The sequence below is a fragment of the Musca domestica genome, unplaced genomic scaffold, assembly GCF_030504385.1.
Source record: "Musca domestica strain aabys unplaced genomic scaffold, Musca_domestica.polishedcontigs.V.1.1 14, whole genome shotgun sequence".
In the NCBI taxonomy this organism is placed as follows: domain Eukaryota; kingdom Metazoa; phylum Arthropoda; class Insecta; order Diptera; family Muscidae; genus Musca; species Musca domestica.
Window position 1 is genome coordinate 18,185,503 of NW_026712192.1, and position 72,089 is coordinate 18,257,591.

General features: G+C 34.5%; 2 long non-coding RNA genes across 2 annotated transcripts; one reads left to right on the plus strand and one right to left on the minus strand.

Moving 5' to 3' along the window:
- Nucleotides 1-32,891: 32,891 nt before the first annotated feature.
- On the minus strand, nt 32,892-33,815 carry LOC109612566 (uncharacterized). Its single transcript, XR_002194584.2, has 3 exons — nt 33,639-33,815; nt 33,553-33,574; nt 32,892-33,476 (listed from the first exon to the last, which is right to left on the minus strand). It is a non-coding gene; the product is annotated as an uncharacterized LOC109612566 (long non-coding RNA).
- A 1,827-nt stretch (nt 33,816-35,642) lies between these two features.
- LOC131801069 (uncharacterized) lies at nt 35,643-46,534 on the plus strand. The gene is made up of 2 exons (XR_009341687.1): nt 35,643-35,869; nt 46,341-46,534. It is a non-coding gene; the product is annotated as an uncharacterized LOC131801069 (long non-coding RNA).
- Nucleotides 46,535-72,089: the final 25,555 nt, after the last annotated feature.

Genomic DNA, 72,089 nt, shown 5'->3' on the forward strand with positions numbered 1-72,089 from the left:
TAGCGACATTATTAGCTGGAATTGTTTAAAATTTGGTATTTGAAGTTCGTAATGGATACTACAGCCTAAGACATAACGGTACCTCCCGATATTCGATATTTAGATGATTTTAGCTATATTATTACCGCGTTTTATACCCAACACCACAAGGTGGTCAGGGTATTATGTCTTTGTGCATTTGTTTGTAACATGGAGAAGGAAGCGAGATATACCCATAGTTACTTTTGAGGATCTCCATAGAATCACTTTCTGAGTTGATTCTTGCATGTCATTCTTTCCGTCTGTCGATGTATTCTTGTGAACAAAATGCATGTCGCATTTATTATTCGATTGAGATGAACTTTTCTAAATAACATTTGTTTGCCCCAAGAACGAACCCTGTTGGAATTGGAAATAATCGGTAAAAATTTATATATAGCTCCCATATATATCTTCGTCCAATTTGCCTTTTATTGTGCACCAAACGTGTAATATCAGCCCGAATAATATGGAATTTTGCACATACAACCAAATTAGGCCTGAAAATAATTATGCCAAATTTGATTAAAATCGGTTAAGATATAACTATAGCTCCCATATATATTGTTCATCCGATTTGTTATTTTTGCAGCCGTAATGTGCACTCTTTAATAACAATATTTGGGGAAATATATCAAAAGCAGCACAGAAATACCTTTGCTAAATTTTATCGAGATCGGTTCAGATTTGGATATAGCTCCCATATATAACTTCGTCCGATTTGATTTTTATTTTGCACTAAACGTGTAATATTAGCCCAAATGGGATGAAATTTGGCACTTACGACCGAATTGAGTCTAAAAGCTAGTATGTTAAATTTGGAAGATCGGAAGATCGAAGATAGGTTCAGATATAGCTATAGCTCCCATATATATTGCTCATCCGATTTGTTGTATTTGTTACCCACAGCCGTAATATGCACTCCGTAACAACGATATTCAGGGAAATATATGAAATATAGCTCAGAAATATCTTTGCAAAATTTTATCAAGATCGGTTCAGATTTAGATATAGCTCCCATATATATCAAATGGGTAATACGAGTCGGGAATTTAAAAGATACAAATGCTTCGGCATGTTTAGTCTTTTAAACTTTTAATTATGATTATAATTATAGCGTGTATTATCTCCCATAAAAACTTTTATTTTTATGTGGAGCTCTACTAAATTAGCAAAGTGGTGTAGGGTATCATAAAGTCGGCCCCGCCCGACTTTAGGATATTCTTTACTAGTTTTAAGTTTCGCATTTAAATATTGTAATGCTTTGTGTCAAATGTTATCTATGCAGGTCCATATTGTCGTATAGACCCTAATATAACAGCTACATTCGGTATTTTTAAGATTTCAACAGAATTTTCAACGGATTTTATTGTTTTTGAGAATTAGCCTAAATGGAATAGAATTTGGTATTTACGACCAAATTGAGTCCAGAAACCAGTATGTCAAATTTGGTGGAAATCGGTTCAGATATAGCTATAGCTCCCATACATATTGTTCATCCGATTTGTTGAATGTGCCCTGCATAGCCGTAATATGGACTCCATAATAACGATATTCGGGCAAATATATCAAATATAGCTCAAAAATTCCTTTGCCAAATTTTATCGAGATCGAATCAGATTTAGAAATAGCTCTCACATATATCTATACGATTTCAAGTTAATTGTGCACCAAATGGATAATACAAGCCCGAATTGAAAAGGCGCAAATGCCTCGACAAATTTAGTAGAAATCGATTCAGAGGAAGATATTCCTCCCATATATTAGTTCCTTTGGACTTTTAATTATTACTATAAACATAGTTGATATTATTTAATTCTCACAAATTCCCCATTAAAACTTTTATTTGTTATGTGAAGCTCTAATAAATATGCAAAGTGGTGTAGGGTATCATAAAGTCGGACCCGCCCGACTTTAATACTTTCTTTACTGGTTTTATTTTAATTTGAAAGAGCTTATATTCTATGTAACATATTATACTCATTTCATTATTTAATTTTACTTGGAAAAAAAATTGGTTAGGGTATAAAAAGTTCGACCCGGCGAGCTTAAAATCGTTTTATCTGTTCTCTTATCTTCTGTCATTTTCGGAGAAATTAAATTTTGTCGCACACAAAATCAACAAAACGAGTGTGAAAATTGAAATTTAATGAAATCTGAGTTGAAATTTTATGTTGCTCTTGTTAAGGATGGCAAGAAATTTACAATGTAGAAAACAGATACGAAGACATAATGAGGTGGGAATGAGGCATAAACAATATCTTGTATCAAAATGATTGATTGTGTAAATTACGTATCGACGTATGTGCGAGCTTGACACCATAATGTATAGACATACAAATGTGCTTGTAAAGACAACAATAAATTTATTAACTCAAGGCCATTTTATTGTAGACCTTAAAATGATAAATTTTATCTGCAGCAAAATGTTGAGGATATATTACTTGTATCATTGAGGACATATTACTTACCTTTTGTTAAGAGAAACTTGATAATTGTCATATTTATCAAATTTCTTTGTCAATTTAACTAAGTAAAAAAAGCTATAAGTTCAGCCGGGCCGAACTTTGAAAACCCTCCACCATTTGGAACGAATTTGACAATTCTCAAAAAAATTCCTTTACGAACTTTAAATGCCAAATTTGAAACAATTCCGGCGAATAAATTCGCTAAAATCATCAAAATACCGAATATCGGGATGTACCGTCATATGGGGGCTATACGAAGACGTAGACCTGCACAGACAATTTTCTATCTTAGGGTGAAGTATCCATTACGAACTTCAAATACCAAATTTGAAACAATTCTGGTAAAAAAATGTCCATAAAATCATTAAAATACCGAATACTGTTATATGGGTGCTATACCAAAACGTGAACCTACATGGCCCATTTTCAATACCAAAAGTTCTGCAAAATTTTATCAATCTACTTCAATTCGTTCGGAAGCTAGAGTGATTTCCACAGACGGATAGACGGACGGACTGTGCTAAATCGACATAGAATTTTATGCTGATCAGGAATTTATATACTTTGTGGGGTCTAGAATGTGTATGAATGACAAACTTAATCTACCCTCCATACTATGGCGGAGGGTATAAAAATGATATTTTACATAACAACAAACATATTCCTGTTTACAAATCTTTAAAAATTTTGCATGTTTCAAGGTCAAATTTAAGACAAATTTTACAATTTAATCGAATTTTAACTGCAATATATCCCATTCATATCACAATCTCTCCTCCAGCTATTGGAAAGTGCTAAAATTATGTCAGTGTGTGTATGTATGTGTAATTGAAATTTACGCATACACACATCTGACAGCTTATGAATGAATTAATTCTTCTGTTGGTGATACCTACCAATTACAGTCAAGACTACTCACAACACTTTCAGCGGATGCGTTGAAAGTTGACACCTACAAGGATCTTCGTCACGTTCGTTGGATTAAAAGTGTTCAATTCTTATTTCTGTGCTTAAAACTTCAGCGGAAATCTTCGTTGTATGTGCGCGAAGGCCACATGTAATAAGACTCAATTCGTTGTTGTTTCGCGACATGCATGTGATCACATTTTTCTGGGAAGAAATCAACTTCTTTGCATGAAAAATGAGAAGGCATGAAACGAAATATAAGACGCATTGAAAAATTGAGGAAAACTGAAAAGAGGATTTAATTAACAAAGCGAGGAAATATTACACAAAGTTGCATTTATTTCAAGGAATATTTGTTTTTATACCCTCCACCATACATAGTATGGAGGGTATATTAAGTTCGTCATTCCGTTTGTAACTCATCGAAATTATAATTTTAGACCCAACAAAGTATACATATTCTCGATCAGCGTAAAATTCTACGATTTGTAATCACGGTCTTTTGTCTACAGGCAGGTCAAGTTCGAAGATGGGCTATATCGGTCAACGATATCGTATAGCCCCCATATAACGGTACCCCGATACTCGGAGTTTTGATTATTTTAGCCACATTTTTTAATGGAACTGTCTGAAATTCCACACAAGGAGCTCCTTGTGAACACTTTACCCTCTGAAATAGAATTGTCTATATAGGTCCATGATATCGTATAGCCCCTATTTAACGGTACCCCTGTTATTTGGTATTTTAATAATTTTAGCCACATTTTCCAATGGAATAATCTGAAAATCCACACGACGAGTTCTTTGTGACCACCTTACTTCCTAAAAGAGAATTATCCATATAGGCCCACGATATCGTATAGCCTCCATATAACGGTACCACCCAATATTCGGTATTTTAAGGATTTCTTTGTGAGCACTTTAGCGTCTGAAAGGGAATTGTCTATATAGATCCATAATATCATACATCCCCCATATAACGGTACCCCCCGGTATTCGGTATTTTGATGATTTTAGCCACATTTTCCAATAGAATAATCTAGGTCGACGAAATCGTATGGTTCCCATATAACGGTATCCCCGATAATCGGTATTTGAAGATTTTAGCCACATTCTACGCAAGGGTTTCTTTACTTTACTTTACTTTACTTTACTTTACTTTACTTAACTTTACTTTACTTTACTTTACTTTACTTTACTTTACTTTACTTTACTTTACTTACTTTACTTTACTTTACTTTACTTTACTTTACTTTACTTTACTTTACTTTACTTTACTTTACTTTACTTTACTTTACTTTACTTTACTTTACTTTACTTTACTTTACTTTACTTTACTTTACTTTACTTTACTTTACTTTACTTTACTTTACTTTACTTTACTTTACTTTACTTTACTTACTTTACTTTACTTTACTTTACTTTACTTTACTTTACTTTACTTTACTTTACTTTACTTACTTTACTTTACTTTACTTTACTTTACTTTACTTTACTTTACTTTACTTTACTTTACTTTACTTTACTTTACTTTACTTTACTTTACTTACTTACTTTACTTTACTTTACTTTACTTTACTTTACTTTACTTTACTTTACTTTACTTTACTTTACTTTACTTTACTTACTTTACTTTACTTTACTTTACTTTACTTTACTTACTTTACTTTACTTTACTTTACTTTACTTTACTTTACTTTACTTTACTTTACTTTACTTTACTTTACTTTACTTTACTTTACTTTACTTTACTTACTTTACTTTACTTTACTTTACTTTACTTTACTTTACTTTACTTTACTTTACTTTACTTTACTTTACTTTACTTTACTTTACTTTACTTTACTTACTTTACTTACTTACTTTACTTTACTTTACTTTACTTTACTTACTTACTTTACTTTACTTTACTTTACTTACTTTACTTTACTTTACTTTACTTTACTTTACTTTACTTTACTTTACTTTACTTTACTTTACTTTACTTTACTTTACACCCAGACACAGATTTGTCTATATAGGTCCACAATATCGCACATCCCTCCTTTCTCTTCTCTTGCTCTTTCCGATATTCGGTATTTTTAGGATTTTAACAGAATTTTTAATGAATTTTATTTTTTTGAAAATTTCCTAATTCGTTCCAAATGGTGGAGGGTATTCAAAGTTCGACCCGGCCTGAACTTACTGTTTTTTTACTCATGTTACGACAGATATATTTATACCCCCAACAATTGAAGTTGTATATGTATGCCCTCTTTGGGGGATATCTTTACACTAATCTAATATTGCAATGTGCGAACTTTTGAGAGGATTGTGGAATATTTATATAAAAACTATAATTATTACAAATATTGCCTCATTGTGGGGGAGTTTTCAGAAGAAGTGCATCGACACATCTTCATGCGATATTTAATGGTATTTTTAAGAGAAACTGTGAGCCAGTAATTTTATTTTCGCTACTCATCTAAGTCTTATATACCAGGACCAAGGTTTAACTATATAGGGTACACCATTCGTTGTATATGAAATATGTATGACTTTTTATGCCCTCAGCCATATGGCTAGAGAGGGTATATCGGAATAACGGTTTCAGACCATAGGTCTTTTTGGACCAAATCCGTTTCAGAGAATTTGGAGTCGATCTGTGGTTGCCCGCCCAGCTGTCTGTCTGGCTGGTGCGCACAAGAACTCTCTATGGGAGTGTCCGTAGTTCGAGTTCGAAAATGGGCAACATCGGACCACTTCTTCTGGTACCTGATTAATCAAAATTTACTAAAATTATTAAAAATATTACTAACTTGGCAGGGGGTGTTACTCGCTTCGTCGGTGACCCATATCAAAATGTGGACTTATTATTAAAGTTCACACAATGCAATTTTTGTACAAAAAAAAAAAAAATATGATCGAGTGTCAAGTTGGGATATGCTGGGGTATATATCTATGCGAAGACCGACTGGAATTCTCTAACTTGCTTTATTTTATTTAAGAATTTTAGGCATAATTTATAAAATATATAAAATTGTACACTTATTTTCGTAATATGGGCATAATGTCTTAAAAGTCTTCTCATTTCCACATGACTCTTTTATGTGCATCTTTATTTAGTGCTTCCATGCTGTGTGATTGGCATTTAATTTAAATGAAATTAAAAACTGTTGTCATGCTCAGCGATATTATTCGAATAAAATTGAATGGTAATTTGTTATTTACTTTAAATATAAAAGGATATTCTTTTGGAGGGAAAAGGAAAGACCTAGCCCTCCATCATAGGGAAAATATAAATTGAAAATATCGCTATGAAATTCAATATACTTAATACTTCTAATAATGGTTATATTGAAGTTATTTTAAGAAAATTATAAAGTTTAAATAATTTTTTGAAAAACAATTCCAAAAATAAAATGAACAATACCCTTAAAAACAACTATGATACGAGTAAATACAACAAGTTTCAATAATTTGATATAAATCTACAAATATAGATTTTAATATCGTTAGAAATATTCATATATCATAGAAGGGGATGTTAGTTAGACTGCTGATAACTCAAACACGGATAGACTGATATTGACAATTCTCACAAACCCAAAAAAGGATTAAATCTAAAAAAAAAAATAAAAAAATTTCCAATAAAATTCTGCATATCTTTTAGTTACATTTTGTGACATATTTTTATACACGACAGAAGTTGATCTAGCGATGTCCCGTACATCGCAATATTATTGTGAAAGTTAGATTGAGTTCGGAGATGGGGAATATCGGTCCACTCCTTCCGGTAGCTCCCCCACAAAAGGTCAAAATTTTCAAAAAAAATATTTTACTGCACAGAAAGAGAAAGGATAATCCTATTTTTCTCCAACTTTGCAACTCCTAATATTTGTATCAGTTCTAGGTCAGGTCCGTAAATGGATAACATCGGTTCACTCCATCAAGTAACTCCCCCACAAAGGGTCAACTTTTTGAATAAATATAACTCTTATAAAATGTGATGAGTCTGATTGTCTAAATACCTAATAGCAAATTTTACAAATACAAATATTTTCTGGAGTTAAGATGTAATATATCGGTCCACTCCTTCCGGTACAAGCCCCACAAAGGGTCAAAATTTTGAATATCCATAAAGCTCATAAAACACGAAATTGACACCCGATTCCATTCATACATCTCAATATTTCTATCAATACAAGACCTTTTATAAAAATAGTAGAGATCGGACCATTTCTTCTGGTACCTACCCCACAAAGGGTCAAAGTTTTGAATAATCAAAACTATTATAAAAGTCGAAGTAACCATCCGGTTGCCTTCATATTTCACACTTTTAATTATTTCTACAAACACAAGATTTTTTGTAAAAATGGAATATATTGGTTCACTCCTTCCGGTACCTCCCGCACAAAGGGTCGACATTTTGAAACTCATAAAATGAGAAATTAACATCCGATTCCATTCAGATTTGGTACATCTCAATATTTCTATCAACATAATATCTCTTATAAAGATGGTAGAGATTGGACCATTCCTTCTGGTACTTCCCCCACAAAGGGTCAAAATTTTTAATAATCAAAATAATAATAAAAACCGAAGTATGCATCCGGTTGCCTTCATATTTCACACTTTCAATTACTTCTACTAACACAAGATTTGCTGTAAAGATTGGATATCTCAGTCCACACCTTCTGGTACCTCGCCCACAAAGGTTCAAAATTTTAAATATCCATGAAGCTCATAAAATAATATACTAAACATCCAACTCTCTTCAAATTTATTTAGGTCCGATACGAAAGGCCCATTCCATCGGAACATACTACAAGAGGGTCAATAATTTGACTAATCATAACAGATATATATATATATACTTAAATAATCGAACATTGGGTACCAACTGATACATCCAACTGATACAAGTCAAAATCCTAGATAGAGAGAAGAAAGAAAACAAAAGATACACATTAGAAAGCCTACGAATACAACATAGAATATCAAAATCGATAAACACAAAAGAGGACAAAGATAATACTAAGATTCAGTATTCAATTGCGATAATGTAGAAACAGTTCTGTGATAAAATTAGCTTAAGTTTAACTGCGATTTTTTATTTTATTATTTATTAGTTTTTAATGCATATTAATAGATAATAATGAAAAATAATTAAAGTAAGTTAGATTTGGAGTGCAATAATTCGCCAGAAATAAAATAATATACTTCTTTCTTCATTTTATTACCAGAATTTCAAAGAAGTAAGCTCTTGATAATGTTGGAAAAAAGCCAACGAAACGTCGAGCAAAAATGAGATAAAATCTTATTTTCATTTTACAATAATCCGACCAAAAAAAAACCGATAAAAACCAGTAATAAATAATTAAATTGGTCGGAAATCAAAAAAATTATACATTTTAATTTGTTATACCCTACAACACTATGTATTAAAATGCTATATAAAATGTTAAAATGCTTATATCTCAAGAATGGCTGGAGTGATTTTGACAAATTTTGTCAATTCAGAATGCCCTCCTGGATAAAAGTATAAAATCTAAAAAATCGCAAGAAAAGATGCCAGTAATAATGTTAATATAGATTTTTTAGTATTTTGTGATATTTTTTTTTATTTTTTTCACATTTTTTATCGCATGCGATTTTTTTCAATTTGACTTATAATATTGAAGTGTATATTTTATAATATTTTTTCACCTTACAACACAGGTTGGGGTTGTTATATGCAGATTGCAATTATCGTGCGATCCTCACAAACATTTTCACAAGGGTAGGGTTAGGGTCAGAACGGCTAGGCCTATTGTTTTCATAGATGCCCGCAATATATTTAGGGGTTTTAGTGGACCAAAATGTTCCTGATTTTGCAGCGGTCATAAAAGTCACAAATAGAAACCAAAGGACACAAAATTTCGAATGAAGTTAGAGTTTAGGACAGTGGGTAGTATGGACCACTTCTTTTGTGTGAAAAATATCAGCATTATTTACAGGCGATATCCGAAATACACAAAAGACGAACTTCTGTCTTCTTTGTGGTGATTTCGTTGACGAATATAGCCAAATATCGTAGACAAGCAAACCATATAGATGAATCTAAATTTGGAGATTCAGATGGGCCTCTTGTTTTTGGAGATGGTAGCAAAATATTTAGGGGTTCAAATGAATCAAAAACAGAACAATTTTCCTGATCACACAATTGAAGCCAATCGGCACGCCTGAGGTGAGAGCACGACGGAGTGCGTAGATATTAGGCAAATGCCCCTGGTCAAAATGCTAAGAGTAATATCTGGGCAGTGCTCCGTGACACAATTTCAAAAGTGAAATGTTCCAAAATGGTTTCGACATAAGGGGGCTTCTAACATATTGTAGTGTTGTAGGGTATCACATGGTCGGTCCTGCACGACTATAGCCTTTGCTTGCTTGGTTTTTTTGAAATTATGTTTGAATGTTTATCTGTATACTTGACTTATCCCACTAAGCATCACAAATAAATGTTTATGTTTTTAGGACAAACTGTGTGTTTTACCACAGTCAATATTTGTTAAAAACTTCCCCAGCAAACAACCAACAATGAGATCGTCTCTCCACATGATAGCACATACATAAATACACAATTCTTGCCCTCACCCATACACAGAAATCATAAACTTGATGAACATACAAACATTTGAGGCGACCGCATAAAACCAACTTTTTCAAAAATCTACTTTAGCTTATGAAGTGGTGCGTGTCAAAGTGGTCCGTCCATCCGAACCTCAACAGGGACAACAATAAAAACCACATTACATTTTGGACAAAGTAATTTTTCAAATAGTACCAGTTCGTGCCGTAAATTTTTTAAATTCCATAAATCGGTTTAGCCGTAACGGGGTAGCGAGTTTGTTTGATGGTCCCCCATTCAACTGTTTTCTGACCATGACAGTTGAAGAGTATTATTGAATGCTTGTCGGTTCACCACCATTCGACAAAACTAATTTCAGCCATGCACTCGGCACTCAATAAGGGGTCATGTAGTATTTGTTGTCTGGGATTAGGTCAAAAGGGAATGAAATAAAGAGTGCTGAAATTCGGCAGTGCGAATGTTTATACACTCCACCATAAAGTACATGGGAATACTAAATATCGAAGTGGGATAATGCCGTTAAAAATCTAGTATGAATCTTCAAATGCCCAAAATCGTAGTCAGGTAGTTGGCATTTTTATATGGAGTTATCGAAATTATAACTTGAATATATGTTGACCATATATTGATTATACGACATATCAATGTATGGATATTTTTGAGGATGCTGTAAGTTCGACCGGGCCAAAATTTGAATACCCTCCACCATTTGGTACAAATTTGGCAATTTTCAAGACAATAAAATCCGTTAAAATTCTATTAAAATCTTTAAAATACCGAATGTAGCCGTTTATTAGGGTCTATACGACGACGTGGACCTGCATAGGCAACTTTTGTCATAAACTATTGCAATATTGAAATGCGAACCTTGAAAAATATCTGTTTATAATGTAGCTAAAATCATTAGAATACCGAATGGAGGGACGTACCATGGAGGTTATAAAACGTGGACCTGCATAGACAATATTCAGGCATAGGCTGTAGTACTTCAAATACAAAATTTGAAATAATACCGGTAAATAATATCGCTAAGAACATCAAAATACCGAATGTCGGGGGTACCGTTATATGGGGGCTATACGAAGACGTGGACCTGAACAGACAATTTTCTGTAATAGGCTGTAGTATTCATTACGAACTTCAAATGCGAAAGTTGAAACAATTCCGGTAAATAATGTCGCTAAAAACATCAAAATACCGAATATCGGGCGATACCGTTATATGAGGGCTATACGAACAATTTTCTGTCATAGGCTGTAGTATCCATTACGAATTTCAAATGCGAAATTTATAACAATTCCGGTAAATAATGTCGCTAAAATCATCAAAATACCGGATATCGGGAGGTACCGTTATATGGGGGCTATACGAAGACGTGGACCTATATGGTACGTTTTCAATACCAAAAGTCCTGCAGACATATTACACATTTGAGTAAATTTTTATCAACTTACTTCATTTCGTTCGAAAGCTAGAGTGATTTCCACAGACGGACAGACGGACGGACGGAAGGATGGGCATTGCTAAATAGACTTAGAATTTTATGCTGATCAAGAATATATATACTTTGTGATGTTTACAATGTATATTTCGAGGTGTTACAAACGGAATGACAAACTTAATATACCCTCAATACTATGGTGGAGGGTATAAAAACGGCACATTGAGAATATCAAATATTAATTTTTAGTTGTTTTGTCTACCAAAAAATTCTGAAATCCACAAAACACAAAATAGTTTCATTATTTTCGGGATATTCCTAAACATGGACAGATATATCACATTTCCAACATCAATCGGCGTAGATAAACTACAAACATATTTTTATACCCTCAGCCATATGGCTGCAGATAGTATGTATCATTTGATACCGTCAAAACGTGTGTCTCATCGAAATAACAATTTAGGACCCTTGATCCCTTGGGGCCAAATCCTTTTCAGGACATTTGAAGTCGATTTAGAGGTGCTCGTCCGTCCGTCTGTTTGGCTACCTGGTGCGCATGATAACTCTCGAAGGGAGTATCTGATTTGATTCATACTTGGTACAGTGTAATATTATTGTCAGACTTAAATCGAGTTCAGAGATGGGCAATATCGGCATATTCCTTCTGGTACCTCCCCTACAAAAGGTGAAAATTTCATGGAAAATAATTTTCCGTATACAACAAGAACGGATATTCCAATTTTGTTCAAACTTTCTATCCTATGAAATTCGAAATAATCAGCCTAGTGAAACTTCACACATTCCAATATTTCTACTAACACTATCTCTGATGTGAAGATGGTAGAAATCGGCTAACTCCTTCTGGTACCTTCCCCACAACGGTTCAAATCCTTAAATAACCATGAAGCTAAAAAAACGGGAAAAAAGCATAAGCTTCCATTCAAACTCGGCATATCGCAATAGTTATTACAACGCAAGATCTAATGTGATCTCCACAAGGGTCAACATTTTAAATAATTATAACTCTTATAAAATACGAAATGAGAATATGATTCTCTTCAATTTTCACGTATCTTAATATCTCTACTAAAACAAGACCTGATATGAAAATGGAATATATCGGTCCACTCCTTTTTGTAGCTCTCCCACTAAGGGTCAACAACCAAAACGTTTATATATGCGATATAAGCATCCGATTCCCTTCAAATTTCACATGTTCCAATATATTTATCAACACATAATCAGGTGTGTATATGAAATATATCAGACCGCTCCTTGTGGTACCTCCCCATAACGGTTAAAAATTTTGAATATTTACATCTCTTATATTTTGCGAAACAAATCAACTATTTTTTATACCCTACAACACTATGTATACCCCCAACACATAGTGTTGTAGTTTGATTGGGGCAAAAATTATGTAACACCTCGAAATATTGGTTTCCCATATAGGAAAGTATGTATGGATCTTCCTATCTCGGCGAGCTGAGTCGATCTAGCTATATATGTCCGTCCGTCTGTCCATGTTAATTTGTAATCAAGCTACAGGTTGCAATTATGGCCGATCCTCACGAAATTGAAAATGGAGGTTGGGATAAGGTCAGAAGTTTTTGGAGATGATCGCACGATATTTAGGGGTTGAAATGATTTTTTTCAGTTGCTCTATAGGCCACAATTATGAACCAATCGACGAGGAAATTTACATGGACTTAGAGTTTAAGACTGGGCAGAAGCCTACCAATGTGGGTCATCGGAAAATATTTACCGGGTAAAATAGACCCTAACTTTTATGCAAGAAAATAGGAAAATTCACACTAAACCGCGAATATTTTTAACCCCAGCCAAATCACAAATACATTAACAGATTATATTTAACTATAAAAGGGACCACAACTTTCGTGAGAAATTTTCTTGAATTCAAAATGACGGAGTGCGTAAATATTTGCCAACTTCTTCGATCAAAAACCTAAGGCTAACAGGGCTCGCACGACTATAGCCTTTGCTTACTTGTTTAAAAGTTGGTAACCTGATATCTGATGTGAATATAGAATTCATCTTCTCGTTCCCTCTGATACCTCCCCCACAAAAAAGTTTTATAATTTGATTAATTATTCACATAAACTTAGGAATAAGTGTTAGATGCCCATTCCAATATTTTCTCAACATTGGATGAAGTGGAATCCTTTGGCTCACGGTTAGAATTTTAAATCTTTACTTTTCAAAAATGTGTACATTTCGAGCAACCGCATTTGTGATATACATTTTTTGTGATCCTGTATCGTTTGATTTTGAAGTTTTACCTCTCCAACTTGCCTTTCTTTACATCTTTTTTAAGTTAATTGCAGACCCATATCACTGAGCAAATATTCCTTCCACCTGCCTGCCATAGCTGTTCAGCTGCGATTTGAACCGATTATTAAAAGTCCATTAACAAATGCTTGTCATTAATCAACTCGGAAAAGTTTGTGACATGAAAAAGGTATACTTTTATATGTTCACCCATTTGTTGCAGAGAGGAAGAGAGACAGGGAACGGGAGAGAGATGGGTTGAAAAAAATTGATTTTAATTGAAGTTACTCCCATAAAATTATATTTAATTTAATTGATGTGGAGGCTAAGTGGGGGCTATACATATTGCAGCATAATGCCACTACTGGTCAGCCTTATAATGAAACAGTAGACACCGCTATGTGACAAAACCCAATTTTTTACACCCTCCACCATAGTATGGAGGGTATATTAAGTTTGTCATTCCATTTGTAACACCTCGAAATATACATTTTAGACCCCACATATACATATATTCTTGATCAGCACAAAATTCTATGTCAATTTATCATTGTCCGTCCGTCCGTCCGTCTATGGAAATCACTCTAGCTTCCGAACGAAATAAAGTAAGTTGATAAACCCTATACCTCCCGATATTCTGTATATTGATGATTTTAGCGACATTATTTACCAGAATTGTTTCAAATTTGGTATTTCAAGTTCGTAATGGATACCACAGCCTAAGACAGAAAATGAGCCATGTGGGTCCACGTCTTCGTATAGCCCCATGTAACGGTACCCCCGATATGAGGTGTTTTGATGATTTTATCGACATTATTTACCGGCATTGGTTCAAATTTCGCATTTGAAGTTCGTAATGAATACTACAGCCTATGCCAGAAAATTGTGCAGGTCCACGTTTTATAGCCCCCATGGTACCTTGCTATATTTGGTATTTTGATGATTTTAGCTACGTTAAAAAGAGACTTTATTCAAGTTTCGCATTTGAATATTGTAATAGTTTATTAAAAGTTGCCTATGCAGGTCCACGTCGTCGTATAGACCCTAATATACGGCTATATTCGGTATTTTTAAGATTTTAACAGAATTTTTAACGGATTTTACTTTTTGAAAATTGCCAAATTTGTATCAAATTGTGGAGGGTACTCAAAGTTAGGCCCGGCCGAACTTACAGATTTTTTATTTATTTTTTTCCATAATTACAGCATTTTATGAAAGTAGAACTACAACAACTAGAAAAGCTGCTAATTTCGCCGGGTTGAACTTTTTATACCCTGCACCATTTGAAAAGTAAAGTAAGTTTTCGAGAAGTAAATTTCCAATTAACAATTGTGGTTAAGTAGCTAATATCGGGCCCCCATCCGCTAGGATAGGAAAATATAGTCCTGTATAGAAAATGTTCTGCTACAGGACACTTTCCAAAATCCAAGTATCGAATTTTAATTAACAATTACTAATTTCAAAACACTTCCGTTGGAAAACATTTCCTGAATAAAAAGAACGACGTAGAATCTATTATAAACTCCAAATAACGAATTTTAAGGTATTTCGCAAGAATGTGTGGCTAAAGTCGTAAAAATACCGAATATCAGTATTACGATAGACTCTGTTGCTAAAATCATAAAAAGAGAATAGTATAGAATAGGAAAACTAATAAACGAATTTAAATGTTATCTATATATTACGGTTCTACCAAAACTTGGCCAAATTTTGGCAAAATAAAAAATATTTTAAAACATATAAAAACACTTATATAGAAACTCTACAAAAACTGGACCCATTTTTAAACCAATGATTATTCAAGTGATCTGAAGCTGTCTATATATTTTCCAAGTTTTATATAAAATGGTGCGAAAATATGTGTCATAATATTTGGGTCCCTTTTTATATGGTCAAAGCAGTAAATATTCTATGTTGAACTTCATTTTACAGGGTGAGATGAAAAAACTGCAAACAACTTCAGACTGCTGTAATTTCTAAGCCACTCGTTACGAAAAGTTTTAAAATGGTACTAAACTTTTAAAACAGGATCATTTGGTATTAAAAACTTCAAATTTGTTATAAGAACCAAGGTTGTAAAGTAAGATTTATAAATGAAGATAATTTTGAAAATATGTACTAAATATGTACACCTGAACTGTTTAAAAAGTGCTAAATTGGGAAGAGTACTTCTTTAGGGTTAACGAATGGAGCTGGAATTTCAAAGGTTGATATATGGTATTGGGATACCTGTTTGTGGGATTGTCATTAGGAGATGTTTTTGGAAATGTGTACTACAAGTGCTCGAAAAGTACTAAATAGTACTATATTTAGTACAACTTGGTATTGGGAGAGCAGATAGTGCTTGAAGTCTGCAATTTGGTTCATGTGTAGCCCGGAAATATAGAGGTGTACTACAATTATAATTGAACTAAAAGTACTGGATGTTACTACACGGAATTATTCCAGTGACTGTTAAAATTATTCCAGTGACAACTCATTATATTGTTTACATGCATACAAAAGCATTTTGGTAAGAATTTTCCAGAAAAAAAGTTATTCCTGATTCCATCATTCAAACGTGATAATGTGATTTCCTTATATTTAGTTGGAAAACTACAAGCGGCTATCGTTAGAGCACTCCAGCATTTAAATGTGAATAAAAATTTTGTGTCTCGTACCATCGCTCGTTACCGTGACACTGGAGCGTAGCCCGATGTCAGGGATGTGGACGGAAGAAAACTGCAATATCAGCAGAAATGGTTCGAAAAGAAGCGACTTGATCGAAACCCGCTTCGCAGTGGCCAAAAATGGCTTTTGAGCTGAACATATCGCAATATTCCGTTCGACAAATATTGAAAACTGAGCTCGGGGTAAAGCCATTGAAATTCCAAAAAGTGCAAGAATCTACGCCGCATCTGAAAGAAAATAGACTCAAAAGCGCTAAAGAGTTGCTTCGCTTGGCCGAAAATGGTGAACTACCGAATTTGGTTTTCTCCGATGAGAAAACATTCGTTGGCCAGCAGTTTGTAAAAAAAAAACAAAATGATCGTGTTTACTTGCCAAAAAGGTAAGCTGAAAATATGCACATTCCGTTGGTCACCGTTGGACTATTTTGTTTGGAGTAGTTTGGAAAGCAGGGTTGGTACTAAAAAATACCAAAGTGTCGATCACCTCAAGCAAACGCTTCGCCGGTAATGGGCCAAAATACCGCAGTGCAACACTCGGGCAGCGTGTGACGGTGTCATTGGTGGGTTTGGAGACCATAATTCGTGCCAAAGGTAACCAATTTGAACAAATCTAAACTTATTCTAAAATTTGATGCTATTTCCAAAATTTTTTGCTTTCATTCAATAAAATTAAAAAAATGTAAAAATTGTGGCGTTTGACTTTGTTGCAGTTTTTTATTTCACCCTGTATGGCGCAGGGTATAAAAATGGGCCTTGAAGATCGTTGTCGTGTTTGCTGGCAACAATTTTTTCTATACTCACCGAATCGTATGCGATATTGCGGAAGGCACTATCCCAAGAAGCTTAATCCGAAAATAGCAACATTTTTAGTGCTAATTGAATAATCTACTGGACTTCTTACAATGTTATTGTTGGTATGGTTTACTTCAAAAATCTTCCTTACAAATTTAAATTTTTGAGAGTAACTCTGCGTGTTTAGTATTGTGGTGTGAGGCAGCATATAGTCATTTCCGTGCTTGTTATCGCAGTTTCAGAACGAAGTTTCGAATATATATTAACATGAAGAAAAACTACATACTTGACTTATATTTAGTTTATAAAGGCATGAGTGTTAATAATACAATCGCAATGACAAGCCTACTGGTTTAAATCATCATCATTCATTATATCATTTGCTAATTAATTGACCACTATTTCCCAATAAATTTATATAAAAAATAAATAAATAATTGCATTTCTTTGTAGAAAATAATTAGCTGCGCTTACCGGCAAGCCTCCACATTAACGTACCCAAAAAAAAAATAAACAAGTAAAAAAGCAGTAAGTTCGGCCGGGCCGAACTTTGAATACCCTCCACCATTTGGAACGAATTAGAAAATTTTCTAAAAAATAAAATCCATTAAAATTTTTTTAAAATCATTAAAATATCTAATATAGGAAGGTGCCGATATATGGGGGGATATACGATATTGTGGACCTATAAAGACAAATCTATGTCTGCGTGTAAAGTACTCACAAAGAACTCCTTGTGTGGACTTTCAGATAATTCCATTGGAAAAAGTGGCTAAAATCATCAAAATACCGAATATAGGGGAGTACCGTTATATGGGGGATTTACGATATTGTGGACCTATATAGACAATTCCGTTTCAGGGGTAAAGTGCTCACAAAGAACTTTGTGTGTGGATTTTCAGAAAATACGATTGGAAAAATGGGTCTAAAATCATCAAAATACCGAATATCGCGGGGTACCTTTATATGGGAGCTATACGTTATCGTTAACCTATATAGAGAATTCTCTGTCGGGGGGTAAAGTGCTCACAAAGAACCCCTTTTGTACACAGAACCCCTTGTGACCATTCCGTTGAAAAATATGTCTAAAAACATCAAAATACCGAATATCAGGGGTACCGTTATATGAGGGCTATACGATATCGTGGACCTATATAGATAATTCTCTGCCGAGGGGCTATAAGATATCGTGGACCGATATAGCCCATCTTCGAACTTGACCTGCCTGCAGACAAAAGAGAGATCTGTGCAAAATTTTAGTTTCCTATCTTAATTCGTTTAGACTGTAGCGTGATTACAACAGACGGACAGACGGACGGACAGGGCTAAATCGTCTTAGAATTTTACGCTGATGAAGAATATATATGCTTTGTTGGGTCTAAAATGATTATTTCGATGAGTTACAAACGGAATGACGAACTTAATATACCCTCCATACTTTTTTTGGTGGAGGGTATAAAAAATGAGATTGTAATTACAATGAAATGCCTTAATTGCAACAAGTCACTTTCACAGACAGACATCTGCCAGTGGCAAATTTTGAATAATTGCATTTGTTTTCATTTATCTTAACTTAATTTAACATATATATGGTATACAACTTTGGGGTTCTCATAGCATTTATTCATCATGCTGGCTCTACGTCCACCACTTGCGGCAACATGGCTTCGTTCCTAAATCCTTTATATTTTGGGGGGTCTTTTCTGTTATGGCTTTGTTGTTTGTTTTCTTGTCCGAAGATGGATCACATTGCAGAGAATAGGGGTGGGGAACTAGTATCTACCACCAAAATTCATTTTCGGTTGTGGTATCCATAATGAAAGATAACTACAATGTGCAGTTCTGTCTGTGTTGATGTCTGTCTGCTACTCCTCCTCTTTGTTTCAAGCTGGCGCAAACATTCCTTCCACAAGTATCACTCATTTTGTTAATTAAGAATTTGTGTCAATTAAAAGTGTCAGCTTTTCTGCCAAAGACTTTGGGTCAACAAAACACTACTTTTACTGAAACACATGAAAGGCGGACGAGACTAAAAGTCAAACAAAAGGAGATATATAAACGTTGGGGTTACATTATGTGTTAACACTATAATAAAGAAACTATTTCATGAGGATGTGTATTTGTGAGACCAAAATTTGTACATCTTATACCGTTATATGGGGGCTATACGAAGGCGTGGACCTGCAGAAACAATTTTCTGTCTTAGGATTTAGTATTCACTGCGAACTTCAAATACTAAATTTGAAACAGTTCCGGTGAATAATGTCGCTAAAATCATCAAAAACCGAATATCGGGAGGTACCGTTATATGGGGGCTATATGATAACGTGGGCCTACATGGCCCATTTACGAACTTAACCTGACTACTGGCAAAATGTATATGTGTGAAAAATTTTAGCCTTCTATCTCAATTCGTTCGAAAGAGCGTGATTACAACAGACAGACAGACGGACATGGCTAAATCGTCTTAGAATTTTACGCTGATCAAAAATATATATACTTTGTTGGGTCTGACATGAGTATTTTGAGGAGTTACAAACGGACTGGCAAAATTAATATACCCTCCAAAGTGGAGGGTTTAAAAATGGTAATAATATAGATAAAATCGTCAAAATACCGAATATCGGGAGGTACTGTTATATGGGGGCTATAAGAAGACGTGGACCTGCACAGACAATTTTCTGTCTTAGGCTGTATTATCCATTACGAACTTCAAATGCCAGATTTGAAACAATTTCGGTGAATAATGTCTCTAAAATCATCAAAATACCAAAAAATGGGAGGTACCGTTATATGGGGGCTATACGAAGACGTAGACCTGCACAGACAATTTTCTGTGTTAGGCTGTAGTCTCCGCTATGAACTTCAAATTCCAAATTTAAAACAATTCCGGTTAATCAATTCGCTAAAATTGTCAAAATACCGAATATCGGGAGGCACCGTTATTTGGGGGCTATACCAAAACGTGGACCTACATGGCCCATTTTCAATACCAAAAGTCCTCATAACATACATTTGAGTAAAATTTTATCAATCTACTTCAATTCGTTCGGAAGCTAGAGTGATTTCCACAGACGGATAGACGGACGGACGGACATCGCTAAATGACATAGAATTTTTTGCTGATCAAGAATAAGCATACTTTGTGGTGTCTAAAATGTGTATTTCGAGGTGTAACAAACGTTTAAAATGTGCATTTCGAGGTGTAACAAACGGAATAACCAACTTAATATACCCTCCATACTATGGTGGAGGGTATAAAAATAAAGGTAAAGGTTTTGCAGCACTGTACGCCATTACTACAAAAATGAAATCGACAACCCCGGGGGCTTTCCAATATATATACTAGGATATCACAAGGTCGGCCCAGCATGCCTATATTCTTGCTTACTTGTTATACCCTACACCACATAGTGGTAAGGGTATTATGTCTTTGTGCATTTGTTTGTAACATGGAGAAGGAAACGAGATAGACACATAGTTACTTTTGAGAACCTTCATAGAATCACTTTTTGAGTCGATTTATGCATGTCAGTCCGTCTGTCCGTCCGTCCGTCCGTCCGTCCGTCTGTCCATGTATTCTTGTGAACAAAATGCAGGTCGCATTTATTATCCGATTGAGATGGAATTTTGCAACCAACATTTGTTTGGCCCAAGGACGAACCCTATTGAAATTGGAGATAATCGGATCAAATTTAGATATAGCTCCCATATATATCTTCATCCGATTTCGGGTTAAATGTGCACCAAATGTCCACTATCAGTCCAAATTACCTGAATTTTGGCACACCCAACCGAGTTCGGCCTAGAAGCAAGTATATCAAATTTGGAGAAAATCGGTTCAGATATAGCTATAGCTCCCATATATATCTTTCATCCGATTTGATCTTTAAGTCCCTCACATTCCTACTATGCACTCCACAACCGTGATATTTGGTACCAGGTATTAGATGGAGCACAGAAATAGCTGTTTTAAATTTTATCGAAATCAGTTCAGATTTGGATATAGCTTCCATATATATCTTCATCCGATTTCGGGTTAATTGGTTACCAAATGGCCAATATCAGCCCAAATGGCCCGAATTTTGGCACATGTGACCGATATTAGCCTTGAAGCAAATACAACAAATTTGGAGAAAATCGGTTCAGAAACAGCTATAGCTCCATATATATGTTTTATCCGATTTGGTGTTTAAGCCTCTCAGATTCGTAATATGCACTCCACAAGAATGATATTTGGTACCAGATAAAAGATACAGGCCAGAAATAGCTGTTTGTAATTTTATCGAAATCGGTTCAGATTTGGATATAGCTCCCATATATATCTTCATCCGATTTCGGGTTAATTGTGCACCAAATGGCCGATATAAGTCCAAATGGACTGAATTTTAGTACATCGGACCAAATTCAGCCTAGAAGCAAGTATGTCAAATTTAGTGAAAATCGGTTCAGATATAGATATAGCAACCATATATATGTTTCATCCGATTTAGTTGTTTAATCCCTTACATTCGTAATATTCACTCCACAACCGTGATATTTGTTACCAGGTATTAGATGGAGCACAGGAATAGCTGTTTTAAATTTTACCGAAATCGGTTCAGATTTGGATATAGCTCCCATATATATCTTCATCCGATTTCGGGTGATTGACCACCAAATGGCCGTAATAGCATCAATTTTGGCAAATCCGACCGAAACCAGCTTAGAAGCAAGTACACCAATTTTAGTAAAAATCGGTTCAGATATAGCTATAGCTCCCATATATATCTTCATCCGATTTCGTGTTAATTGTGCATCAAATGGCCAATATCAGCCCAAATGACATGCATTTTCGTACATAAGACCGAATTCAGCCTAGAAGCTAATACGTCAAATTTGGAGAAACCCAGTTCAGAGATAGCTATTGTTCGTAAAATGCACGATAGAATTAGATAGATTTTGATTTTGTACCAAATATCTCATAGAGCTCTGAAATGCCCTGTATAAACCTTTTTACGAGAGCTCTACTAAATATGCATAGTGGTGTAGGGTATCATATAGTCGGCCCCGCCCGACTTTTGAGCTTTCCTTACTGGTTTTTATACCTTCATATGGCTACAGAGAGTATATATCATTTGATGCAGCCAAAACGTACCACATTGACATAGGGCTTTAAGATCCTAGGTCTGTTTAGACCAAATCCGTTTCAGGAAATTTGGGGACTAGGAGTGTCCGTCCGTCTATCTGGCTGGCTGGTGCGCACGTTAACTCTCGAGGGGAGTATCCGATTTGCTCCAAACTTGGCACATCGTAATGTAATTATTGTCAAACTTAGATCGTGTTCGGTCCACTCATTCTGGCACCTCCCTCACAAAAGGTCAAAATTAGTAAAGAAATAGTTTACCTCATAGATCTTTTAACTTTGTGCAAACTTTGGAAATTCCAATATTTTTGTCAGTACTAACTCAGGTACGCAAATGCATAATATCGGCCCACTCCACCAAAAACAAACGTTCAACATTTGGAATTATTATAACTCTTATAAAAAGTGAAATACGAATCTGATTGTTTTCAAATTTCTCATACCCTAATATATATATAAATACACGATCTGGTATGAAGATTGTATATATCAGTCGACCCTTTCCCAACCAAATTTTGAATCGTCATAATGGTCGTAAGACGCGAAATGAGCATTACATTCCATCCAAACTCGACACATCCCATTATTTCTATCAACGCAAGGTATGTTGGGAAGATGTAGATATCGGCCCACTCCTTTTGGTATCTCCCCACAAAGGGTTAACATTTTAAATAACAAAAACCATCATAAAATGTGAATTGAGAATTTATTTATCCAAAGCAAGGTCTGAATATATATATGAGCACTACTCCGGACACCCTTCCCCAAAATTTTAAATTTTTGAATAATTATATCTCTCATAAAATACGAAATAAGCATTCAATTATCTTTAGCTTTCACACACCCCAATATTTTTATCAACACAAGATCTGACGTGCAGATGGTAGATATTGGCCCACTCCTTCTTGTACCTTCTCACAAACGGTTAAAGTTTTGAATAATTATAATCCTTATAATATGGGAAAGAATTCTGCGATTTTCATCAAACTTCGTGTATACCAATACCACTCCTTCTTGTCTCACAATTATTTCTATAGAATTTTAAATAAGTGTTCGAGAACCAGAATTTCGTTAATTGTTTGCGATTACAAGTATTTTTGAGTTATATATCTTCCGATAAAGCAATGAGCTCTTTACTTGCTTCTGTTTACATAATTGGCACTGAAATGCGTTGTATATTCAATTCGACTGTTCGAGCTTCTTTCATCTCTCTCTTTCAATAGGTGTAAAAATAATTTTTATACCACTATGGAGTGTATATTCATTTTGTCATTCCGTTTGTAACTCATCGAATTAATGATCTTAGACCCAACAAAGTATATATATTCTTAATCAGCGTAAAATTCTAAGACGATGTCCGTCTGTCTGTCTGTGTGTGTGTCTGTCTGTTGTAATCACGCTATCTTTCGAACGAATTGAGATAGAAGGCTAAAATTTTGCACACAAGTTTATTTTGCAAGTAGGCAGATTAAGTTCGTAAATGGGCAATCTAGGTACACGTTTTCATATAGCCCCTATATAACGGTACCTACCGATATTCGGTATTCTGATGATTTTAGCGACATTAATCACCGGAATTGTTTCAAATTTACCATTTGAAGTTCGAAATGGATTCTACAGCCTGAGACAGAAAATTGTCCGTGCAAGTCCACGTCTTCGTATAGGCCCCATAAATCAAAACCTCCTTATATTCGGTATTTTGACGATTTTAGGCACAATACTCAACGAATTGTTTGAGATGTCGTATTTGAAGTTCGAAATGGAAGCTACAACCTGTGACAGAAAATTGTCTTTGTATGTCCAGGTCTTCGTATAGCACCTATTTAACGGTACCTCCCTATGTACGGTATCTTTATGACTTTGGCTACATTAGTCACAGTTTATTTCAAGTTTCGAATTTAAATATGGTAATGGCTTGTGACAAACAATGCCTATGTAGGTACACGTCGTACGGGGCCTAATATAACGGCTATATTCGGTATTTTTAAAATGTTAACAGCATTTTTTGTGAATGTTATCTTTTTCGAAAATTTTCAAATTCGTTCTAAATGGTGGAGGGTATTCAAAGTTCGGCCCGGCCGAACTTACTGCTTTTTTACTTGTTTAATGTAATTTAATAACTCGTTATTTTTAGCTAACGCAGAAAATATTTAGTTGTCTCTATTTTAATATCTAAATTTGATGCCAGATGGCAAAAGATTAGATGGAAATAAAAACAAAATAAATAATAATAATGAATAATGTAATAATGTCGTATAGAGAGAGGTACCGTTGTATGGGGGCGATACGAAGACTTGTACCTGCATAAACAATTTTCTGTCACAGGTTGTAGTACTCGTTACTTAGTGCAAATACGAAATTTGAAACCATTGCCATGAATAATGTCGCTGAAATCAGCAAAATACCGAATATAAGGAGGCACAGTTATATGGAGGCTATAGCTAAACGTTGACCTATATAGCTCATTTTCAATGCCGAAAGCCCTGCATACCAAGACTTTTATAAACCTACTTCAATTAGTTCCGAAACTAAAATGATTTCCCCAGACAGACGGACGGACATCGTTAAATCGACATGGAATTTTATGCTGATAAATAATATACATTCTTTGTGGAGTCTAAAATGTTTATTTCGGGGTGTTACAAACGGTGTGACAAACTTAATATACCCTCCATACTATGGTGGAGAGTATAAAAATAATAATAACCTTTTTAAACAGATTTCTTTTGAAATAGAAATGGATGGTATGGCGAATGATTTATTATTTATCTATTACTTAATTCTAATTGTAGATCATACGCCATGATGCACAGAGGTTGGGACTAGCAAAATATACGAAGATTAGCTAAAAGATGGCATTATTGTTTTGTATTAAATATTTTCACATAATACCACAACAACAAAAATTATACTTCACTTCTTAAGAATATATATGTTGCTTAGTTTTCTAATGACAGAGTTGAGCAATTTTCAGGTATCTTGTGGTATATGGGATTCGGATGTGCAGATTGTGTTGAAATACATACTTTAACTGTTCTAAGAGAAGTAAGTGCTATTGAACTTGGTATTGCGTGAAAAGATAGAGTTGAATTCCTCAAACTCGACATTGATCTCACTATTGATGTCTGTATATGAGAGAAAATAGTATTTTTTGGAAATGCGTACTTTGAACGTACGAAAAGTGAAGAAGTAAAAAAAACAGCTAAGTTCGGCCGGGCCGAACTTTTAATATCCTCCATAATTTAGAAAGAATTTGAAGATTTTCAAAAAAAAATACCACTTAATTGAAAACCGTTATATAGGGACTATACGAAGACATGGACCTGCTTACAAATTTTTTGTCATATGCTGCAGTACCCATTACGAACTTGGGGGTTATTCGATAAAGTGAACCTGCATACGAATTTTTTTATTACGAAATTTAAATACGAAATTTGTTTCTATTCCTGTGAATACCGTCGCAAAAATCATGAAAATACAGAGTATTGGGAAGTACCATCATATGGGGGCTATACGAAGGCATGGACCTGCATACGAAATTTTTTGCCATAGGTTTTAGTACTCATTAAGATGTTCCAATAAGAAAATTGAACGATTCCAGTGAATAATGTTGCCTTAATCATCAAAATACCGACTATGAAGAGCTTTCGTTATATGGGGGCTATACGAAGACGTCGACCTGCACAGAAAATTTTCTGTCTTAAACTGTAGTATTCATTGGTAATTTGGCCAAATTTGAAACAATTCCAAAATAAAGAATTTCGCTAAGATCATTAAAATACCGAAGATCGGGTTGTGCCTTTATATGGCTTTGCGAATGCGTGGACCTGTAGTATCCATTACGAACTTCTAATACCAAATTTGAAACATTTCCGCTGAATAATGTCGCTTAAATCGCCAAAATACCAAAATAAGGGAGGTACTATATGTGGGCTATATAAAAACGTGAGCCTACATGGCACATTTTCAATACCAAAAGTCCTGCAGACATAACACACATTTGATAAAAATTGTATCAACCTCTTTCGGTTCGTTCGGAAGCTAGATTGATTCCCACAGACGGAAAGACGGACGGACATCGTTAAATCGACATAGAATTCTATGCTGATCAAGAATATATATATATACTTTGTGAGGTCTAAAATGTATATTTCGAGGTGTTACTAATGGAATAACAAACTTAATATACCCTCCATACTATGGTGGAGGGTATAAAAATACAATAAAATTTTAAATTGTATATTCTCAGTCATTAACAAATTAACTTTGACTGACTGACTTTCTAATTTCCCAAAATTTCGATTATTTTATTCTTCGAATTTTTCTATTTAACATTCTTTAATATTATTTGTTTATGGTGTTATTGTAATATTCCCATAAAATTTGAAGTTAACAAAAACAAAATTCTCGGATAATTCCTAAGGGCCGGATTTTAACTAATAAACAATTTTTGTGATGACGTTTCATCATTGTGGCTATTGTGGTGTGCTGAGATACGAAATAAAGCTATGAAATAATGCTTCCTCCTGGTATGGTCAAATAGTTTTCCAAGAAAGGATTACACAAGTTGTAATGGTTTCTAATTTACACCAAACTGTGGTCACCTGTATTATGTTGTTGAGGTTTCTTTTGTAATGCCTTAAACTAGGAAAGGACATACAAAGACTCGTTGTAACACATTTGAATTAATGTAATTATGTGTATATTTGGTTTTACATGGACTGTTAAATGTTGATATTTTTATACTCTCTACCATAGAATGGAGGGTATATTAGGTTCGTCAGTCCGATAGTTGCTCCTCAAAACATAACTTTATATAACAAAAGTATATATGCCAAGGACAGGAAGGAGTATCTGATTTGGTCAAAACTTGGTACACCGTAATATTATTAAGGGTGATGGGGGCTACATCGGTTCTCTCCTTCTGGTACATTCCCCACAAAAGGTCGAAATTAAAGAAAAGCAGTAAGGAAAATTCAAAAGTCGGAATACATGATACCCTACACCACTATGCATATTTAGTAGAGCTCCAGTAACAAAAGAATTTATTTGAAGTGATCAACATTTGGCTTTAGAGTAGTTATAGTTTGATTTCAGAGGTAACTAATACTTGGAAGGCATATACAATTCTGAATTGATTTTCAATAAAATTTGATGGAGGCATTGTAATCTTTTATACCAAATAACATTGCTATAGAGTGCATGATATCACTTCGAGAATGATTATATTAAAAAAATATATATCGGAGCCGAGTTCCACAAAATGGAAACGTACGTCGCAAAATTCACTCCATTTTGGCTAATATTAACCATTATTTGCACAATAAACCTGAAATCGTATTAAGGATATATATGGGAGCTATATCCAAATCTTAGTCGTTCTCGATAAAATTTGGCAAAAGTATTTCTGAGCTCTATAAGATATCTGGTACCAAATATCATTGTTGTCGAATGCATATTACGCATATGAGGGACTTAGACACCAAATCGGGTGAAACATATATATGGCAACTATAGCAATATCTGAACCGATTCTCTCCAAATTTAATGTACTTGCTTTTAGACTGAATTCATCCGACTGAAAAAAAAAAATTCAAAATTCAGGTCATTAGGACTGATATTGGCCATTTGGCGCACAATTAACCCGAAATCGGTTGAAGATATATATGTCAGCTATATTCAAATCTGATCCAATATTGATAAAATTTACCAGATGTATTTCCGAGCTCTATAAGATATTTGGTACCAAATATCATTGTTGTCGAATGCATATTACGCATATGAGGGACTTAAGACCCAAATCAGATGAATCATATATATGGGAGCTATCTGAACCGATTTTAACCAAATTTGGTGTACTTACTTCTAGACTGAATTCAGTAGGATATGCCAAAATTCACACCATTTGGAATGATATTAGCCTTTTTTTGCACATGAAACCTAAAATCGGATGAAGATATATATGGGAGCTATATCCAAATCTGAACCGAACTTGGTAAAATTTTATCTATGAATTGCTAGGCTGTATCTGATATCTGGAGCTAAATATCAGTCTTATGGAGTGCATATAACGAATGTAAGGGACTTAAACACGAAAATCGGATGAAATATATGTATGGAAGCTATAGAATTATCTGAACCGAATTTCACCAAATTTGAAGCACACGCTTGTAGGCTGAATTCGGTCGGACGTAGCAAAATTCACACCATTTGGACTGATATTAGCCATTTGGTGCACAAGAAACCTACAATCGGATGAAGATATATTTGTTACTTCCCCACCAAGATCAATATTTTGAATAACCAAAACCAATATAAAATCAACAAGTAAAAAAGCAGATAAGTTCGGCCGGGCCGAACTTTTAATACCCTCCACTATTTCGAAGAAACTTGAACAAATACAAAAAAATCCGAAAACTATAACTTAAGTGAAAACCGACTATACGAAGTCGTGGACGTGCATACGAAATTGTTAGTCATAGGCTGTGGTACCCACTACGAACTTCAAATGCGAAATTTGTTACAATTACGGTGAATAATGTCGCGAATATCATGAAAAATGTTGCTAAAATCATCAAAATACCGACTATCGGGAATTACCGCTATATAGGGGATATACGAAGACGTGGACTTGCATACACAAATTTTTGTCATAGGCTGTAATACCCATTATGAACTTCAAATATGATATTTAAAATAATTCCGGTAAATAATGTCGCTAAAATCATGAAAATACCGAATATCGTGAAGTACCGTTATATGGGGGCTATATGAAAACGTGAACCGACATGGTCCATTTACGAACTTAACCTGCCTACTGCTAAACTATGTATGTATGCAACATTTTAGCCTTATATCTCAATTCGTTCGAAAGATAGCGTGATTACAACAGACAGACAGACGGACATCGCTAAATCGTCTTAGAATTTTACGTCCATAGAATGATGGGGGGTATACAAATAAGCATCCGGATCCCTTAACATATTATACATTACATTACTTTTTCTAACACAAGATCTGCCGTGAAGATGGAATATATCCACTCCTTCGGGTACCTCTCCACAAAGGTTTAAATTAATACCCATAAAGCTCATAAAACCCGAAATTAACATACGATTCCATTCATACTTGGCACGTCTCAATATTTCCATCAACACAAGATCTTTTATAAAGATGGTAGACATCGGACCATTTCTTTTGGCACCTCCCCCACATAGGATTCAAGATTTTGTAGCCCCAATGTTAAACGGAATCGTTTAAAACATGGAGTTCTTAATAGGTATCACACAGATAATAGAAGTCTCAAATTACAATTATAATGTTTTGAATTACATCTAAAAAATCTGATTGATCGTTATAACATTGTTTGCTTTCTCATATTTTTATTTTTCTTTTTTTTTCACATTTATCGCTCGAAATTCACATTGCGTACATATGTACTTACACACATCTGCCAATCATATCGTGTTGCACAAAAAAATGAAAAATTTACGCAATTTCCTGCAATGAATGATTTGCATGACGCTAAATACCGTATACATTTCTATAGCTTCCGTTCTCAGTGGCATATTTTATTTCTCTTCATGGGTCGGAATTTGTGAGATTGAAAAATGACTTACCATTAAAATCACATTCAATTTATTTTCAGAATCTTTTAACGTATATGGATATTATCGGCAATAGTATCATCGTCTTACAAGTTGTTGTTGGGTGGTTTTTGTTTTGGCGGCGACAGGATATGTCATTCCAATGTGCGAATATATCCGCGGGTTGTGAAGAAGGAGACAAAAGAGAATGTTAAAAATATGGAATAAATTGTATACTAATAAGAAAACAATTTCGATACAAAAATATTTGCTGGAAATCGATAGGGATGATGCAATTAGTATTTCAAACATATCAATGTCTTGAAGTAGCAATCAATTGAAGAGGCTACAATATATTTATGGAATATTTTTTATTATTTTTTAATAATTTTATACTCTATGTGGTGTTCTTAACCAATTTTTGGCCGAGATTACTGCTTACAAATCCACCTATTTACCAGATCGATGGTGCTGAGTCCTATTGGAATGTCGAAGGTCTGCGGTCAAAAGGTTTGCGTGCCCAAGGCTTGAATAGACCCTCCAGAATATTTTCGCGATAATATTCGGCATAAATTGTGATGCCACGATCGATCAATACGAGCGGAAAGCGACAATCGACTTTCATGGCGGCCCACATCATCACCATGGCCGGCGCTTGAGTTCTGGTTGCCAACCGAAGGTGCACATTTTTATCTGACACCTTTGGCAAGTATACACGATCATTTTGTTTGTTTACAAACTGCTGGACAACGAATATTTTCTCATCGGAGAAAACCAAATTCGGCAGTTCACGACTTTCGGCCACGCGAAGCAACTATGTAGCTCTTTTCTTGCACTTTTTGGAATTACAATGGCTTTACCCCGAGCTCCAGAAATATTGTATATAGCAAAATATAAACAAATAAACACATGTATCAAAGAAGGGAATGTTAGTTAAACCAATTATATCTCAAGAACGTCTGCATATATTATGATAATTCTCACCAATTCAGAAAGACCTTCTGACCTATCATCAAGTGCCAAATTCCATTCCATTTGGGCCAATATCACACGTTTAGTGCACAATAAAAGGTAAAGCGGACGAAGATATCTATGGGAGCAACTCTTATATCGAAATCTGAACCGATCTCCATAAAATTTGGCTGTATTTTATGTATTTCCCCGAATGTCGTTGCTGCGGAGTGCATATTACGGATGTGGAGAACTATTTGGGGTAATATAACTCGTTTTGTGCACAATAAGAGGCAAATCGGATAAAGATATATGTGGGAGCTATATCTAATTTTGACCGATTACCTCTAGTTTTAATAGGATTCGTCCCATCAAACAAATGATTTGATCAGACATGCATAAATCGACATAGAACGTGATTCTATGCAGATCATCAAAAGGAACTATAGACCCTTAGTTCCTTTTGATGATCGCAATTAGATTTAACATTTGCTTTTATTATGTAGTAGATATGAGGATGTTTCTTTAGGGAATTTTTATTCTAGTATTTATGGTTGTAGGGTATGAAATAATCGGCTCCGTCCGACTATAGCCTTTGCTTATTTGCTTTGCTATGATTTTAGTGTATTTAGATCACCTAGGTACTAACTCGTTTAGACAAACTACGGAGGCTGAATAAGAATGTCTCGACTGGAATGTTTTCTAAATAAATTGGAACCTTGAAAACTAATGTGACATCAATAATCTATATACGAGTCATTGATGACCGACGAGCGATTGACAATGAATTATCGATCAACTACACAGAGCCGAAAATACAATGACTTTTTTAACCATGTGCATGGTTAATTTTTTCATGGTAAATGTTTGAGATTACAAACACAAAATAACGTTATATAAGGTCAAATGTAGATGAAAAATAGTTTAATTAACGTTGTATAAGGTTGTTGTTTTTTGAGAGAGACGGAAAAATGTGAGAGATACATAAACATTTAAAGAGCCTTCGGCTCTGTTGTGGTCAACAATGTTGAACTGCTTTGTGTTTGACGAAGTTCAATATTACAATATACGAAGTTGCAACGAATGTGACTGTCATATTCCCCCTCCTCCTCTTTATCGAATATCTTTCTGTGGTCTGAATATGTGTAAGAAAGATCAAATAGACAATCACTTCTTTAGTTGGTATTGAATAGTGCAAGGGAGTAGTGCACGTGCTCGTGGGAATAGTGCTTGGTATAAAGGTAAGTAAAAGCTGGTGAAATTAACAAATATATTTGATTGTAATTTGTATTTGTTTTAATAGAAAACCCTGATACTATTTCAACATAGTAATGTGTTATTGCTATATTCAAATTGTATCAGATTTGTCTATCAAATAAACTATAAATTACAATAAAGAAACAAAAATAACGGTAATACATGAAAAAAACAAGCAACAACAACGTATATGCAGCGACAAGCAAAAATGAGGAGAGAAATAATGTGTGAGTGTTTATTCATACATATGTGTTCTTTTTGTCTTTGCTTGTGGCTGCTACGACGTACATTAGCGTATGCATTTGTCACCAAATGTACGTTGTTGTTGAAGCGACAGTGTTCATATTTATGTATATCTTTTTGTTTTTTCTTCTCAGTTGTTTTTTTTCTCTGGTGTCTTTTTTTTGGGTGCTCGTGCATACATTTTTGGTAAGTTGTGACAATACTATTTGCTTTTATTAACTACTAGTTTCTTCTTCTGTTTTTGCAGTCGGCGTTTGGCGTTTTGTAGTTTTTTTTCACAATGGCTGAGGAATATAATTTAAAATCACTCGGTAAGGCGTTAAAAAATAAAATTTATATTAAACATATATCTTTCTTTACCAGCCTTCCCTTAAATATACATACAATTTGTAATGGAAATACATATTTTAGAAATATGCGGTATTAATAAATAAATAATAAATAAACTTGTAAAAATTACATTTTTTTTTTTGTTTTATTCAAACAAAGGTTAATTTATTATTAAAAATTATCATATGAACTGTTTAGACAAACTGACTATGAAATGTTATTATTAACAATTCTCATGATTACAAAAATTTAACAGTGCATTGTTAAAACAACAATTTTTTTTCAATATCAACAATTTTCGTGGTTAAAAAAGTCAATCATGGAATAGCTAAATTAACGATGATTATTTTTAAATACCAGTCAACAAGAAAATGTTTAAATTAACCTTACATAACGTAGACTCCAAATCATGTTTATTTATGGTTAATCTAACCTTGTATAAGGTTAATTTTTTTCTCTGTGTACCGATGAGCTTTAAACGTGCTACCGACATGCTATCGCTGAGATATTTTCCACTCACTGACAAGCTATCGACTTACAGTCGACGGGCATCTACGATCTATTACGAATATATGTTTACCTACTTACGAGCTATCAACATGAAGTTAAAAAACGATCGGTTAGCTGTCGAACAACTATGCAAGAGTCATCGATGAGCTTTCTTCCGGGTATTGAGTTATTTGATGATTGAAGTAAGATATCATTCAAGTAAGATATCAATTTTTGTTACCTTTGTTTTCATTTGTTTAGGGATCCAGTAAATCTGACAAAAAACACCCACAGTTAAGCTACAATAGCAGGAAACAGAGATAAAAAATTTAACTTTATGTGCCATGAAGACGAAAGCAAAAAACTTCCACTGACTTAGTTTTTCAGCTGTCCAACTCTAATATTGAATTCCCAAATTAATTAAATATATCGCGATTAAAAGATTGTCTTAAAAAACATACCAGCTTAATTGGGATTGATGTTAGATATTTGATAGTATTCACACCCGTTTGGCATCATCAGCGAAGCAGATTCTTCTTTATAAAATGTTGGAAAGCGAGAATTTGGAATTTCCATTCATAGACACCAGTTATTCAATGATTTTTCCTTTCAACAATGAGTACTAAAAATTAGATTTTAATTGCCCATTTTGTATTTGTTCAAAATTTAAATAAAAATGAGAAACATATTTTTTCATAATTTGTCAAAAATACTGACAAATCAAACAATGCAAAACACATTTATATGGAACACAAACAAGTTAAAAAGAATCAAGTTAAACGTATTTGCCCACAGATGTATGCCCTCATCCTATGGCCTTTTATTAATTTTTATTAATTCAGTCCAGCAGCAAGTAAATCAAATTTGGAGAAAATCAGTTCAGATATAGCTATAGCACCCATATATATGTTCCGTCCATATGTTTGGTATTTAAGTCCCTCACACGCGTAATATGCATTCGACAACAATAATATTTGGTACCAGAAATCAGATGCAGCTCTGAAATAAGTGTATCAAAATTCAGATTTGGATATAGCTCCCATATATATATCTTCAAACAATTTTGGGTTAATTGTTCACAAAATAACCAATATCAGTCCAAATGACCTGAATTTTGGCATATCCAACCGAATTCAGTTTAGAAGCAAGTGCAATAAATTTGGCGAAAATCGGTTCAGATATAGCTATAGCACCCATATATATGTTTAATCCAATTTGCGGTTTAAATAAATATGTATTTCACAAGAATGATATTTGGTACCGGACATCAGATAATACTCGTATTTTCGAGCTGTTAAATTTTGTTAAGATCGGTTGTGATTAGGATATAGCTCCCACATAGTACATCTTTATCCGATATTGGGTTTATTGTGCACCAAATGGCTTATATCAATCCCAATGTACTAAATTTTGGCAATTACGACTGAATTCATCGTATAAACCAGCACTTTAAATTTGGTGGAAATTGGTTCAGATAAAGCTATAGCTCCCATATATATGTTACATCCGATTTGGTGTTTAAGTCCGTCACATACGTAATATGCATTCGACAACAATGATACTTGGTACCAGATATCAGATACAGCTCTGAAATAAGTGTATCAAATTTTATCAAGATCGGTTCAGATTTGGATATAGGTCCCATATATGTTTTCAACCAATTTCGGTTAAATTGTGCACCAAGTGGCAAATATCAGTCCAAATGACCTGCATTATGGTACATCCGACCGAATTCAGTTTAGAAGCAAGTACATCAAATTAGAAAATCGGTTCAGATATAGCCATAGCACCCATATATATATGTTTCATCCGATTTGGTGTTTAAGTCTCTCACATTCGTAATATACATTCGACAACAATTATATTTTGTATCAGATATCTTATAGAGCTCGAAAATGCATTTACCAAATATTATCGAGATCGGCTAAGATTTAGATATAGCTCCCATATATATCCTTAATTAGATTTTAGGTTTATTGTGTAAAATATCAGCCGAAATGGAGTTAATTTTCGGGACGTACATTTCCATTTTGTGGAACTCAGATCCGATATATATTTTTTTAATATAATCCTTCTCGAAGCGATATCATGCACTCTATATCAATGTTATTTGATATTAAAGATTAAAATGTCTCCGCCAAATTAAGTGAAAACCGATTCAGAATTGGATATACTTTCCATATATTAGTTCCCTCTGAAACCAAATTATAACTGCTATAAAGCCAAAAGTTGATTGGTCGAATGAACTACTTCATTTAAATTTTTTTGTTATGGGAGCTCTACCAGATATGCATAGTGGTGTAGGGTATCATATAGTCAGCACCGCCCGACTTTTGACTTTTCCTTATTTGTTTGTTTTCCACATGAATATATTTTGCACTGTGTTATTTGTCAGTAGTTTTGATTAATAAAAAAATGTTTTTTTTATTATTTTTATTTTATTTGAACAAATACAAAATGGGAAATAAAAATTTAGTTCTTAATATTCATTGTTGAAAGAAAGAAATTGTTGATTACCTCGGATCTATGGATGGACATTTGCTGCAGAAACTAAATACTCACAATCCGTTTGAATTGGAAATACCAAATTCAGGTTATTTCAATACTTTTATGTAGAATCCGCTTCGTTGATGATGCCAAACGGGCATGAATACTATAAAATATCTAGCATCAATCCCAAGTAAGCTTGTAAGTAAGTATTTTAAGGCAATCTTTAAATAGCGATATATTTAAATAATTTTGGAATGCAATATCAGAATTGGACAGCTGATTAAAAATTAAGTCAGGGCGAAGTTTTTTTCCTTGCGTCTTCATGACACATAAAGATAGAATTTTATATATCTGGTTCCTGCTATTGTAGCTTGACACTGCGTGCTTTTTTGTCAGCTTTACTGGAACCTTAAACAAATCAAAACAAAGGTTACAAATATGGACACCTTATGTCAATTTCGCTCGATGAATCATCGAATAACTCAATATCCGCAAGAAGGCTCTTCTCTAGGGTCCTAGATAGTTCTTCAATAGCTTTTAACGCTTTTTAAATTCATGTTGACAGCTGGTAAGTAGGTAAACATATATTCGTAATAGATCGTAGGTGTTCGTCGACTTAAAGTCGATAGCTGGTCAATGAGTGGAAAATGTATGAACGATAGAATGTCGGTAGGGCATTAAAAGCTCATCGGTAGTTGGTCGATAATCACTGTTACCACGCCAATCTCTGATCAATCGCTCGTCGGTCATCAATGACCTGTATGTAGATTATTGATATCTCATTGATATTCAAGGCTCCACCATAGTATATAGGATATATTAAGATTGTCATTCCGTTTGTAACACCTTGAAATATTCATTTTAGACCCCACAAAGTATATATATTCTTGATCAGCATAAAATTCTATGTCGACTTAGCGATGTCCGTCCGTCTGTGGAAATCACTCTAGCTTCCGAACGAAATGAATTAGGTTGATAAAACTACTCAAATATTTATTATGCCTGCAGGATTTTTGTTATTGAAAATGGGCCATGTAGGTCCACGATTTGGTATAGCCCCACATAATGGTACCTCCCTCTTTGCGGTATTTTGGTGATTTCAGCGACATTATTCAAATTTGGTCTTTGAAGTTCCTAATGGATACTACAACCTATGACAGAAAAGTGTCCGTGCAGGTACACGCCTTCGTATGAATGATTCGCATTTAAAATACTTTTAGTTACTTATGCAGGTCCATGTCCTCGTATAGACCCTAATGTAACAGCTACATTCGGTATTTTTAAGATTTTAACAGAATTTTTAACGGATTTTATTGTTTTTGAGATTTGCCAAATTCGTTCCAAATGGTGGAGGGTATTCAAAGTTCGGCCCGGCCGAACTTACAGCTTTTTTACTTGTTTATTTCTCGAATTTAGATAAACTAGATATGCAGTTTTAATATAGTTCCTACATAAACATTCCATCTATTTGGAGCTTTTTTTTTAAGTATAAATTATTAAATATAACTCTCTCTCTCTCTCTCTCTTTAAATGTCACAGCTCTCATGAAATTAAAATAACTGGTTACTAGTTTTCATTTTTACCGCAAAGCTTTTTAACATAATTTTTTCCCTAATCATTTGCGAAAACAAATGGATTTACATATGAGAAATGAGCTCAGAAATAACAAATGTTTTAAGCACATGAAAATAGATGTAGCAATCTTACATTTGAGATAAAGTACCCCTCATTAAAAGGTGTTTCCCTAATTTAAATCATAAATAATAACTAACTAGAAGGATGGCAGCACGTTAGTTTGCGTTAGTTACGTTAGTTTGCAATGTCAAGGGTCATACCTTTCCAGTAGTTGGTTATTATCTTCGTCATTGATGGGGCAACAAAATGAAATTGATATTTACTTCAGTCATGAGACACTCGTACACACACGTAGCTATTTTCATCACCTACATGTGTACATAAGTAATAATTGGATCCATAATGATTTGTCGTATGAAGAAGCCCTTGATGTGAGAATAACAAACCGACAGTACTTCCCGATGCCATACATATCATAGCCAACATAATAAAAAGTGCAGAGAGATACCATAGAGACAAATGATGTCATATTTTTTTTCTTTATTCAAATTGTTTGAATTAATAAAGTTGTATAATATTCAATGAATCAATGAATGAATGTTGCTGTAACATTGTTTTCTATTATTGTTATACCCTACACCACAAGGTGGTCAGGGTATTATGTCTTTGTGCATTTGTTTGTAACAGGCAAAAGGAAACGAAATAGACCCATAGTTCTTTTGGATGATCTGCATAGAATCACATTCTGAGTCGATTTATGCGTGTCCGTCCGTCTGTCCATCCGTCCCTCCGTCTGTCCATGTATTTTTGCAAACAAAATACAGGTTGCATTTATTGTCCGATCCAGATGAAATTTTGCGCAGATCATTTGTTTGGCCCTAGGACAAACCCTATTGAAATTATCGGTCAAAAATTAGATATAGCTCCCATATATATTTTCGTCCGATTTGCCTTTTTTGTGCACTAAACGTGTAATATCAGTCCGAATTGTATGGAATTTTGCATATACACCCAAATTAGGCCTCAAAATAAGTATCGAAATCGGTTTAGATATAACTATAGCTCCCATATATATTGTTCATCCGATTTGTTATTTTTGTCCTCCGCAGCCGTAATATGCACTCTGCAACAACAATATTTGGGAAAATATATCAAATACAGCTCTGAAATATATTTTCCAAATTTTATCGAGATCGGTTCAGATTTGGATATAGCTCCCATATATAACTTCGTCCGATTTACATTTTATTGTGCACCAAAGGTCTAATAATTGCCCAAATGGGATGGAATTTGGCGCTTACGACCGAATTGAGTCTAGAAGCTAGTATGTCAAATTTGGGGAAGATCGGTTCAGATATAGGTATAGCTTCCATATATATTGTTCATCGGATTTGTTATATTTGTTACCCACAACCGTAATATGCACTCCGTAACAACGATATTCAGGGAAATATATCAAATACAGCTCAGAAATACATTTGCTAAATTTTATCGAAATCGGTTCAGATTTGGATATAGCTCCCATATATATCTTTAACCGATTTCAAATTAATTGTGCACCAAATGGGCAATACAATTCCGAATTTAAAAGATTCAAATGCTTCGGCATATTTAGTCCTCTGAACTTTAAATTACAATTATAATCATAGCGTGTATGATTGAATTCTCCCATAAAAACATTTAATTGTTATGTGGAGCTCTACTAAATTAGCAAAGTGGTGTAGGGTATCATAAAGTCGGCACGCCCGACTTTAAGACTTTCTTTACTGGTTTTATTTTAAAATTTTATTGAATGAAAGCAAAAAATGTCGGAAATAGCATCAAATTTTAAAATAAGTTTAGATTTGTTCGAATTGGTCAGCTGTGGCACGAATTACGGTCTTCAAACAGCCAATGGTACCGTTAAACGCTGCCCGAATGTTGCTCTGTGGTATTTTGGCCCGATCGACACTTTTGTATTTTTTACTGCCAACCTTTCTTTCCAAATTAATTCAGACACAACAGTCCAACGGATTTGTATCCGGAGATTTTGGTGGCCATTGTGTGCTGCAAATGAAGCGAGGAACATCATTCGGTAACCATTCTTGGGTGGCGTGTGCTGAGTGCGTTGGAAGTCCTGTAGGAATGTCCAAGATCTGAGGCAAAAATATTTTCGTGCCCAAGGCTTAAATATACCCTCCAGAATATTTTCATTTTTCAATATTTTTCGAATGGAATGTTGCGATATGTTCAGCTCACGAGTCATATTTCGGCTACTGCGACGCAGGTTTCGATCAAGTCGCTTCTTTACTTTTCGAACCATTTCTGCTGAAGTTGCTATTTTCTTCCGTCTACTTCCTTGACGTCGGGCTACGCTACCAGTATCACGGTAACGAGCGTTGGTACGAGACACAAAAGATTTATTTACATTAAAGGCCTGCACAAGGCGAATTGTATGAATTATGCTTTTTTTGACACACTGACTTTGTCTACTCAATCATGCGCTATGTATTTGATAGGCAATAACAACCCGCAACATCCCCCATTTTGATTCATGTGTGTCATTGTCTAAGGTTCGATCGTGGCATGGCTAACTCGAATATTTGCATGGTGTTCTCCATAAATGCAGGGTGTCAACGATGACATCGAAATTGTGTGCCATTTGTGTACGTGTGCTTAAATTGAGAGAGTGTGTGTGTGTTACTTTCGTCGGTGAGGGGTGTTTTTGTGTGTGCTGTATTTTTGAAGTAACAAACACCGCGTAAATATAAAATTGAGTTCAATAACAAAATGTGCATAGACATCAACAAATGAATAGAAAAAATGAAATATTTACTGAACAATCCCAATTTATTGGTGATTATCATAAAATGTTGGTCATAAAAAAGAGGTAAATATTGTTTGCTTATTTTCTATCTACATAAAGTGTTCTTTTAAAATTAAAGTTTGGGGACAGAAAAATTTTCAGGGGATTATTGTTTTTTATAAGGATTAACATTTTAAATTGTTTCGTTAATAACCACGAAATGTGAAAATTTTGTGTGGACCTATTAGAAGTACCTTTAATATTTTAGTATTCTTCAAGAAATTCTTTATTACAAAAAAAAATATTTTTTCACATATCGGAAAAGCAGGTAGCGATTGTCCTTTGCCTTCATCACGTGTGTGTCTTTTTCGTTGGCAATTATTTCATAATTGTTGTTGTTTTTTTGATAGAACATTTTTGTATGACACACTATTCAACATTTCCTTTTATTGGTCATTACATGTTATGACGATGGGTTTGAGTGTGACCGACACGACGAGACATCGAGCATTTGGTTGGATGTCACGTACTGTTATACGTTTGATCAAACAGGACACAACATGACGAGCGTTTTCTCTCCATGGCATAAACAGAGAAAATTGTCACATTTGCAGCCCTTTAATTTACATTTAAATGCTGGAGTGCTCTTACGATAGACACTTGCGGTTCTCTAGCCAAATATAAGAAAATCACACTCTCACGCCTTAATTCCATCACGAATAACTTTTTTTCTGGAAAATTCTCACCAAAACGTTGTGTACGCTTGTAAACAATATAATGAACTGTCACAATAATTTTAACAGCTGTCGGACGAGTGGCTTAGAAATGACAGAAGTCACCCTGTATATCTTCATCCGACTTAATGATAATTGTGTTCAAAATTTGTAATATCAACTCGAATTGCTCCAATATAGATTTTTTTAATATACAATCTCGAAATCATATCATGCACACTAGGACAATGTAATTTGCTGCAAGAAGTAAAAATGCATCCGTCAAATTTGGATGAAATCCCTTCATATATGGTATGATCTTTTTCGCATAAATTCCCGATATCAGAGTTTACTTGTTACGGGTAGGCCTACTAAATGTAAATAGCGGTGTATGTGGACGGCCCCACCCGACTTTTCGTTTCACTACGGATAGTCAAATTTCCATCAACACCTTAAAATGCGTTATCCTTGAAACTAAATTATTTGAAATGTTACATTCTTTGAGTGAATGATATGATTCGTACACATACTTCATACGCACTTAAGTTCAGGTGACCTCTTGGTTGACCTATGGACGCATTAACATACGAATATTTGAGCAGCGTGTCTAACGTAGAACACATTATGAAATCACACGTCTAGAGGTGAATAGTGCTCACAAATCATCTTAATGATATAAGTGACACACATTTATGTGTCTAGGTAGTGGTGACAGATGGATTTGTGTGGTGACAGTTAGAGGAGAGTGTAAAAGGGCAGAGAAATCTTTAATAAACTCCGGCATTTGGAAATAACTTACAAAATGTAAAAAAGTCCATAATATTTTAAACAAGTGAAAAAGCTCCACCATTTGGTACGAATTTGGCAATTATTGTAAAAATAAAATCCGTTAAAAATTCTGTCAAAATTTTAAAAATACCGAATGTAGCCGCGATATTAAGGTCTAAATACCGAATATCGAGAGGTACAGTTATATGGGTGTTATACGAATACGTTGATCTGTACAGACAATTTTCTGTCTTGGGCTGTAGTATCCATTACGAACTTCAAATACCAAATGTTAAATATTTCCGGTGAATAATGTCGCTTAAATCATTAAAATACCGAAAATATGGAGGTACCACAGATTTCCACAGACGGAAGGGCATCGCTAAATCGACATAGAATTTTATGCTGATAGGGTTGAGAAAATTATTTAGATACTTTAACAAGTAATATAGTTATTGCATATTGTGACCTTTTGTGGGGGAGATACCAAAGGTAGTAGGCCGATATATCCCTCCTTCACCCCACATTCTGAGTAAATGAAAGGTAAAGAATATTCAGGCATGGTAAAACTTTTAATGCCCTCCACCATAGGGTAAACCAGTAAAGAAAGTCCTAAAGTCGGGCGGGGCCGATTTTATGATACCCTACACGACTTTGCTAATTTAGTTGAGCTCCACTTAATAATTAAAAGTTTTTATGGGAGAATTCAATCAAACACGATATGATTATAATTATAATTTAAAATTCAAAGGACTAAATATGCCGAAGCATTTGTATCTTTTAAATTCAGACTTATATTGCCCATTTGGTACGAAATTAATTTGAAATCGGATAAAAATATATATGGAACCGATCTCGATTACATTTGACAAAGATATTTCTGAGCTGTATTTGATATATTTCCCTGAATATCGTTGTTACAGAGTGCATATTACGGCTGCGGAGGACAAAAATAACAAATCGGATGAACAATATATATGGGAGCTATAGCTATATCTGAACCGATCTTCACCAAATTTGGCATACTACCTTCTAGACTAAATTCGGTCGTATGTGCCAAATTCCATCCCATTTGGACAAATATTAGACGTTTGGTGCTCAATAAATTTTAAATCGGACGAAGTTATATATGGGAGCTATATCCAAATCTGAACCGATTTCGATAAAATTTGGCATACTTATTTTCAGGCCTAATTTGGTTGTATGTGCAAAATTCCATACTATTCGGGCTGATATTACACGTTTGGTGCACAATAAAAGGCAAATCGAACGAAGATATATATGGGAGCTATATCTAAATTTTTACCTATTATCTCCAATTTCAATAGGGATCGTCCTTGGGCCAAACAAATGTTGTTTGCAAAATTTCATCTCAATCGGATAATAAATGCGACCTGCATTTTGTTCACAAGAATACATGGACAGACGGACGGACGGACAGACGGACTGACATGCATAAATCAACTCAGAAAGTGATTCTATGCAGATCATCAAAAGGAACTATGGGTCTATCTCGTTTCCTTTTGCCTGTTACAAACAAATGCACAAAGACATAATACCCTGGCCACCTTATGGTGTAGGGTATAAAAACAATTATGTATAAAAATATCTGAATTCAAACGTGTTCCACTTTAAACTATAAATACCAGTAGGACCGTTTGGATAATTCTGTTTAACTTTTCAAAAAAAAAGTAGGTGAGGCCATACGAAAACGGGAACCTATGTATATAGAAAATTTTATACTTCAAGGATTGTTATCTACTACATCTTCTTAAGTACCAATTCTAATACAATTTTATGGGTAAATGTGATTATGATTATCAAAATACCGGGGTGGGTACCTTCATATGGGGACTATAGGAAAACGTGAACCATTATATCTCATTTTCAGTACTTACCATCCCAGACACAATAAAAATTTTTGTGCTAAACTTTGTAGTTCTACGTTAAAAAATATCAACAGACAGACAGACGGACATCGTTAAATCAACATAGAATGTTATGCAGATTATGAACATACGAATGTATACAGGGTGAGATGAAAAAAAAATGCAACCAACTTCAAATTGCTGTCATTTCCAAGCCACTCGTCCGACAGCTGTGTAAATTATTCCAGTGACAGCTCATTATACTGTTTTACAAGCGTACAAAAGCATTTTTGGTTAGAATTTTGCAGAAAAAAAGTTATTCGTGATGGAATGATTCGTGAATTCTATATATTTGGCTGGAAAACCACAGGTGGCTATCGTTAGAGCACTCCAGCATTTAAATGTGAATAAATCTTTTGTGTCTCGTACCATCGTTCGTTACCGTGATACTGGTAGCATAGCCCGAAGTCAAGAAAGTGGACGGAAGAAAACAACAACATCAGCAGAAATGGATCGAAAAGTAAAGAAGCGACTTGATCGAAACCCGCAGTGGCCGCAAAATAGCTCGTGAACTGAACATATCACAGTATTCCATTCGGCAAATATAGAAAAATAAGCTCAGGGTAAAGCCATTGAAATTTCAAAAAGTGCAAAGCAAAGCAGCTGAAAATGTGCAACTTCAGTTGGCCACCAGAACTCAAGACAGTCGATGGTCGCTCTCCGCTCGTATTAATCGACCGTGGTATCAGAATAAATGCCGAATATTATCAAAATGAGGTTCATCGCTTCATTTCCAGCGCACAATGGGCACCAAAATATCCGGATACCAATCCGTTGGACTATTATGTCCGCGGAGCAACATTCGGGCAGCGTTTGACGGTTTGATTGACCGTTTAATTCGTGCCAAAGGTGACCAATTCGAAAAATCTAAACTTATTGTTAAATTTGATGCTATTTCCGACATTTTTTGTTTTCATTCAATAAACTGTTTGCGGAACATATATACGGGGATGTAAAATGTCGAAAAAGAAAAGTTTCTAAATTACTTTGCGTCCTTCGCCGAAATTTCTTCCCCACTCATTTCAACATTACTTATAAATACAAGATGCAAAGAGTCTTATGTCTACTAGATCATATTTAATTTCGTCACGATTTGTTGTTCAATCAATACAAAAATATGAATTAATATAAAGTGAGCTCTTTTTTGAGAAAGATTTTCAATAAAATAAATTGCACTTCTCTTTTGTCATTTCTGTGATGAAATGCAGATGTAAATCATGTTCTGAACGTTTATTCTTTGTTACTTTGTGATGAGACAACATTTGTGTTTTATTAAAAAATAAACTATTGTGTGTACAAACACATATACATATGTAGAATATAGATATGTGTAGAATATTCCATTATTACGTAGAATAATACGAGTTCCTTTTGAAGACAACATTCATTATTCATTCGTTCGTTCATTCAATGTGCGTTTGTTCTAGTCTAGACTCAATAATTGGTTTGATTACATTCACATGGTGATTCATAATAAATATATTTTTGTTACAGAAAAAAAAAATGTTGCTCAATTCCATTTGCATTGTGTTGAGTGGAAAAAATAAATAAATGAAATATACACCAACATACCTATGCATTTTATATGTAATAAGAAATATTCTCAGGTTATTGTAGAAGGAGAAAAACCAAGAGCTGAATATTTCTTCTAAGAATATATAAAGTGAAAAATAGGGTAAGTGCGCCTAAGTTCGGCATGTCCCAGTAGTCGGCAGTTTTGAAATGTAAACTTAGATAACTAAGAATAGAATTGATCAAATAATGAAATAATTGCAAAAAACGTTAACAGTGTTCTCTGCCCTCTTTCTTAAAAAAAAAAAAAAACAATCCGATCATTTATTACGAGAGAATAACGGTTTTCGTCAGTGAGTGTCTTCCAACGCGTGCGATAGTGCTTGTTTGTAAAGAAAAAATTAGTGATGGTGTCAACCTAACAATCGATTTAATTAAATTCAATTTTATACTTTTGGAATCAGAAATATTTTATAATAGTAAATAACAGTCTAAAGATCATTGTATAACTTAAAATAATACAAATCAAGCATTTTTCTGTTATATTTTTAATGCCGACATTAGGAACAGAAAAAAAGAGATTTGCCAGAAGTCGCCGGGGGTGCCGATTACTAGAAAAATATCATTTTTGCCCAATTTCACCAAAACTCGAGAAAAGTATGAAAAATAATCCAATAACTACTCAAATAAAAAAATAGTTTTAAACCGGCAGTTGCTTTTATTTGTGGTTTTGACCAACTTCTCTAAATTAAGTGGGTTTTTTTAAATCAGCTATTTGACGTTTTAGATAGAGGTGGCATTTAAAAAAAATGTTGGCTATGTAAAGGAAAAAATCACAAATTCCAAATATAAGAAAGGTAATTTTTTTATTTAATCTCATTTTTATTTTAATTGAAAATCTATACGTTACTAAAGGTAACCATACTATTCTTGATTTTCCACCTATATTTGGTTTAGAATGATAATTAAATAAAACACTATTTAAAAACAAAATTAATTTCAAATTCTGGATTAAACTGTGAATTTGTAATATAGCATTGTTTTATACTATTTGAAAAAAAAACTATACAAAACAATATTTTTTTTTTACTGAAATACCATATGCCGACTACTGTCAAATAGAAATGCCGAGCATTGGAAAATGGTGCCGACTATTGGCAAAAAAAAACTACTATTTTAGTAAAATTGCAAATTTTGCCAATTTAATTTCAATTTTTGTTAATTATTTCGAAAACTAAACAAAATTTGGAATCTGAACAACATTATTTTTCTGCAATTAAAAGATATCACTCAGAATGTTTATAGATTGAAAAATTGAAAATCCTAAAAGTGCCGACTACTGGTACACTTACCCTATATTCTTTATATTCACATTTCATTTCATATTTTCAGAGAACAACAATATGGCCACAAACCTCAAACATACGCGCAGTCCAAGCCCAAATTGGAAAAACCTGTAAATTAAATTGTTTATCAAAATACTTAAAAATAGCAATTTGAAAAAGTATCAGTCGGTTTTTCCTACAGATGTACATTCTCAGCCAATGTTCGAATATTTAAATATATTTTGACTTCTGTTACGATTATTCAAATTGTTGATAGAGGTATGGCATAGGTTCCGGAGGAATGGACCAAATTTGTCCATTTTGTATCGGGCCTAAATAAATATGATATAAATCTTACGATGGGCCGGATTTGAACTATATTGGTTACTTCCTTCACATTATATGAGATATGTGATAAAAATGTTAAAATGCGCCACATATAGTCGACCGAAAAATTACATTTTCATACTTCATCTAATACAAATAAAACCAGTAAAGAAAGTCTTTAAGTCGAGCGGGGCCGACTTTATGATACCCTACACCACTTTCCTAATTTAGTAAAGCTCCACATAACAATTAAAAAAGTTTTTATGGGGGAATTCAATCATACAAGCTATGATTATAATTATATTTTAAAGTTTAAAAGACTGAATATATCGAAGCATTTGTATCTTTTAAGTTCGGACTTGTATTTGATATGTTTGATATATCGGAGCTATTTCCAAATCTAAACCGATCTTGATAAAATTTGGCAAAGATATTTCTAACCTGTATTTCATATATTTCCTTGAATATCATTGTTACGGAGTGCATATTACGGCTGTGGGTAACAAATATAACAAATCGGGTGAACAATATATATGGAAGCTATATCTGAACCGATCTTCACCAAATTTTGACATGCTAGCTTCTAGACTCAATTCGGTCATAAGTGAAAAATTCCATCCCATTTGGGCAAATATTAGACGTTTGGTGCACAATAAAACGTAAATCGGAAGAAGTTATATATGGGAGCCATATCAAAATCTGAGCCGATCTCGATAAAATTTAGCAAAGGTATTTCTGAACTGTATTTGATATATTCCCCAAATATTGTTGCTACAGAGTGCATATTACGGCTGAGGAGGACAAAAATAACAAATCGGATGAACAATATATATGGGAGCTATAGCCATATCTGAACCGATTTCCATCAAATTCGGCATTCTTATTTTCAGGTCCAATCTGATCGTACGTTCAAAATTCCATAATATTCGGACTGATATTACACGTCTGGTGCACAATAAAAGGCAAATCGAGCAAAGATATATATGGGAGCTATATTTAATTTTGGACCGATTATCTCCAATTTCAATAGGGTTCGTCCTTGGGCCAAACAAATGATTTTTGCAAAATTTCATCTGGATAGGGCAATAAATGCGAACTGTACTTTGTTCACAAGAATACATGGACAGACGGATGGACAGACGGACTGACATGCATAAATCAACTCAGAAAGTAATTCTATGGAGATCCTCAAAAGTAACTATGTGTCTATCTCGCTTCCTTCTACATGTTACAAACAAATGCACAAAGACGTAATACCCTTAAAACTATATGGTTTGGGGTATAAATATCGGTATGGGCAAAATTACAAGAAAATCGAATATTTATATCAACTTTTATGCGAAATAATAAATTCAATATTCTGAGGTTTCTGCTTGAGAAAAATATTTAGATAAAGAAAGTAGTAAAAAGTAGCTGAAAAACACCGAAGGGGTTCACAAACATATATCATCTTCACAAAAGATCTTGTGTTAGCAAAAATGTTTGTATGTGTGAAATTTGAAGAGAGTTGGATCCTTATTTGGGGTTCTTTGAGGGTTTGGTTTTTCAAAATCTTGAATCCTATGTGGGGGATGTTCCAGAAAAAATGTTCAGATCCCTCCCATCTTTATAACAGATCTTTTTTTGATGGTAATATTGAGATATACCAAGTCCGAATGGAATTGGATGTTAATTTTCCATTTTATGAGCTTTGGCCCTTTGTGGGAGAGGTACCAGAAAGAGTGGACCAATATATCCCATTTTTACAGCAGGTCTTGTGTTAGTAAAAATAATGGGATGTGTAAAATATTACTCAAAATGTTGACCCTTTGTGGGGGAAATACCAGAAAGAGTAGACCAGTACATTACACTAGACTATGGGTTAATAAATTTTTTTATGTGTGTAATTTAAAGAGAGCCGTTCTCTTATTTTTATAAGAGTTAAAATTATTCAAAATTTTAACCCATTGTGGGGGACGTACAGCAGATATTGCGTTAATAAAAATAATTAATATAATTAATTAATATAATTAATAATTAGTTAATAAAAATAATGAAATGTTTGAAATATGAAGAGAACCAGATGTTTATTTCGGATTTTATGATTATTTTGGTTTTTCAAAACTTTGACCGATTGTAGGGGAGCTACCGGAATGAATGGTCCGATCTCTATCATCTTTATAACAGATCTTGTGTTTATGTAAATATTAAGATGTGCCAAGTCTGAATGAAATCGGATGATAATTTTGCTTTCTATGAGCTTCGTGGATATTCAAAATTTTGAGCCTTTGTGGGGGAGGTACCAGAGGGAGTGGACCGACATATTCCATCTTAACACCAGATCTTATGTTAGTAGAAATAATGGAATGCGTGAAATATTAGGAGAACCTGATGTCCATTTCGGACTTTATAAACGTTTTGATTATTCACATCTTTGACCCTTTGTGGGGGAGGTACCAGAAGAAATGGTTCGATCTCTACCATCTTTATAACACATCCTACGTTGATAGAAATATTCAGATGTGTCAAGTCTAAATGGAATGGGATGTAAATTTCGCATTTTATGAGCATAATGGATATTCAACACTGCGACCTTTTGTAGGGGAGGTACTCGAGGCAGTGGACCGATTTATTCCATCTTAACACCAGATCTTGGGTTGATAAAAATATTTGGATGTTTGAAATTTGAAGATAATCGGACTCTTATATAAAATTTTATGAGAGTGGTAAATATTAAAAACGTTGTCCTTTTGTGGCGAAGGCACATTCATGGAGTGGACCGATCGGACTCTTATATAATATTTTATGAGAGTTGTAATTATTGAAAATGTTGACCCTTTGTGGGGGAGGCACTTCATGGAGTGGACCGATATTATCCATTTTTGCACCTGACTTAGAACTGACGCAAGAAATATGATTTGCAAAGTGGGAGCAGAATCGGATTACCTTTTCTCATTCTGTGCAATAAAGTAATTAATTTGAAAATGTTGCCATTTTGTGTGGAAGTAGTGGGCCCCCAAAATCATCAAAATACCGAATATCGGTGGGGGGTACCGTTACATGGGTGCTATACGATATGGTGCACCGATATAGCCCATCTTCGAACTTAATCTGCTTGCATACAAAATACTGACCTGTGTAACATTTTAGCTGTCTATCTTAATTCGTTTTAACTATAGAGTGGTTATAACAGACGGACAGATAGACGGACGGACGGGCAGGGCTAAATCGTCTGTGTATTTTACGTTGATCAAGAATATATATACATTCTTGGGTCTAAAATTAGTATTTCGATGAGTTACAAACGGAATGACGAACTTAATATACCTTCCATACTATGGTGGAGGGTATAAAACAGCTAAGTTGTGCCCGGAAGGGCGTTTGAAAGGAACTTTAAAATAAAAAAAATATTGAAAAATGCCGCTTAAATGAAACCTGTTATGCGGGGCTATAGCAAAACGAGGACCTGCTTGTTTTTTTGTGTTTGTCATAGACTGATTCCGAACTTCAAATACGAATTTTGAAACAATTTCGGTGAACAATTTCGCTAATATCATCAAAACACGGAATAAAGGGAGATGCTGTAGTGGGCTATACGAAGACGTGGATCTGCATAAACAATTTTCCGCTGTAGGCTGTAGTTCAGATTTCGAACTTCAAATACGAAATTCAAAACGATTGATGTTAATAATGCCGCGAATATAATTAAAATACCAAATATTGGGAGGCACCCTTATATGGGGATATACGAAGATGTGGGCCTACATATGTCATTTTTTCGTTGGCGAGCTTCAAAAATAAATTTCCGTCTATAATGTCCTAGAATCATTTAAATACCGAATATTGGAAGGTAACCATTCTATGGGGGTACGAAAACGTGTACTGGCATGGCCTATTTATGAACATAACCTGCCTACTGGCAAATACACATGTGTGCAAAATTTTAGACTTCTATCTAAATTCGATCGAAAAATAGCGTGATTACACCAGACAGACACACTGATATTTATTGAATTTTATGCTGATCCTTTGTAGGGTCTAACATGAGTATTTCGGGGAGTTACAAACGGAATGGCAATGTTAGTATACCCTCCATAGAATGGTGGAGGGTATACAAAATATGGAAGAGGAGGGAACTTGCTTTGTCTTTTTACGCTATTTTAAAAACGCAGATGGACTTGTCTTCTAGCCTTAGCTCTACTTTCATAATTTGCTAGATTTTGTGGCACAGTGTAAGTACACCATGACTGAATTCGATCTCATGTCTCTGCGAACATATTCTCCTTGCAAACAACACTACACATAACTTTCGTCTGTTTCTTAGAACTACAAAGTTTATCATCATACTAAAGTTCCTGAACTACACACCTACTCGTATATATGTAATGCATATAATGAAAATTACTTTGCATAATAACCACCCATTATGCGGTGAATAGTGGCATTTTCAGTTCAGTTCAGTTCTGTTTTTTTTTTGCTTGTGAGTACAGGATTATTTTGCCTTTGTTCTGTTGTGGAATGAAAAACATGCGGAAACATAAAATATTGCCATTGTTTAAATTCTTTGCACATACCAGGGTTCACTCTATAAGTTTTTGACTAATAAAGGGAAACAAGTTGCTGGCTGCAGATTTTATTGAAGAATAATGGATGTTAGTTGCAAAGTTTCCCTCCCCCTTCCCAACCTCCCATTCGCCCATTGTTTTCGGAGGAAACTTTTCTTACAAAATAGCATTAAGATATATTGTTAAATTTTCGGGCATTATTTCTCCTGCAGCCGGGTGGAGGTTTACACGTTGAAGATTAATTACTCGCAATAAATTTATAACTGCTAAAATGCATTTTTTTTTTTGTGTTCGCATATGTATAAAATACTCAAGTTGAGAAAGAATCATTCCACCGAATGGTTTGGCATACATTAGTAGCGAGAGGCGCTAGAAGCAATTCTGTATGTAAAGCACCTTGTATGAATAGAGAAAATGATTGATGGATACTTATTTCTTGGTATCTATTTCTGCCTACAGGATTAACAAATGGAAACAAATGTATGCAACATGATACCTGCTGCCTATTGCGTATAGCAATTTGAGCATTTACATTTTTAACAATAGTTCCCACATGTCTTACATTTCAAAAACTTTTATGGGTTAGCGCAAAGTTGTTGGTACATATTTATAAATATTGAGAAATAAGAAAGAATGCTAATTTTTCCAAACAAATTCTAATAGCCGGTTGTTGTTCTGCAAATTTATTTGTTTTTATACCCTCAGCCATATAGCTAGAGAGGATATATATAATTTGATACGCCTCTAGGTGTCTTTACACCAAATCCGTTCCAGGATATTTGGAGTCGATCTAGCAATGTCCGTCTGTCTGGCTGGTGCGTACGATAATTCTCTAAGGGAGTATCCGATTTGATGCAAACTTGGTACATCGTAATATTATTGTCAAATCGGTCGATTCCTTCTGGTACCTCCCCCACAAAATGTCAACATTTTCAAAGAATATATTTTCTGCACAGAAAGAGAAACGATAATCCGATTTTGCTCCAACTTTGCAAATTCTAATATTAGCGTCAGTTCTAGGTCAGGGACAAAAATGGATAATATAAGTGCCTTTCCCACAAAGGGTCAAACTTTTGAATAAATATAACTCTTTTAGAATATGATCTAAGAGTCCGATTGTCTTCAAATGTCACACATCCTAATATTATTAACAACCCAAGATCTGGCATTAAGACGGAATATATCGGCCCACTCCTTCTGGTACCTCCCCCACAAAAGGTAGACATTTTTAATATTCAATCATAAAACATCATAAAACGCGAAATCAACATCCGTTGCACATCTGAATATTTCTATCAATACAGGATCAGTCATAAAAAATGGTAGAGATCGGACGAATCTTTATTGTACTTCCCCCATAAGGGGTAAACATTTTGAATAACCAAAATATTTATAAAATCCAAAAAAGCATCAAGTTCTCTCTATATTTCATACATATAAACATTTTGCTAACACAAGATCTGTTGTGAATGTGCTATATATCTGCGAACCCCTTCTGGTACCTTATTCACAAAGGGTCGCAATTTTCAATAATTTTATATCTATCATAATTTTCGAAACAAATGAGAGATTCTTTACAATGTACCGATTGAGATAAAATTTTCCAAACAATATTTGTTTGGGCCAAGGAACAACCCTATAGATGAGAATCGGTATCTCACATATATATCTTCGTCCGATTTCGGATTGTGCACCAAATGGCTAACATCAGTCGAAATGACCTGAGTTTTTGCACATCCAACTGAATTCATCCTAGTAACAAGTACTTACTTAGAATATAGCTATAGCTCCCATATGCAGGGTGAGATGAAAAAACTGCAACCAAGTTCAGACTGTTGTTTTTTCCAAGCCTCAAGTCCGACAGCTGTTAAAATTATTCCAGTGGCAGCTCATTATGTAGTTTACAAGCGTACAAAAGCATTTTGGTGAGAATTTTCCATAAAAAAAGTTATTCGTAATGGAATTCAAGCGTGATAGTGTGATTTTTCCATATTTAGCTGGAAACCACAAGTGGCTATCGTTAGAGCACTCCAGCACTTAAATGTGAATAAATCTTTTGTGTCTCGTACGTTCGCTCGACAAGGAATTGGACGGAAGAAAACATCAACATCAGTAGAAATGATTCGAAAAGTAAAGAAGCGACTTGATCGAAACCCGTGTCGCAGTGGCCGAAAAATGGCTCGTGAGCTGAACATATCGCAATATTCCATTCGTCATTGAAAAATGAGCTCGGGGTAAAGCCATTAAAGTTCCAAAAAGTGTAAGAACTTACACCGCAGCAGAAAGAAAATAGGTTCAAAAGAGCTAAAGAGTTGCTTCGCTTGGCCCAAAGTGCTGAACTGCCGAATTTGATTTTACTCGATGAGGAAATATTCATTGCCCAGCAGTTTGTAAACAAACAAAATGATCGTGTTAACTTGCCAAAGAGGTCTGCTGAAAAAGTGCACCTTCGGTTGGCCATAAGAACTCAAGCGCCGGCCATGGTGATTGTGTGGGCAGCCGTAACAGCCGATGGTCGCTCTCCGCTCATATTAATCGACCGTGACATCAGAACAAATGCAGAAAAAATTATCACGAAAATATTCTGGAGGGTGTATTAAAGCCTTTGGCACACACATTTTGGCCGCAGACCTTGGACATTCCAACAGAACTCAGCACCATCGCTCTTAGCACGCGCCGCCCAAATATGTTTACAAAATGAGGTTCCTCACTTCATCTCCAGCGCACAATGGCCACCAAAATCTCCGGACACCAATCCGTTGGACAATTGTGTCTGGAGTAGTTTGAAAAGCAAGGTTGGCACTAAAAAATACCAAAGTGTCGAACGCCTCAAGCAAGCGCTTCGCCGGGAATGGGCCAAAATACCGCAGAGCATCATTCTGGCAGCGTGTGACGGTTTCATTGGCCGTTTGAAGGCCATAATTCGTGCCAAAAGTGACCAATGCAAACAAATCTAAACTTATTCTAAAATTTGATGCTATTTCCGATATTTTTTCTTTCATTTAATAAAGTTAAAAAATGTGAAAATTATGGCGTTTGACTTTGTTGCATTTTTTTATCTCACGCTGTATATGTATTTATCCCATGTGTTCTTTATTCTGCGCCCGTTGTTTTGTATTAGCCTAAATAGGATCGCATTTGGCACATGCGACCAAGCTGAACCTAGAAACAAGTACTTCTAATTTGATGCAAATCGGTCTAGATATAGCTCTACAAAATACTTTGTTCATACTTTTGAGTGCGGTTAAGGCGCTGTTAAAATCTAGCAATATGCAATAAATATTCAAAAATTACATATTTCCCAGCCGCCAAAAAATACCACATGTGAACAATTCGGTGATCTTGTGCGCCGACGCATACGATATGTGTCAGATAATAAAGGTTATGACCCACACGCACAGATATCGATGCGCTCAGTAGATGCACAAGACCACTAGAATGAAATTACAAGCAGTCCTGCAATGTTCTCCATTTAATATTAGAATAGATAAGAATAATTGTGTGGCTGCGATTAGGTTAAATTAGATTAGTTTTTGTAGCACTTAAGAAACATATTTTTTAAATATAATTAGAATTTAATCAAAGACCAAACCATTCGGTTGGTTTTCTTTTCTCACTCAAAACAAATAAAGAATAGAGTTGATAATAGCTGTAGCTTCCATATATATTGTTTTTTCGATTTGTTATTTTTTCCCTCGCAGCCATAATATGAACTTCATACAAACAATATTCGGGAAGTGTGTCAAATTCGAAAAAAATCGGTTCAGACATAACTATAGGTCCCTTACATATTAATATCTGATTATTTATTTAAGTCTCTCATATTCCCAAAATGCACTACAAAACAATGATATTTTGGTGTCAGCTATAGCAGCATAAAAATGCATCTGCTAAATTTTATTGAGATCGCTTTAGATTTCAATATAGCTCCCATATTTATCTTCACCCGATTTAACATTTACTAGCATCGAAAGTGTAATATCAGCTCAAATAGGAGCGACTTCGGCGAAAAACGGACTCAAGTGCCTCCTTCAAATTTAATGGACACCAATTCAGAGTAGAATAACCTTCCATATATTAGTTCCATTCGTTTTCAACTTATTATATATAAACGTTTAATTGCTTCGGCTAGATCTACTAAGTATGCATAGTGGTGTAGGGTATTATTTTTTATGAAATTGCTTCTTCTTCTTTTTGTATAGAAACGCTACTGCCAAAAAATTATAAGTGCTGATCTAAGTAGTAATACTGCGTTTTTCTTGTTACTATTATTATTATTTTTAATAATTTTTTATTTTTTTTTTTTTATTTACACAGTGTTCTGTTATCGTTTATTATTAAAAAAGTAAAATTCAACACAGGAATGTTATTTTGAATATCTCCTTAGAATTCTCCTTTCATGATTTGCATATTTATGACTAATTGTAATATTACCGTATTTAAGAGAACTTTCGAACGTATATTTTACTTTCAAATGCTCTCTTACTTTCCACTTCTGCTTTTGAGAGATTTATGCTATTTACAGCAGCTACAGATTTTATGTTATACATGTTGTATGTTGTTGAGCATAAAATAAATTTTATCTTAACAGAAGAGTAAAGATATTTCATTGAATCTATTACATTGTGTTCAGTCAACTGTTGTTAGCCGACATGGAATGGTGGTACGTTAAACGATACGAAAACTACAAGATGAAAAACTTGAAACTGAATTTCTAAGGGAAAAGTTGAAATGTAGTTCAACTGGAATTGAAACCTATGGTGAATGGGGAATTTAAGTGAAGCAGCTCAAACCAACTATGATATGAAACATCAAATCGGATGAAATATATGATATAGCCATATCTGACACGATTTTCACAAAATTTGAAACACTTGCTTCTGAGGCGAATTCGGTCGGATTTGCCGAAATCCATCGCTTTGAATGATTTTGGCAATTCTCACAAAAATAAAATCTGTTAAAAATTCTGTTAAAATCTTAAAAATAACGAATGTAGCCGTTATATTAGGGTCTATACGACGACATGGACATGCATAGGTCATAAGCCATTATAATATTCATATGTGAAACTTAAAAAAATCGGTAAAAATGTAGATAAAATCATCAAAATACCGATTATCGGGAGTACCGTTATATGGGGGGCTATACGAAGACGTGGACCAGCACAGACAATTTTCTGTCTTAGGCTGTAGTATCCATTACGAACTTCAAATACCAAATTTGAAAAAATTCGGTGAATAATGTCGCTAAAATCATCAAAATACACAATATCGGTAGAAACCGTTATATATACCAAAAGTTCGGCAGACATAACATACATTTGAGTAAAATTTTATCAATCTACTTCAATTCGTTCGGAAGCTAGAGTGATCTTCACAGACGGACGGACATCACTAAGTCGACATAAAATTTTATGCTGACCAAGAATATATAATATGTGAATTTCGAGGTGTTACAAACGGAATGACAAACTTAATATACCCTCCATATTATGGTGGAGGGTATTAAAAAATAAAAAAAATATCATTAATCGTTGAACATTATTTCTTACACAAGCTGTATTTTGAAAGGCCTCACACCTTAATTTTTTGTTTGGGTCAAAATCTACTCAGTAGAATTTGAACCACAACAAGTCCATACGATGCTAGTGGAGACACGGAGATTTATTCAGGGAAGCACTCCATCGCTCATACATTTATATACATTTCCTCATACATTTATATTACCTCTAGCATATTTGGTATTAAAATGGGACATATCGGTCCACGTTTCGGTATGGCCCCCACTTAGCGTTACTTCCTTACTTTCGGTATTTTGAATGCTTTGACCACAATTGAAACCCAAATCATATGAAGCTTGAAATTTAGAGTTCTGAGTAGGTATGATCTCTTCACGCTAAAACTTTTCCAGATTGCTGCAATTTTTTTTAATATAAATCCACTATTATGGCACTTCCACATCTTCGGTATTTTGAAAATCTCTCCCTGCAAAATTTTGTGAAGGCCCTATATAATGGTACTTTCTTATTTTATGTATTTTGAGGGTTTCAGACAGAAATTTATACAAACCCATTATTTGGTATTTTGTTTCTCAGTGGATAAAAACTACAAAATTTTCCAATAAAAAAAAAAACACCTATAACGTAGGTCTCTGCAGGGCCCAATGGGGTTAGATCCCCAAAATCAGAACTAAATTCAAAGGAAGCATTCCGTTTCTTTCATTCATATGTTTATACCCTACCACTATGTGGTAAGGGTATTATGTCTTTCTGCATTAGTTTGTAACATGAAGGAGGAAACGAGATAGACCCATAGTTCCATTTGATGATTTGCATAGAATCACATTCTGAATCGATATATGCATGTCCGTCCGTTTTTCCATGAATTTTTTGGAAACAAGTGCATGTCGAAATTTATTGCCCGATCGAGATATTTTGTATAAATGATTTATTTGACCCAAGGAGGAACCCTTTTGACATCGGAGATAATCGTTTAAAATTTAGATATGGATCCCATATATGTCTTCAACTGATTTCGGGTTAGGTGTGCACCAAATGGAAAATATCAGTAGAAATGACCTGTATTTTTTCTCATCCGACCGAATTCGGTCAAGAAGCAAGTACTTCAAAATTTTGATAATCGGTTCTATAGCTCCCATATATATGCTTCATCCGATTTGGTATTAAAGTCCCTCACATGTGTAATATGCACTCCACAACAAAGCACATATCAGATACAGCTCAGACATAAGTGCCTTAAATGTTGTCAAGATCGGTTCAGATTTGGATAAATCTCCCGTACATATCTTTATCCGATTTGAGGTTTATTGAGCACCAAATAGCTAATATCAGCCCAAATATACTGAATTTTGGTACTTTTAACGGAGTTCAGTCTAGAAGCAAGTACATAATCGGTTTAGAAAAAGCGGGAAATCGGTTCAGAAAAAGCGTAGTATGCACTCTCATGCGTAATATGCCCTCCAGAAGAATAATATTTGGTACCAGATATCAGATACAACCCAGAAATATTTTTGTCTCATATAGTCGGCGCCGCCCGACTTTGAGTTTTTCCTTACAGGTTTTGTTTTGATTATCATATCTTAATCAGTAAAAATTAACAAAATTTTAGTAAAGGCAGAAAATATAATTTATCCTTTGAAAAAAAAAAAACTTTCTAAACCTTCTACATATTTTTATAAAAAAGGAATAATAATAAAAAATACTTAAAAAATGGTTGGCAATTAGGCCTTCCAATCAGAAATATATCAAATTAAAATAGGTTAAAAAGCAGTAAGTTCAGCCAGGCCAAACTTTGAATACCCTCCACCATTTGGAACGAAGTTGGACATTTTCAAAAAATAAAATCCGTTAAAAATTATCTTAAAATCTTAAAACTACCGAATACAGCCGTTATATTGGGGTCTATACGACGTGGACCTATATAGGCTTTGTTTGTCAAAAGCCATTACCATATTCAACTTCGAAACCTGAATAAACGGAGATGCCGTTATATCGGAGCTATACGAAGACCTGGACCTGCATAGACAATTTTCTGTTACAAGCTATATCATCTATTTCGAACATCAAATACGACATCTCAAACAATCTCGGTGAGTATTTTAGCTAAAATCGTCGAAATACCGATTATAAGGAGGTACTGACATATATAGCCCATACGAAGACCTGGACCTGCATAGACAATTTTCTGTTACGGGCTGTAGTTCCCATTACAAATTTTAAATACGTAATTTGAAACTACTCCGGTGAGTAATGTCGCTAAAATTATCAAAATACCGAATATAGGAAAGTGCCATTACATGAGGGCTACATGAAAACGTGGACCTGACAATTTTCTGTCATAGGCTGTAGTATCCATTACGAACTTCAAATACCATGTTTCAAACAATTTCGGTGAATAATGTCGCTAAAATCAACAATGTACCGAATATCGGGAAGTACCGTTTTATGGGGGATATACGAAGACATGGACCTGTACAGACAATTTTCAATACCGAAAGTCTTGCAGACATAAGATACATTTGTGTAACATTTTATGAATTCACTTCAATTCGTTCGAAAGCTAGAGTGATTTCCAAAGACGGATAGATGGACAGACGGACGGACATCGCTAAATCGACATAGAACTTTATGCTGATCAAGAATATATATATTTTATGGGGTCTAAAATGTATACTTCGAGGTGTTACAAACGGAATGACAAGCTTAATATGGTGGAGGGTATAAAAATTGTGCCTCATACATAAGTCAGATCTGTGATTTATTATGCTTTAAAAAATATGTATTAAAGACAAAAAGTACGGGCCGGCAACGCGGACCGGGCCAGCTAGTAATATATAAAATCAGTATTAGGTTTTAATTAAGGCTTGTTGGAAAATTTTTCATAAAATAAATAATTCAATGTTGTATTTCAGTGTTAAATCGCACGCTATAGGCGGCTACTTGGCCGGTCGAGAACATGAAATGAAATATTCACCAAACTCGCCTCTGAAAAGTTCATTGTTACACATGCGGTGTGGCATAAGCATGCGCAGCAAACTGCGACTTTTTTTGGATGCACTCTTCACTCCAAACTTTACATTTCAGTTTATTTATGTATCCATTGAACAAAAATAAACTTCGACACTGAACACAATGTTTCGATAAAAAAATAAATGGATCTTTGGCCAACTTTTCAAGAGCCCATTCACCCGTATTTCTGCGTGGGTCATTGATATGTAATTCTTCTTACATTCTATTTCTGATTTTTTGAAAGACTTCACACCAAAATCCTTGCGATAATTTTCCACGTTTCCGAAATCGATATTTGATGGTCTTCCTTACAAAAACCTTCTCGTCCAAAAAATAAAGAATCAGCTGATTTGCAAAAAAATATTCTCTATAGAAATCATTGATTTAAATTAAGTATTGAGTAGTAAGAAGTGGTGTTTCTGTGTTTGAAAAAGGCCGCACTGTTCTTTTTGAAGTTTAAGGAAGAGGATCGCCAAATATTTTTTTGGTGAATTTAAAATTAAATAAGTAAAACACATTAAGTTCGGCCGAGACAAACTTTTAATACCCTCCACCTTAGGGTAAAGGAAACATTAGAGCCCATTATGACCCACATATACCAATTTTTAGACATATTATGGGAAAATGTGCCAAAAATCATAAAAATACCGAATATCGGGAAATATATGGATACTATACAAAAACGCGGACTATACACAGTGTTTCGCCAAAAGAGCTAGAACCCATTAAGACCACCAAATACCAATTTCTAGAAAAATCCGCGAAGAAATGTGGCAAAAACCATTAAAATGCCGAATATCGGGAGGTAGCGCTATATGGGGATTATACCAAAACGTGGACCTGTACATACAATGTTTCGCCACACGAACTAGGACCCATTATGACCTACAAATACCAATTTTTAGATAAATCAGTGAAAAAATGTGGCACAACCATCAATATACCGAATATCGGGAGGTACCGTTATATGGGGGCTATACCAAATCGTGGACCCATACATGCGATGTTTCGCCACCGGAGCTGGAACCCTTTATGACCAACAAACACCAATTTTTAGACAAATTCGTGAAAAAAATTGGAAAACAAATAATCAAAATACCGAATATCAGGAGGTACCTTTATAGGGGAGCTATACGTAAGCGTGGAGCTATACACGCTATATTTTGCCATACGAACTGGGACCCGCTATGACCTACAAATACCAATTTTCAGACAAATCCGTAAAAAAATGTGGCATAAATAATCAAAACACCGAATATGAGGAGGTACCGTTATATACCAAAAAGTGGACCGATATATCTCATTTTCAATACCAACCATCATAAACACAATATAAATTGCTCTGCTAAATTTTGGCGTTCTACGTCAAATAATGTGGGCTGTATCGCGATTTCAACAGACAGACAGACAGACGGACAGACAGACTTAGAATTGTATGCTGATTATGAATATATATACTTTATGGGGTTTACGACGAATATTTAAGGATGTTACAAACGAACTGACAAAGTTAATATACCCTCCTTTCCAAGGTGAAGGGTATAATAAAATTGACTGACAGAATCATTTAAAATTGAAATATTTTTTTAATGTTTTTGTCTCGAAATTGTGCAGGGCCGTTGTTTTTTTTTTTAAACAATATTATAACAACATTTGAAATTTAAATTTAAAAATTAAGGTATTAATTTTTACCTACAACAATTCAATATTCAGAGAAGGAATATTTATATAACATGCACATTAATTAAATTATTCATCTTCATATTCTATTGGACTCCTTCATGCGAATTAAAAGCGTTTGAAACCAAGACATATATTACCTAAAATTATAGTTCTGTAGAATATAACCTTGTTCTCATTTATAAATACTTCAAATTTGTATTGTTCTTCTCAATGGTACACTGTCATTATTTCAATATTGAATTATATCGATTTTAATCTGTTAAATTTATAATTTTTATGACATTTACAATTGTTATCCTCTTTTTTCCTCCTTCTGGTTTTTGTGCTCAAATATTCAAATTGCATTGCAATATCCAAAATTCAATTAATGCAGTGCAAGCCAATTGATAAAAACTGTAACATTTAACAATGTTAAAAACGGCATTGAATTACTTTTTTATTTATAATTAAAATGTATTGATGTTGTTGTAGAGTTTTTGTGGGGCAATAAAAAAATAATAATGAAGTGCAAAAACAAGTGTCATAAAATATGCAAAGAGATGCCAAAGGTGATTTAAGAAAATAAAAAATAAAGAAAACTCTGCACATTGTAAGAGTAAATGACATATTTGACAAAAAGTTATTGACGTATTGAACAATAACGAGTTTGAAAATAATAAATTAATAATATATAAATAACCTATATGAGGTTCACCTTATAGTTTGAGCTAATGGAAATGATTACTCTGACCGATTATTAACGGAAACCAAAATGGATACTCTCCCCATACTACAGGGTGAGATAAAAAAATCTGCAATAATGTCAAACGCCATAATTTTTATTTTTTTTTTTTTTTTTAATTTTATTGAATTAAAGCAAAAAATGTCGGAAATGGCATCAAATTTTAGAATAAGTTTAGATTTGTTCAAATTGGTCACCTTTGACACGAATTATGGGCTTCAAAATGCCAATGAAACCGTCAGACGCTGCCCGAATGTTGCTCTGCGGTATTTTGGCCCATTCCCGACGAAGCGCTTGCTTGCGGTTATCAACACTTTAGTATTTTATAGTGCCAAACTTGCTTTCCAAAATACTCCAGACGCAATAGTCCAACGGATTGGTATCCAGAGATTTTGGTGGTCATTGAAGCGAGGAACCTCATTTTGTAACCATTCTTAGATTGCGCGTGCTGAGTGTTTGCGTGCCAAGGGTTTAATACACCCTCCAGAATATTTTCGCGAAAATATTCGGCATTTATTCTGATGCCACGATCGATTAATACGAGTAGAGTACGACCATCGGCTGTTATGGAGGCCCACACCATCAAACTGCTGGAAAACGAATGTTTTCTCATCGGATATACAAAATACTTTGTACATACTTTTGAGTGCGGTTGAGGCGCTGGGAAAATCCCGCAATAAACAATAAATATTCGGAAATTACATATTTCCCAGCCGCCATAAAATACCACATGTGAACAATTCAGTGATCTTGTGCGCTGACGCATTCGATAATGTGTGAGATTAAAAAGGTTATGACCCACGCGCACAAATATCGATGCGCTCAATGGATGCACAAGACTTGAATGAAATAACAAGCAGCCCTGCAATGCTCTCCATTTAGTATTAGAATATATAAGAATAATTGTGTGGCTGCATTAGGTTAAGTTAGAAAAGTTTTTGTAGCACTTAAGAATCATATTTATACCCTATACCACAAGGTGGTACCCTTATTATGAAACGAGATAGACCCATGAAACGAGATAGACCCATAGTTCCTATTGATAATCTGCATAGAATCACATTCTGAGTCGCTTTATGCATGTCCGTCCGTCCGTCCGTCTGTCCATGTATTTTTGTAAACAAAGTACAGTTCGCATTTATTGCCCTATCCAGATGAAATTTTGCGCAAATCATTTGTTTGGCCCAAGGACGAACTCTATTGAAATTGGAGATAATCGGTCAAAATTTAGATATAGCTCCCATATATATCTTCGTCCGATTTGCCTTTTATTGTGCACCAAACGTGCAATATCAATCCGAATAGTGTGGAATTTCGCACGTACGATCAGATTGGACCTGAAAATAAGTATGCCAAATTTGATCGAAATCGGTTCAGATATAGCTATAGCTCCCACATATATTGTTCATCCGATTTGTTATGTTTGTCCTCCGCAGCCGTAATATGCACTCTGTAACAACAATATTTGGGGAAATATATCAAATACAGCTCAGAAATATCTTTGCCAAATTTTATCGAGATCGGTTCCGATTTGGATATAGCTCCCACATATAACTTCGTCCGATTTAACTTTGATTGTGCATCAAACGTCTAATATTTATCCAAATTGGATGACATTTGCACTTACGACCGAATTGAGTCTAGAAGCTAGTATGTCAAATTTGGTCAAGATCGGTTCAGATATAGCTATAGCTCCCATATATACTGTTCATCCGATTTGTCATATTTGTTACCCACAGCCGTAATATGACCCGTTACAACGATATTCAGGGAAATATATCAAATACAGCTCAGAAATATCTTTGCCAAATTTTATCGAGATCGGTTCAGATTTGGATATAGCTCCCATATATATATTTATCCGATTTCAAATTAATTGTGCACCAAATGGTCAATACAAGTCCGAGTTTAAAAGATACAAATGCTTCGGCATGTTTAGTCCTTTGAACTTTAAATTATAATTATAATCATAGCGTGTATGATTGAGTTCTCCCATAAAAACTTTTAATTGTTATGTGGAGCTCTACTAAATTAGCAAAGTGGTGTGGGGTATCATAAAGTCGGCCCCGCCGACTTTAAGACTTTCTTTACTGGTTTTTATTTTGCTTATAAGTCAAGGGCCGCTGGGCTGTTTTTCGCAATTCTCACCAAATCGCAGAAAAATATACTAATAATGATAATAAGGCCGTTGTATGGGGTCATACCAAAACGGCGCCTCTATAGACAATTTTATACTTCAAGGGTCATCATCCACCAAATCTTCTTAAATACCAAAGTATATAAAGTATATATATGTATATATATATATATATATATATATATATATATATATATATATATATATATATATATATATATATATATATATATATATATATATATATATATATATATATATATATACTTTGAATACCCTCCACCATTTGGAACGAATTAGAAAATTTTCAAAAAATTAAATCCATTAAAAATTCTAAATATCGGAAGGTGCCGATATATGGGGGGATAAACGATATTGTGGACCTATATAGACAATTACCTTTCAGGGGTTAAATATATATATATATATATATATATATATATATATATATATATATATATATATATATATATATATATATATATATATATATATATATATATATATATATATATACATACATTATGATGTATACGACGAATATTTATAGATGTTACATACGGAATGACAAAGTTAATATACCCTCAGTTAATATCGTCTTCCGTTCGCAAAATATTCATAATAAACTTTACATAGTATATACAGGGTGAGATTTAAAAGCTGCAACCAACTTCAGACTGCTGTCATTTCTAAACCACTCGTCCGACAGCTGCTGAAATTATTTCAGTGACGGCTCATTATATTGTTTACAAAAGCAATTTGGTGAGAATTTTTCAGAAATTCAAGCGTCATGGAATTCAAGCGTGATAGTATGATTTCTTTATATTTAGCTGGAAAATTACGAGTGGCTATCGTTATAGCACTCCAGCCTTTAAATGTGAATAAAACTATTGTGTCTCGTACCATCGCTCGCTTGCATGATACTGGCAACGTAGGCCGACATCAAGGAGGTGGACGGAAGAAATTAGCAACATCTGCAGAAATGGTTCTAAAAGTAAAGAAACTACTTGATCGAAACTCACGTCGCAGTGGCCGAAAAATGGTTTGTGAGTTGAACATATCGCAATATTCTATTCGGCAAATATTAAAAAATGAGCTCGTGGTAAAACCATTGAAATTCCAAAGAGTACAAGAACTAACACCGCATCAGAACGAATATAGACTCAAACGAGCTAAAGAGTTGCTTCGCTTGGCCAAAAGTGGTAAACTTCCGAATTTAGTTTTCTCCAATGAGAAAAAATTCGTTGTCCAGCAGTTTGTAAACAAACAACATGATCGTGTTCACTTACCAAAGAGGTCAGCTAAAAAATGTGCACCTTCGGTTGGCCACTAGAACTTAAGCGCCGGCCGCTCGTATCAATCGACCGTCATCAATATATCGCAAAAATATTCTGGAGGGTGTATTAAAGCCTTGTGCACGCAAACTTTTTGCCCGAGGACCATGGGCATTCCAACTGGACTCAGCACCATCGCACTCAGCACGCGCAATCCACGAATGATTACAAAATGAGGTTCCTCGCTTCATTTAGAACGCATTATGTTCACCAAAATCTCCGGATACCAAACCGTTGGACTATTGTGTCTGGAGTATTTTGGAGAGAAAGGTTGGCACTAAAAAAATCCAAAGTGTCGATCAGCTCAAGCAACACTTCGCCGGGAATGGACCAAAATACCGCAGAGCAACATTCGAGCAGTGTGTGACGATTTTATTGGCCGTGTGAAGGCCAAAATTCGTGCCAAAGGTGTCCAATTCGAACAAATCTAAAATAATTCTAAAATTTGATGCTTTTTTCGATATTTTTATACCCACACCATACTATGGAGGGTATATTAACTTTGTCGTTCCGTTTGTAACTCCTCGAAATACTCATGCCAGACCCAACAAAGTATACATATTCTTGATCAGCGTAAAATTCTAAGTCGATTTAGCGATGTCCGTCTGTCTGTCTTTGGCATACATGTTTATTTTTCCAATAGGCAGACTCTGTGCAAGTCCACATTTTCATATAGCCCCTATATAACGGTACCTCCCGATATTCGGTATTTTAATGATTTTAGCGACATTATTCACCGAAATCGTTTAAAATTTGGTATGTGGAGTTGGAAATGGATACTACACTCTAAGACAGCAAATTGTTTGTGCAGGTCCACGTCTTCGTATAGCCCCCCATATAACGGAACCTTCCAATATTCGGTATTTTCATGATTTTAGCGTCATTATTCACCAGAATTGTTTCAAATTACTTTTTTAGAATTCGTAATGAGATTTACAATCTGTGACAGAATATTGCCTATGCAGGTCCAGGTATTCGCACAGCTCCGATATAACGGTACCTCCCTATATTCGGTATTTTGATGATTTTAGGTACAATACTCACCGAAATTGTATGGGACGTCGTATTTTAAGTTTGTAATGGATGCTACAGCCTGTAACTGAAAATTGTCTATGCAGGTCCAGGTCTTCGTATAGCTCCGATATAACGGTGCCTCCCTATATACGATATTTTGATGATTTTAGCTACATTATTCACCGTTTATTTTAAGTTTCGAATTTGAATATGGTAATGGCTTATGACAAACAATGCCTATATAGGCCCACGTCGTATAAACCCCAATATAACGGCTATATTTGGTATTTTAAAAATTTTAACAGAATGTTTTAAAGGATTTTATTTTTGAAAATTTTCAAGTTCGTTCGAAATGGTGGAGGGTATTCAAAGTTCGGCCCCTGCCGAACTTACTGCGTTTTTACTTTTTAGCTTTATTTTCGATGCAAGTACTTTTTGTGTCGCACAGCGTTATGCATTTGACTCATCACATAAAGAGTGTCATTTTGAATTAAAGGTAGTTTACACGTATTTAAGTATTAATTCCGCATTTGATTTTCGGAATAAATATTTTAACCGTTGGACCGCAAAACGAATCAAATTTTCAAAAACGAATCTCATGTGAATTTATATGTATATAGGGTATGACATCATTAATTTGCTGTACCACCTTCTTGATTCTATCAAAGTATATATGTGTCCTCGTCATATAATTGTTAACAAATAATTTCAAATTTTTATCAAACAATTGCAAATATACATTTTCCCATGTGGAAAAACAATATCGACTGGAAATTGTTTACACTCGCCGATTTCACAATGTTTGTATAGTGGTAATTCCACAGGATTTAAATGCGATTCATTCAACTGAACTACATTCTCAATTGTTCAAATTATAATTTCTATTAAAACTGGGTTTTACACTCAATTACGAATGCGAATCACGCTGATTTAGTGTTACAGCCAACGATTTTAGCGTCAATTAAAACGGCTGAATATTGATGTCACAAATTTAATTAAAAAACGATTGGATGATGGGCTTGTAAGTTTAAAATGCATGACATGGAGTTGCATTTACTAACTGCATTTTATAAAAGTGATTAATTAATAATATTGGCTTTTTTGTAAATCATCATTATATTTAATTTGTGATTGTGATAATTTGTAGCTGCTTCCTCGTTTAACATCGACGATATGATGACAATTTTAATAATAAATTAAAATCAATTCAGATGCAAGTTATTCAAAACTGTATTCGTATTCATTCAACACGTTCGATATGTTATGTTGTTATGATGTGGGATAATGAACAGAAAAAAATATAAACAAAATGATTAAAATTTCAAAAATTGCAAAAAATGTAAGAGCAATAAATTCAAACTAATAAAAATCAATAAAAAAAATTATATGCTTAAAACTTAAAGCGGATTAAGGAGATTTACCATACAAATGTGCTCCGCTCGCTACTGGATTCATTTAAATGGGGTAAATCATAATCATGATGATGTGCTACACTCCTTACATACCCCCTGTTATTTTCTCCTACAAAATTAAAATATTGAAATAATGTAAGAGTAAGTAACCAGTAAAGATAAGTCAGAAATCGGACGGGGCCGACGATATGATATCCTACACCACTATGCATATTTAGTAGAGCCCCCGTAACAAAAGAATTTATTAAAAGTAGATCATACCACCTATGAACGTTTGGCTTTAGAACAGTTATAGTTTGGTTTCAGTGGGAACTAATGTATGGGAGGCATATCCAATTCTGAATCGATGTTCACTAAATTTTATCTTTTATACCAAATAACACTGTTATAGAGTGCATGATATCACTTCGAGAAGGATTAGATTAAACAAGTAAAAAAGCTGTAAGTTTGGTCGGGCCATCCACCATTTGGTACAAATTTGGCAATTTTCAAAAAAAAAAATAAAATCCATTAAAAATTCTGTTAAAATCTTAAAAATACCGAATGTAGCCGTATATTAGGGTCTATACGACGACGTGGACCTACATAGGCAACTTTTTCAGAAGCTATTACAATATTCAAATGCGAAACTTAAAAAAAAAACTATTTATAATGTAGCTAAAATCATCAAAATGCCGAATAGAGGGAGGTACCATGGAGGCTATAAAACGTAGACCAGCACAGAGAATTTGTTGGCATAGGCTGTAGTATCCATTAAGAACTTTAAATACCAAATTTGAAACAATTCCGGAAAATAATGTCGCTAAAATCATCAAAATACCGAATATCGGGTGGTACCGTTATATTGGGGCTATAAGAAGACGTGGACATACATGGGCCATTTTCTGTCATAGGCCGTAGTATCTATTACGAACTTTAAATACCAATTTTGAAACGATTCCGGTAAATAATGTCATTAAAATCGTCAAAATACCTCATTTCGGGAGGTACCGTTACATGGGGGCTATAGGCATACGAGGACCTATATGACCCATTTTCAATACCAAAAGTCCTGCAGACAAAATACACATTTCAGCAAAATTTTATCAACCTACTTCATTTCGTTCGGAGCCTAGAGCGATTTCCGGACGGACATTGCTAAATCGATATAGAATTATATGCTGATCAAGAATATATATATACTTTGTTGGGTCTAAAATGTTTATTTCGAGGTGTTACAAACGGAATGACAAACTTAATATGCCCTCCATACTATGTTGGAGTGTATAAAAATGTATATATCGGAGATGAATTCCACAAAATGGAAACGTACTTCCCGAAATTGAAAATCTATTGAGATCGGTTCAGATTAGGATATAACTCCCATATATATCTTTATACGATATCTTTACCCGATCGTCACGAAATTGAAAATGGAGGATGGGTTTTGGTCAGAATAGAAGCCTATTGCTTTTGGAGATGATCGCAAAATAAACAAGTAACAAAGCAGTAAGTTCGGCCGGGCTTTGAATACCCTCCACCATTTGGAATGAATTAGAAAATTTTCAAAAAATTAAATCCATTAAAAATTCTAAATATCGGAAGGTGCCGATATATGGGGGGATAAATGATATTGTGGACCTATATAGACAATTACCTTTCAGGGGTTAAAGTGCTCACAAAGAACCCCTTGTGTGGATTTCCAGACAATACCATAGGAAAATATGGCTAAAATCATCAAAATACAGAATATCGGGGGTACCGTTATATGGGGGATAAACGATATCGTTACTCTATATGGAGAATTCTCTGTCAAGGGGTAAACTGCTCACAAAGAACCTCTTGTGTACAATTTCAGAAAATTCCATTGAAAAATGTAACTAAGATCATCAAACTACCGAATATCGGGGGGTACAGTTATATGGGGGGCTAACTATATCGTAGACCTATATAAATAATTCTCTTCCAAGGGAAAAATTACTCACAATGAACTCCTCGTGAGGAATTTCAGACAATTCCATTGAAAAATGTGGCTGAAAGCATCAACATACCGAATATCGGGGGGTACCGTTACATGCGGGCTATACGATATCTTGGGCCTATATAGATAATTTCTTCCGGGGTGCCCACAAGGTGCTCCTTGTGTGGATTTTCAGACAATGTGGGTAAAATAATCAAAATACCGAATATCGGGGGTACCGTTATATGGGGGCTACACGATATCGTGGACCTATATTGACAATTCTCTTTCAATGGATAAAGTACTCACAAGAAACTCCTTGTGTGGATTATCAGACAAATAGGTTGAAAAATGTCGCTAAAATCGTCAAAATACCGAGGGTACCGTTGTATCGGGGCTATACGATATTGTGGACCTATATAGATAATTCTCTTTTAAGGGATAAAGTACTCATAAGGAACTTCTTATGTGGATTTTCAGACCATTCCATTGGAAAATGTGGCTGAATTCATCAAAATACCGAATATCGGAAGTACTGTTATATGGGGGCTATACGATATCGTGGACCGATATAGCCCATCTTCGAACTTGACCTGCCTGCAGACAAAAGAGGGATCTGTGCAAAATTTTAGCTTCCTATCTTAATTCGTTTAGACTGTAGCGTGATTACAACAGACGGACAGACGGACGGACAGGGCTAAATCGTCTTAGAATTTAACGCTGATCAAGAATATATATACTTTGTTGGGTCTACAATGATTATTTCGATGAGTTACAAACGGAATGATGAACTTAATATACCCTCTATACTGTGTATGGTGGAGGGTATAATAAACAATAAATATAAGCTAATGTTCAATAACATCAAACAACGCGTTTCAATTTGAACATCAAGGTAGCCAAATGTTCATATATATGTCGCAATATTTAGGATAGAGCTTTGAAGTTTGATAAAGATCATTGGATTGCACCGTGAATCATTGGTACAAAAAATGGGTCACCTTGATCCACTTTCTGGAATAGGAGGATTACTCCTCTTTTTTTTTTTGACCGTGCTTTCCTTATAGAATTTCCAAATGTTGGCATTTTGAGTTCCTTTTAAATGGGGTCGTAGAAAGTCAAAATATTCTATATTTATTCATATTATATTTAGCCATATATCATTTGATACCACGGTTTCAGTCCCTAGGTATATTTTGACCAAATCAGTTTCAGGACATTAGGAGTCGATCTAGTGATGTCGGTCTCTGCGTCCGTTTGTCTGTCTGTTTGGGTAGTGCTTCGCAATATTATTGTCATACTCAAATCGAGTTCGGAAATGGACAATATAAGTTCACTGCTTCTGGTATCTCCCACACAAATGGTCAAGTTTTTAATAATCCTATCTATATCTATAAAAGAGGAAGTGCTTGTACTTTTCATTGTTTGTTTGTAATTTATAGACTCAAAAACCGCTGAACTGATTTTCCTGAAAATTTCCGAATATACTACAGCATATCCTTAAAGTAACATAGCCTATAACCATTTTTGATATTCCACTTGGTTTGGCACTGGGCAGAATTCTAATATTTTATGCCACAAACGAGATAGGTAAGTCCGAATCCAATGAAATTTGAAATAAGTTACGGAATTTGTTACAAAACTAAATTTGCCAAATTATATTGAAATCGGTTCAGATTTCGATATATCATCAACATGTTTGCGACCGATATTAAATGATGCACCAAACGCGATATGTATGTCCGATTCCAATGAAATTCGGACTAAGGAACCTAATTCGTTGCAATAAAAAAATCGCCAAATTAAATTGAAATCGGTTCAGTTTTAGATATAGCTCCCATATATACTGGTTGAGATAAAAAAAACTACAACCAATTTCAGACTACTATCATATCAAAGCCACTCCGACAGCTGTTAAAATTAATCCCGTGCCATTATATTGTTAACAAGCGTACAAAAGCATTTTGGTGGGAGTTTTACGGAAAAAAAATTATTCGTGATGGAATTCTAGCGTGATAGTGTGATTTCTTTATATTTGGCTGAAGAACCACAAGTGGCTATCGTTAGAGCACTCCAGCATTTAAATGTGAATTAACCTCTTGCGTAGCCCGACGTCAAGGAAGTGGCCGGAAGGAAACAGCAAACCGCGTCGCAGTGGCCGAAAAATGGCTCGTTAGC